This window comes from Squalius cephalus (genome assembly GCF_949319135.1).
Source record: "Squalius cephalus genome assembly, chromosome: 15".
Classification (NCBI taxonomy): domain Eukaryota; kingdom Metazoa; phylum Chordata; class Actinopteri; order Cypriniformes; family Leuciscidae; genus Squalius; species Squalius cephalus.
In genome coordinates this window covers 17,438,204-17,488,917 of record NC_137136.1, presented here as the reverse complement: position 1 = coordinate 17,488,917, position 50,714 = coordinate 17,438,204, and the positions used below count along the sequence as shown (strand labels likewise).

The 50,714-nt window shown below is 39.1% G+C and overlaps 1 protein-coding gene across 2 annotated transcripts; it reads right to left on the bottom strand.

The window, feature by feature from the left end:
* Nucleotides 1-7,763: 7,763 nt before the first annotated feature.
* On the bottom strand, nucleotides 7,764-35,709 carry LOC307172482 (meprin A subunit beta-like). 2 transcript variants are annotated; one of them, XM_079894893.1, is made up of 16 exons: nucleotides 34,470-34,668; nucleotides 34,225-34,292; nucleotides 34,082-34,100; nucleotides 33,810-33,848; nucleotides 33,566-33,597; nucleotides 33,373-33,451; nucleotides 33,147-33,264; nucleotides 32,410-32,588; nucleotides 32,037-32,255; nucleotides 25,126-25,281; nucleotides 24,704-24,928; nucleotides 24,164-24,595; nucleotides 23,891-24,064; nucleotides 18,740-18,848; nucleotides 13,606-13,653; nucleotides 7,764-12,902 (listed from the first exon to the last, which is right to left on the bottom strand). In XM_079894893.1, exons 2-16 carry the CDS (start codon nucleotides 34,285-34,287, stop codon nucleotides 12,812-12,814), a joined length of 1,983 nt encoding a protein of 660 aa, XP_079751019.1. In that variant the 5' UTR covers nucleotides 34,288-34,292; nucleotides 34,470-34,668; the 3' UTR covers nucleotides 7,764-12,811. The 2 variants fall into 2 exon arrangements, with proteins under 2 accessions (XP_079751019.1, XP_079751020.1); XM_079894894.1 differs by having other exon boundaries at nucleotides 34,225-35,709.
* Nucleotides 35,710-50,714: the final 15,005 nt, after the last annotated feature.

Genomic DNA, 50,714 nt, shown 5'->3' with positions numbered 1-50,714 from the left:
TGGAAGATAACGACAAGACAAAAGAGTCCGCGCTGTAATTCCTGCCTATTACACACACACACACACACACACGACCCACAGAAAAGACGCGCGTCAGTATCGAGTTCTCTTTCGGGCTTGAACAATCCATAACACACAAATTATGCCAAATGTCCGTTTTGTCGAGTGTCCTCATAAGAGCAGTCTTAAATTATTTAAATAAAGTCTTAAATGAACGTAGAGATGTGCGAAAATGCGACGCGTGTCAGATCGCGTCTCTGTCCGCAGCGGCTGGTCTTAAAGTGTCATTAATGTTAATCAAATAACAAAGGTAAGAGAACATTACTCACTTAGACCCGGCGCCAGGAGGATTATTATACCGGTAGCCTAATCATGAATGCACTCCCTATCTTTTAACACATCTCCGGCGAACGGCTTTTTCACGCAAAAGAAAAACTCTTCATGAAGCACAGTGAAATTCAGCGACCATGTGGCGTTTCCTGATGGATCGAGGTTGTTCGTTAACTTCATTTTACATTTTACTCGTAGATATTCGAATATATTCGAATACATTTCTTGATATTCGATATCCGTTCGAATTTGATTTCTCTCAAAAGTGACAGCCCTAATCTCAACACTTACTAAATTATCATAATCTTTTACAAATAATCACCATAAATGTTAAAGTGGAAAGGTTTATTAAAAACATATGTATAATAGTTCTAATATTACATTTAGACAAGATCAGCTAAATATATCTTATTTTGTAATTAAGGTTCTTTGATTTTCATGTCTGCAACTTATAAACAATGAGCCCCCAAAAATGTAATGATCATTTAAATAAAATCATATGTAACACGTTCCTACATGTGCTTACGTGTTGTTAACGCGTTCGTTGCGCGTTCCCATGGCGACCGGTCGGAAGCGCGAGTAACTGATCGTCTTCCCAACGTGTTGTTTACGTGTGAAGACACGTTGTAACACGTTTTTTTATATATACCTTAGTTTAACTTCTTATTCTTCGATTGTATCCTCTAACTAGTCTACATTTGATTACTGCAATCAATGACTGATTTAGAAAGTGATTTAGAAAGTTATGGTGTAGTATTATTAAAGTTAAATAAAGTTAAATTAAGGCTAAATATTATTGACAAACCTGACATGCTTAAACGGTTATTTTGGAAAAACACGATATTCCACATCATTTTTCTCCATCTCCCATTAAATCGGGAATAGATCTTATTGAATAGAAACACGCTGTAGCGTATTCAAATGCAGCAAAAACTGCAATCAGTATCCCATCTGCTTTACCTATAAAAATAATAGGAAATGAATTATATAGGCTACATAAAATATGCTTACCTTTTATCAGACATATTGGCATTTCAAATACAAAGCCGGCCTATATGTCTACTTTATGATACCCTTAAGAGTGTAATGTAACCCAGACTTAATTTCATGAAGTCTCTCGTCTCAGGGGGACATGAGGGAGGTCTACAGGTTTTCTAATAATACAAAGCTTAATGCTAAATCCTGAAGTATCAACAAAAAAGGTTCTTAATATGACAGTTTTTCAACTTGTCACATTTGTTAGAAAAGTATTTTTTATTGTTTATGTTATAACATTTTCAGTAACAATAATTAATATTGTAGATCTTTCCCCCTGAAATATCCTGTAATTGGACCACTAGGAGGTGCTCTACAATTCATTCACAGGTGACCCCCAAAACAGAAACCCTTATTCTCAGCATAACATAACACTTATTAACAAATGACAAATTTTATTCACCTCACAAAACAATACAAAAACTCTTGTAGCCCAAGAGTCAGCAGAGTCAGCAAAGTAAATGTCAGAATGAAGATGAAATCATGGTAAAAATGAACAAAGTAGCCTATAGGCAATAGATTATATTGGATAATCTTAACTGTGTCTTTCTCAATGTGTTATTACCATGAAAAGTCAATGGCCAACTAATGACAACATGGTCCATGGCATTGAAGACTTTGAAATTAAAAACCCTTTATCTTATAACGTTTAACTCTTACTTGTAAAACAATCAGTTTGACAAATAAAAAAATAAAAAAGGAAAAATACAACAACATTAATTAAAAGCATACCACTGTAGCCTATACAGTTACAATAGGTGAGTCTGGTGTTTGAAACATTAGTCATGAAATACACAGAAAGTCATGATATAGCCTACAGGTGGCAACTTGGTCAGTTCATCACTTAGCCTACAATAGGCTTATTCAGGGAAGTGCAGGAAATGTTTGAGTATTATTTTAGGTATAACATCTGTAGGCATATTTAGTGCCTATCATGTCCATTTATAGCCTTTACACATCAGCTTGTATACTTGTATGGTTAAAAAGCTGCAAATTCGAAGACGCTGACGTCACGTCAGGTCGTCACGTGGGTCACCCGTTTGAAAGTTCAAGACGTTCGGATAGACGTTCGGATAGTATGGAACGCCGTTGGGGACAATACTTATTATATGCAACGCGTGAAATTTGGACGCATTAACACGCACAGTTTGTACGCGTAAATACGAAGTATATGTTCGGGTGTCGCGTCAGACCGCACAACAGCCAATAGCGTTGCTCTATTTAGGATTTCATTTGCATTTGTGATGCGATGGCACGTTGCTGTATACATAAACATCAGACGACATTTCTTTCCGTGAGGGATGATGTGCTGTTAGGTAAGCAAATACCTATGCAAACGTCACACGTAACATTTGTTCGTGAATGAGATCGTAATTTTACGTTGGCATGTACATAGGCAAGCGTAAAACTTTAGAGTCAATGATGCATTTATACGTTGGTTGTGATGTCAGTGATGTGTCATGCTGTGTCATCTCATCCCGTTTGTACTCATGCAGGTTTTTTGTCTCCGGTAACATGGAAAAGTGGATTGCTCTCTACGATGGCTCTTAGAATTTTTTTATTAAACTTTCAAAGAACTTTTACAGACTGCGTTCAGTTGGCATCCTCTTATAACAGGCTATATACACATGTATAACATATGTTAACGTATACAACATACAACACTGGATACGGCCATAGCCAGGGTATAATAATTATAGTGAGGTCCACGGTGGGGTGTCAATAATTATAGATAATAGTGCCAATAAATGCCATACATCATTCAACTTTAATAAATACAATGAATAATAAAGTTAGCAAAGGCTAAATACTAAATACTGTGGCTATTTTTTTTTTTTTTTTTTCTTTCAAAATGACTGGAGTAATCTCCGAGTGGGCCAGCATCAATCTGGTATGAGAGACTCTGGAATGCTCCTTGAAGTCGGGATGTCAGTTTGACTGGAAATAATTAATACACATATACTGTGTACTGTATATGTCAGATAAAAAATAACAATATATTGTAACAATCACAAATTTAACAATTATATTATAACAATAAGGCAAATACAAAAGCAGAAAACAAAGCACCAGTAGCCTATGACAATTTACAAATCTTTATTCAACATTTAAACACAGACACAATCATACGACACATAAACATTACAGAATCACTACAGCAGGCGGACCACGTAAACTGTGGGGCAGCCAGTCCAAGTCCAAGTGTAAATAGCAACAGTTGTGGATTCAGTAGACATTTAGATGCTATTTACTTATAAATAGTGACAGATAACGTTACTATTTGTTGAAGGCTGAAGGCTGTCTTTGTAGATGTTATAATGGACTACAAGTTTTGTCTTCCGCCACATGCGCTCTGCTTTTCTAATATGGCCTAGTGTAATTAGTTCTGTCAACAAGTAGGCTATTTGCAGTGGTCCAAATAGACACCTCAAATGTATTAACCAGAGGGGAAATATGGTCGTTGGATCACAGAGACCACTCACTTTACCTACAGGACAAATTCCTTTAACGTTACAAAAGAATATAATGTTAATTCATGCAGTCATTGGATGTATTTAATCATTGACTCTAAATTATCACCAGTTTAACTAAAACAGAAAAATTTGTATGTTGGACATCAAATAAGACTCAGAAATATTACACGTTCAAAAATGTAATGTTTACACGACGAAAACGTTCGTCTAGAAACACGTAACAAAAATACACGGCCAAAAATGTTGCGTTAAGGCGATACAAACGATCGTGTCTTTAAATAACATGTCAAAAAACTTCGCGTTTAGACGTACAAAACGTTCGCGTTTACACGGACCAAAAAGACGCGTACAAACTGTGCGTGTTAATGCGTCCAAATTTCACGCGTTGCATAAAATAGGTATTGTCCCCAACGGCGTTCCATAGGATAGACGTTCGATCGGTCGGTCGGTCGTTCGGATGTTTGATTTTGGCACGGAGTACCCGCCATATTTGGCACGGAGTACCCGCCATAACCTCATAGGTACTCCGTGCCAAAATCAAACATCCGAACGACCGACCGACCGATCGAACGAACGTCTATCCGAACGTCTATCCGAACGTCTTGAACTTTCAAACGGGTGACCCACGTGACGACCTGACGTGACGTCAGCGTCTTCGAATTTGCAGCTTTTTAACCATACAAGTATACAAGCTGATGTGTAAAGGCTATAAATGGACATGATAGGCAATACATATAAATATTGTACTCCAAAAACAACTTTCCTGAATTCTGTGCTTGTGCGGCTATGTGTTTTACTTTCAAAGAGCAGAAATACTGCCTATAAGCTACAGACATTCAATAGTCTTGACCATATAATCATTTTAACTAGTTTTTATTGTTAATTTTATTGCCCAATGTACAAAGTTCCCACTGTCCATAAAAACCCTCAAAAGTCGATTATTTTATTTTTTACTTTTTGATCCAGAAGGTTTTCATATTAGATTTATATATTTGGACTGAATGATCTAATGAATGCTCTGCAGTGTTTATGATATTGAGCTGTGTATGATCTGAAAGCATTGTTTGATTTTGAGCACAGATAACATGGTTTTGAGTAAATTTCTTTATTTTGAAAAGCATCAGATGGTCTCTGAATGTAGTTTGAAGATTTGGTTTTGTATTTAAATTTTTGAGAAAGTGGGTGATGGTTCCAAGAAATGTATTTTAGCAATTCAGGAAAACTGTCCTATAGATTAAAAACATGCATTATTTTTTATACATAATATCAAACAAATAAAGTAGGCCCAATAAAAAGTAAATCTAATCAAGCATGATATTTTGTTTCAAGAACTTATCTCAACACTTACTAAATTATCATAATCTTTTACAAATAATCATCATAAATGTTAAAGTGGAAAGGTTTATTAAAAACATATGTATAATAGTTCTAATATTACATTTAGACAAGATCAGCTGAATATATCTTATTTTGTAATTAAGGTTCTTTGATTTTCATGTCTGCAACTTATAAACAATGAGCCCCAAAAAATGTAATGATCATTTAAATAAAATCATATGTAACACGTTCCTACATGTGCTTACGTGTTGTTAACGCGTTCCCATGGCGACCGGTCGGAAGCGCGAGTAACTGATCGTCTTCCCCATAGACATAATATACATAGACGCCCTATTGGCCGCTGGATCGTACGCTGCGGAGGGCAACTTTCCCATACCTCTCATAGCGAGAATTGAGAAAAATGCCTATTTCTTGTGCTGCTTGGGGCTTTTCAAATCGCCACACAATTGAAAACAGGTCTCAGGGAATTACCTTTCACAAGCAAAACTGAAAATTTGTTTCTGGTTGCATTTCATTTACTATTTTTATTTTCAGAGGAGAAAGGCCGCGAAATTTAAAAATACTACTGTTATTGTGTCACGAAATGTAGTTTTAAGAGTTTTTCAGTCGACAATGTAGTTGTTTAAAGCTCAAATCTGTGGTTTATTTATAAAGATAGCGCCTTTTTAAAAATGTTATCTGACGGTTTCGGAGTTGATCCAGCGATCACCGCGGGCGCTCAGCGCTCATGTACCCCGCCGAGAACAGCCTTGCCTCGGCTATAGTGCTTCTGAGTTCTGACGTTCGTCGCTGTCAGTCTAGTGAGAATAATTCGTCTTGTGTTTATCTAACGGGCGATCTTTGGTTTCATTAATCTATAATTTGTTCCTTGGCAGATTGTTTTGGCTGAGGGCAAAGTGAAGTTTCATAACTTTATATATTTAGGCTATTTAACTTTAACAGTGTAGCCTGCTGTATGTTTGACTGGATCGTTTGACTTGTATAGCTTCTTATACCTTTTAAAAACTGAAATTTAACAAAAAGAGACAGGGTTGCGTCGTTTTATTTTATATAGCCTATGTAATAATATTTTAAAATGTATAAATTTACATTATTTATTATTGTTATTATAATAATATACCACTTGCGATTATCAATCTATTATAGTTATGCTGTTAAATTATTTTACTATTCATTGTAACTATTTAACTTATTCTTTTTTATTGTCTATATTCTGTAATTGATATTTCATATTCTATTGCTATTATTATAGTATTATACATAAACTATGCTATTATCAATATATTATTATTATTATTATTATTATATTAGTACTTATGATATTATATAATTATACTTTTCATTACTATTTTATTTACTGTATACTGTTTGTTTATTTTATTGACTAAACTATTTACTATTAGCCTACCTCTCACTTTATCTAATTTACTATTTGCATTGCACTGTAGTTGTACCATATGTATTACCATAAAGGATCCATCAGTTATCTTTGTTATTGCTAAAATCAGGTCAATGACAGAATATGCTTTTCCCACAATAAGAAAACTTTATTTAATTTAATGTGAAAATTAAATTATATCTCAGTATGGGGGTGTTCACAATTCTTATCCAAGAATGAAAAGCTAAATACATGACAAGCCTGAGCTTTGGCCATTCCTTATTAAAAAATAAATAAATAATTATAAGTCTAACTATCGAGAGTTTAACTAACTACAGATGGAACTTTTTTGTACACCACATACAAACCACCGAAATCGGTTGATAAATGTATTTTTTTTTTGGTTTTTATACAGAAAAACCGCAGCTCACCTGTTTACTTGCATTGATTACAGCGCAGTCTTGCCCTCCACAAAATGGCGGACGCGTTGACTTATCGCAGCAACGTTCCAAAGCGGCCAATAGGGCGTCTATGTATTTATTATGTCTATGGTCTTCCCAACGTGTTGTTTACGTGTGAAGACACGTTGTAACACGTTTTTTTATATATACCTTAGTTTAACTTCTTATTCTTCGATTGTATCCTCTAACTAGTCTACATTTGATTACTGCAATCAATGACTGATTTAGAAAGTGATTTAGAAAGTTATGTATGTAGTATTATTAAAGTTAAATAAAGTTAAATTAAGGCTAAATTATTGACAAACCTGACATGCTTAAACGGTTATTTTGGAAAAACACGATATTCCACATCATTTTTCTCCATCTCCCATTAAATCGGGAATAGATCTTATTGAATAGAAATACGCTGTAGCGTATTCAAATGCAGCAAAAACTGCAATCAGTATCCCATCTGCTTTACCTAAATATAAAAATAATAGGAAATGAATTATATAGGCTACATATGCTTACCTTTTATCAGACATATTGGCATTTCAAATACAAAGCCGGCCTATATGTCTACTTTATGATACCCTTAAGAGTGTAATGTAACCCAGACTTAATTTCATGAAGTCTCTCGTCTCAGGGGGACATGAGGGAGGTCTACAGGTTTTCTAATAATACAAATCTTAATGCTAAATCCTGAAGTATCAACAAAAAAGGTTCTTAATATGACAGTTTTTTCAACTTGTCACATTTGTTAGAAAAGTATTTTTTATTGTTTATGTTATAACATTTTCAGTAACAATAATTAATATTGTAGATCTTTCCCCCTGAAATATCCTGTAATTGGACCACTAGGAGGTGCTCTACAATTCATTCACAGGTGACCCCCAAAACAGAAACCCTTATTCTCAGCATAACATAACACTTATTAACAAATGACAAATTTTATTCACCTCACAAAACAATACAAAAACTCTTGTAGCCCAAGAGTCAGCAGAGTCAGCAAAGTAAATTTCAGAATGAAGATGAAATCATGGTAAAAATGAACAAAGTAGCCTAGGCAATAGATTATATTGGATAATCTTAACTGTGTCTTTCTCAATGTGTTATTACCATGAAAAGTCAATGGCCAACTAATGACAACATGGTCCATGGCATTGAAGACTTTGAAATTAAAAACCCTTTATCTTATAACGTTTAACTCTTACTTGTAAAACAATCAGTTTGACAAATAAAAAAATAAAAAAGGAAAAATACAACAACATTAATTAAAAGCATACCACTGTAGCCTATACAGTTACAATAGGTGAGTCTGGTGTTTGAAACATTAGAGTCATGAAATACACAGAAAGTCATGATATAGCCTACAGGTGGCAACTTGGTCAGTTCATCACTTAGCCTACAATAGGCTTATTCAGGGAAGTGCAGGAAATGGTTGAGTATTATTTTAGGTATAACATCTGTAGGCATATTTAGTGCCTATCATGTCCATTTATAGCCTTTACACATCAGCTTGTATACTTGTATGGTTAAAAAGCTGCAAATTCGCGTCACGTCAGGTCGTCACGTGGGTCACCCGTTTGAAAGTTCAAGACGTTCGGATAGACGTTCGGATAGACGTTCGATCGGTCGGTCGGTCGTTCGGATGTTTGATTTTGGCACGGAGTTCTCGCCATAATTAAAGCGCCGATCGCAACCGCTGGCACACTGCACTGAGCCGTGTTGAGTAGAGTGTTAAATACGTGTTAGAGAAAAAAATAATTAATAACTTCACTGCCACACGTGAATGACGCGTGACGTCTGACTCGACACTTCACTGCCACGCATGATTTACGTGACGACTGCGTCACGTCTGCGTCTTAAAATGAATGGAATAAATAGCAGAAAGAAAAAAAAAGACGTCGAGTCAGACGTTCATTGAGACGTTTGCATGTAGCAAAGTCATATTAAAGAGCCAATCGGAACGCCATAGAAGTCAATCGGACTACCCTGCACGTTGAAAAATGACGCCAAAGGCATACCCAGTGCGTTAAAAAGTGACGCCAAGGGGTTCTGGCCAAGCGTCCATATGTGACGAGTCTAACTGTGTCCTGTAAAACGCCTGTGGGTTGCATTGATGGTTGAAAGCCATGAGCGTCTCTCACACTCGATAAAGGGTGTGTGTTGAATTCGGCCAATATACTCCTGCGGGCAATTAAGGGATGATGGAACCTATATTGGCGTGTTTTTAGTTAGGATACCTAGCACACATTCACGTTTAAATTGAGTAGGCTACCAGAGGCTAATTTAAAACTAAACGAAATTGTAGACTATGCACGCTACAGTTGCTGAAAGCGTCTGATATCACGCACTTGGAAGTCCAACTGCGTTCTGTAAAACGCGGATGGGTTGCATTGGAGACCCTGAGCGTGTAATTACATTGCGGATGGTTTTACATTGAAGTTGGTTGAAAGCCATGTGCGTGTCATCTATACGCAAAAGGGTGCTATATGCGTGGGCAGAAAACGCCGAAGGACGTGACAAAACGACCTTATATGACGCCCTGAGATGAGAACTGGTTGCAACTTCAGTACATCCTATAGCCTAACTTAATTGTAATCTTATACCTGACCTTTAGATGATCATTGAAACGGTAGGCAAAAAAGTGGAGCAACTGAGTCTAAATGCGTAAGCAACCGTACATAGAGTCCATTGCCAGAAAATGTATTTTTTGGCTCATGTGGATGAAAGACAACAACTCCCAGAATGCACTTGCTTCGCTGCCCTACGAGGCCACTCCCAAGCCACGTCTACCGGTAAGATCGCGCAGTTAAACAGCTAGGCTTGGCTACTAATTGACGCAAAACTTTATCGTGAGTCTCCGTGACGAGTCTGCCCGGGATTTCGAGATCGCCCAAAATTTGCTTTCGCGTTCTACAGTCGCCATTCATTATGTTTACTGTGGCGAGCAGGATGAGGTTGAGGGGCGCGGGAGAACGGCGCGAGGCCGGTGGCGTGATTACTGATGAGCGATAGCCTACCTGTGAGACGCACAGGTCTCGTAGGCTATCTCTCACGGAGGAGCGGGAATTTTCTTAGCAATGCTAAAACGCACATCAACCGATCACTTGTTTAGCGTTCATGTAAAAACTCAGATGATTAACCAATCGGAATGAATTCAGTTAGACTGAAACAATAGGTGTGCATGTAAACAATGAATGGTGACTGTAGAAAGCAAAAGCCGAATCCCGGACATTTTGGACGATCTCGACGGCTGGACATGTCTGGGAAAAAGAGGATGGTAACCCCTACTACTCAGTTGAAAATGATAATCGGGTTGACGTCATAACCCAGCGTCAGACTGATGTCTACATCCAACGTTGGATAGACATTGCATTGCGGTTGAAAATAAAAATCGGGTTGACGTCATAACTCAACGTCAGACTGACGTCTACTTCCAACATTGAATAGACGTTGTATCTTGGTTAAAAATGAAAATTGGGTTGACGTCATAACCCAACGTCAGTCTGACGTCAATATTCAACGTAGGAAAGACGTTGCATTTTGGTTGAAATTTTACATTCACGCAATCAACAGACTCTTTCATCTGCCCAATGTGCATCACTGCAACCTTTCATGTGATGGAATAGATCTAAATACTTTCAAACTTATCACGATTCGTTAATCTCAATAGCTGTAATAGTAAAAACGTAGTAAAAGTATTCGAGAAATTTCCACATGTAATTCTATCTATTTTATATGCAAACTTGTCAGCCAATCACAGCAGTGGCCGTTTACACTGAAGTAGGGTTTCGGTGGAACAGCAGAATTATAGTAATGTCATATTGAGACATAATGGTTGGATGAGGATGCAAATCATCTCTTATTTGAGTGCAAAAGCTGCATGGACAGGAGTGTTTCAAAATTCTAAAAATAATAATTACATACCCCAAAGGTCACTTGATATTATACGTTTATTATGTGTTTATGCACTCAACTGTCATGCCCTAGGCCTATATAATGACATTGAATGAGTAAACAAGCGAGTGATTTTGAATATAATACTTTTTTGACACAAGCTTCTAAACTCTATTGCCAGTTGTCACATCACTATTGTGCTATAACTTCAAGTGGCATGTGCCACCTGCAAATGCCTCAAAATGAATCTGAATAGGCCACAACTTCCAGTGGGACGTGCCTCTCAAAACCAGGTAAGTCACAGGAGATGCCATAACTTCCAACGGCATGTGCCAGAGGCACCAATAAATATACCACCAAGGGCCCTATTTTAACGATCTGAAACGCAAGTATCAAGCGCAAAACGCAAGTAACTTTGTGGGCGGGTCTTGGGCGCTGTTGCTATTATACCGGCGGGATAAATGACTCTTGCGCCCGACGCAAATCTAAAATGGGTTGGTCTGAAGTAGCTTCATTATTCATAGGTGTGGTTTGGGCGTAACGTGAAATAAACCAATCAGAGCGACATCTCACATTCCCTTTAAGAGCAGGCGTGCTTGTTCTATAGTGGATTCCTATTATAACGGCGGATTTGCCAGGCGCACGCGAGGAGCGGTTCACCCCCGAGGAGACCGACGTTCTCGTCAGGGACGTTGGGGATGGAGAAACACACCCAAATTAACTTTGGTTAAACAGGCGCATGATAATTTGGGTAAATGTGTAAGCTAGATGTGTAGATGAGAGAATCAAAGTGTATGCGCGTTGTGCACACTCTACATTGATTATGGCCAAGCATGCGCCCTTAAAATAGCATATGAATAACATGCGCAACGCGCCACTGACTTTAAACTAGTTTTTTTCGGTCAGTGGTGGAATTGTTTTCTAAACCTGCAAAATAGCATGAGGGAACGTTTGCGCCGGAACACGCCTCCTCTTTGCGCTGAACCGCGGGGAGCGCAAATGTATTTCTTAGTTAACCGACGTGCTTCTGTGGAGGGAAAAGTCCGCTGTGCGCGGGTGCAAAATAGGAATGATACATGCGTCGGTGTACAAAGTCAATTGCGCTGGGTGCAAGATAGGGCCCCAAATGTTAAAACCCGATTAATCTTTGATTTAATTCTCACCAGATATCCATAAGGAAACATGGAAAACTTAGATTTGAGTAGGCTTAATAAGGTTATTCTTCAATATAGAACACAGCATGCAAACTCTGTCATGAAAATGCTGTTGCTGTTCTCAGCGAAATCATTGTGCTGCCTAATTTTTTTCATTTTCTGTAATGTATTACCACAGGAGTTGTTTTGTCACTAGATAAGTAGATGTCACCAGAATGTTTCATAATTTGGCATTAAGGAAAGTCTCAGATATTGCAAAATTTTAATCAAAACTTTAAAGAGAGTGTGAAACATGAAAGAGATATACACTTGTAATCATTGGATTTAGAGTTAAGATTAACATGTTGATTGCTTTATCACAGGCAAGTGAATATAGATACAGTCTGTGTAAAAAGCTTAATTAAATGCACATTTATTAGTTTCAAGCCATCTAGCATTCGTCCACAAGACATCTAGCATTCGTGAATGGGTGACAATAAATTGTCCATAGGCATGGTTGAAAGAGTGAATGTGTGTGTTAGCCCTGTGATGGACTGGCCATCCATCCAGGGTGTTTCCCTGCTTATGACCTGAGATGCTGGGATGAGCTTTAAAGGGATAGGCCATGCAATCCTGAAAAGGACAAGTGCCTTGGAAAATGGATGGATGGATTTAACAGAATCATACTCAGAAGGCTGAAGATAGATGCAGTGCTTTGACAATGACTACAACTCTTGTGTATTCAGACACTGGGTAGTGATTAATAGTGGCTTCTCATGTTTAATTCACCAGCAAAAGGAAGCAAAACACCAAGAGGATCATAGAAGAAACAGTCTTGGCACTGGAGTTGCAAAATATGTCCAGACATTTACTAAAAGAGGAGAGAAATACAGATGTTATGATAAATACGATAAATTGAAAACACTGTCTGCCTACACAATGGCCCTTCAATGGAAAATATTCATTTCATCACATATATTTTTGGAGTGTTCATGCAACTGTTTCATTTTAATAAATGTAGCATTATAAAAATGGTCCTGGGTTCAAAGCAGTGTGCTGAAATCTACAATACTGCAGCATCAACTATGCAAAACACTTATTCACTATATCACCATTATTAGGAGATTATTTTATTATTTTTTATTTATTAGTTATCTTATTTGTAGGGACTGTGGCTGAATTAAGAATAACATAGTAGCATACCAATCACTTTAAAGATATTGCAGAAATAGAGAGAGTAGTGTGATAGTATGCTATTTTGAATTCAGCGTATGTCTTCTAGCAGAAAAATGCAACCATAAATTTGCTTATTCAAATATTTTAGTAAAAATAAGTTTTAACATGTGGTATCTCTTTAACTTGCTAATGTATGCTACTGTGCATCACTCCACACAACTCTTTATTCATGATGACTATTATTATATATGACTATACACATTATAGCACAGCCTCCCTAATCTTATTGCTTAAGAATTGCAGTCAAACTAAAGCAGATATTGATAATGTAGTGAGTTTTTTCAACATTTTCCATCCACATAAAAAATCTGACCATACAGCAAGAGGTTGTGGCTTACCCCACTGTAGGTTCTGGTGGAGTTGTTGTTGAAGGTGTGGGAAGAGCTCTAGAAGGGAATATACTGTTAATGTATCCAATTTCCTTCAGAAAAGTGTTTCAAACAATGATCATTCAAAATTACAAACCTCCGACCTTCTATTCAAGCAACAATTTCCTAAGAATAGCACTAAATGAATTTGATTAATTAATAATAATTGTTTTTAAAAGGTATGCTACAGTATGTCGCTTTTTAAAATTTATTTAAAATGCCCCCAAAATATTATTAATAAGAAAATGTAAAAAACATATTCCAAACCATGTCTTTACTTTATACACTTAATACACTTTGATAAAAGTGACATAGTGGTGGAAAGAATATGGGAAGGGAGGAAAAAGTATTTTCCAAAGCTTTTGAGTTATCTCGCAAAACGTTTGTGTTCTCTCACAAAGTTATTTGCGTTTGCTCGCAAAACTTTTCTGTTCTCTTGCTAAACCTGTTGTGTTCTCTCATGAAATGTGTGTTCTCATGAGAGACTTCTTCACGGTGCTTCGTGCTTGTGTTTGCACAGCATCACTTGAGTGATCTACAGAGCCCCTAAAAATATAAGATTGGGAAGAAAAAAAATATGACGTGTGTTCACCTTTGTGTTCATTTGCAAAAACGTTTGCGTTCCCCAGATAAACTTTGTGTTCGCTTCCAAAACCTTTGTGTCCCCTCGCAAAAACCTTTGGGTTCCCCTAAAAAACATTGCGGTTCTCAAAAGGACTATATAGATATTTTGATTATATTTTCTCCCATCTCATTTTTTTTTTCCAACCATTATGTCCCTTAGGGGCTCTCTAGGGCCTACTACGAAACCCTGTTCTTCTGCAGTTTTATTCTTCTGCTGAGGGCCAAAAGTTACATAGTGCAGCTTTAATATTTTGTGGTAACCGTTTTATAAAAGCAATTTGTCACTTGATGGCCTGCTGTATTATGAATATAGTCACAACTAGGTTTTGGCATCTTGTGCTTAACGCCATTCATGATTATTTATATTCATACAAATATAGCAAATTCCAATTCTATTTGCCTTATTTCTTAAATGATGTTTAATTTTTCATAAGGACTAACTTTAAAAACGTTTGGTTTGTACAAAAGTACAAATCAAGCATAGCCTACCATAGGTCTGGCAAGTCACGTTACTCAAGCGCGCATCAGCTGACCAAGGACTTCTACCTAGGATCCGATGCCTATCACAGCATCCTATATATAAGGTCCATTCAGTTGCCTTGTCCAAATACCCACACTTGCGGTCTTTGCACTTGACCACTTGACTACTTGCATGACGTATTTCCTCTGTTTGGCCCAAGTGTTCAGTTAGGTGTAAAGACAGCAAGTGTGTGTAGAACTTTTGATTACTCAATGGGACACACTTATAGTCTTGCAAAAAATTCAAGTGTTTACAGAGCTTTATTTATTGTATTTTCAATACTTTGCATTTTAAAATAAACTTCGACATGTCTGTTCAGTAGTTGCTATGTAACTAGCAGAGGACACAAATCTAAAATTGTGGTGCCTCTAATTAAGTGATAAAAACAGTTGCAAATGTTGTACAAAATAGGCCTACATTATACTCATCTTTGTACCAATAAAATGTACAAAACTTTGTTTTTACTACCAAATTATATATATGTAATTAATTTAAATTACAGTGTAATGCTTTTCCTCGACATCTCGCGATTTCGGGGCACATGAGTTCCCGAACGCATGATGGGATACGCTTAGCCTTGACTACCGATCCATTCCGAAGCTGTATTCGGGATAGTGTGGGTTTTTAGTGTGCCATTTTAAAGACATGGGACTGTCTTGTGCACTTACTTCCTGTCGCGTGCACGCACTCTCAAGTTGTCAAGACCGCAAGTGTGGGTATTTGGACAAGGCAAATGTTAAAGTCCCTGTGAAATCAAAATTGACCCTATTTACTTTGTTAGCGCATATTACTAGTCTTGTGGTGAACAATTAATCCGTGCAAGTAAATATATATAAAAAATTTTTTTTACCATGGTAATCTTTAATCAAAATCTGAAAAGTTACTTCCGGTCTGGAATGGCGTCTTTTTCTGATGACGTAGGTTTGACGGCTTGGGTTTAAAACGCTTAACCACTCCCCTCAAACCGTTAGTCTGCTATGAGCGAGAGATGGAGAGGAGGAGCGCTAAGTAAAACCCTGCCCTCTGTTCAATATTCCGTTTCACTTGGAAATACGTCATAACACTGGAGAAAAGTTGTTTGCCACTTCCGGTTCACGGGGACTTTAACAGTAGCTTTATCTCGTTACTCAGGAGCTAATTAAACAGCGAGTTCAGCGGGGAAAACCGCATCATCTCAATAATTGTGCAACCGGGAATTTAGCGAGAATGATTTGTTCCCCTCACGGATTTCACCTCAGATTCAAGTTCGTGAACTTGAACACGCGAATTCGCCGCAATGATTATAAGCTGCTTGATTTGGAAGTGACCCGTGTAATTGCTTCTCGAATCACTGCATTATTGACATGGACTCTTTGCCGGCAATCTCTCTGAAGTTATACTAACATGACTGCCTCAAGAACAAAGTTTAGATGAGGTCTGCACTCCACGCACTGAACGAAGGAGAATGATATCAAGAAGGATATCAAGCATCCACGTCTATTTCACCCTCCATTCATCTCTACGTCTTCAGGAAGCTAAGCTAAGTTTTCCTTTTTTTATACTCATTGGTTAAAATCTATCAGGTTATTGGCAACATAAAGTCCTTGTTGCTTAAGGCTATCTGTAGGCTACCACACAATTGCTTAAAGGGTAACTAAACCCTAAACCAACTTTTTGTAATGATCTGTGAGAATGGGTCTTTATTAGTGCTGTTCATTGATTCGAGTAACTTTTTTGACATTTGGGTTTAAAGTGTTTTAATTCTACAATATATGGTGTAAAAACGTCTGAGTGCTTCCCTCTTCAGGTTGAACGGTGGCTACTGCAGTTGAATTTTCCTATTGGATGTTTGCGGTACAGCGTGACGTAAGCGGTACACCGCTACGTAAGCAGGTTCCAGTTCACCACGCCCTCCCTTGGTACGAGCTCACCACGCCCTCCCTTGGTACGAGCTAGAGCTACCACGCATAGTATTGCATCAGTTAGGATAGCTTCAAGTTAGCGCAGATTTATCTGTATTTAGTACAGTGGTCAGGAGGGTACGTAGGTGTAGGTTTGCTGGTTGCAACAGCACTGCTGGACTGCATAGCTTTCCAGCAAACTTGGAAATTAGGCGCCAGTGGAGCTCAAGTGTGCAACCAATATTGTCTGTAACGCAATAGAGGTGGAAATGGGCTTCTCCACACAGCTCGCGCTGAAAAGCGACGCAGTGTCAAACGCTGCTCCTCCTGCATGGACTCCACCACCGCAGCGGCATCTTGATGTGAGTGATCATATATATAATCACAATTTTTTATGGTTAGGCTAAAGTTAATCCTCTGGGGTCGACAAACGCGTCGGCGCATTTTGCTGGATTTTTTCACATTGCGGCAAAATATGAATATGCCTACAGAGAGCGCGCGCTATTGACATCAACTCGATAAAACTCATCAGATGCATGTACTTTATGTCGTCTTGCGACCCTGCTGTGAGTCACTCTCCATTTTAGAGTCTGACAGCAGCTGTCAATTAATCCGTCACTGCGAGTCTCAGGTGCACGCCCCACCGCTCAGCCCCGCCCTTGGTGCGTCCCGTCTATCTCCGCAGGGGTCTGCCCACTTTTCCAGCATTTTTCAAATATTGCCAGTGGGTGGAGTCAGGCTCTGACCAGGGGTTTAGTTACCCTTTAAAGCTGCAGTCGGCAAGTCTGGCAGATTGGGTGGGTCGACTTAGCCAAAATTTTGAATGTTTACAACTCCCATGCCCCTCCCCCACTACCAGCGAGCACCTCCCATCGTGGTCGTGCTCGTCAGTGCGTGTGTACCTGATTTTCTGTGAACGCGTCCGTCTCTTCAGCATCGATCAACACCATGGACTCGGAGGTAGGCTGCCCTGGCTAATCTATCCATAGATAGCAATAACCGAGGAATTGGAAGCTTGTCAGTAGATTTTCTCTCCATCACGCTTCGTATAATCTTCAGGCGAACTTCAGGCGTGTCGTGTGCATGTGATATTGTAATGTGCGTGAGCCGCGAGGGAGGGGGGATCTGTGGCGTGTGCACGAACTGTGATTGACAGTCAGATCGCACACCCCCCTGCGCTGATTGGACCCGATGATCCGGGAGCGGTGGATTTTTGCAAAACAAATAACACGCTCGTGAGTTAGAAGCTCGGGTTTTTTTCTAAAACCATCTTATTTATATTGTTCTGTCGGATTATAGTGTCGATTTCACTGAATATGATCAAAAAATTTTTGCCGACGGCAGCTTTAAGGCTTATTTGTTTTCAGTAAGGCTTGCGATTATATCGATAATGCCTTACTTATCTGTTGTCATTATGGCAACATGCTTGTTGCTGCCAGCATGCAACCTATAGGGATACAACACCTATCAAAGCATCTATAACAGTGATCTCAAACTCAATACCTGGAGGGCCACAGCTCTGCAAAGTTTTGCTCCAACCCTAATCAAACACACCTGATCCAGCTAATCAAGGTCTTCAGGATTACTAGAAACTTCCTTGCAGGTGTGAGTTGGAGTTGGTTGGAGCTAAACTGTGCAGAGCTGTGGCCCTCCAGGAATTGAGTTTGAGATCACTGATCTATAAAGTTCATTCAGTGTTATCAGCAGCTTTATCAAGTTGCTCAGGAGCTTATTAAGTTACCCTTCTCTATCCCCAGCTCCTCCTCTCATCCATTCAGGACTTGGCCTTTTGATATTCCACTTTGAATCAGACTCCATTCTTCTTGAATTATGTTGTTTCATTAAATTATTGTCATTAAGAACATTAATGATATCGCATTACCTTGTTTCTGTTCTGTTACCCTAAGGGGGTTATCGCTACTCTCCCTGCGCTTATCCTGGCTAGGCTGCATGGATGTGCAGGGAGTTCTTGCCCAGAACAGAACTAGGCTATACCATCAATATGAAGAACTATGCTAATTCTTAATCATCTTGACGATAGTGGTCCTGACAAACAACAAACAGTTAAAGGGTTATTCACCTTGCAGCACATGGTCCCTGCTGGGCACTTGCATCAGGAGAAATGTTGAAGTTCTTCACTGTCACTTTAGAGCAGGGTAGAGAGTCATTATGAAGGAGCCCTGAGATATCTATGAAAAAGTATCCAGGATTAGTGCAACATTTAGTAGGTGAGAAGAGAAGATAGCCTACATGTTATTGTGTTCACAAGAACAAGATGAGACGATATTTTAATGCTATTTGAAATATATTAAATGTTTTAACTAATCTAGAGCTGTCACAAACGATTATTTTAGTAATTGAGTAATCAGTCGATTATTTTGATTGAGGAATTGGATAATATTTTTTGTGGTAATAAAAATAGAGCCAAGTGAACAATAGCATTTAAAATGATTTAAAATAGGCTACATATAAAATAACAATGAAGGAATGATAATTGGTTCAAATAAAGTATCAAAAGCAAGGAATCATATGGTTTTATTGAACACCACTGTTAAAATACATAATGTAATATAGTACAGACAATAATCAATTTCGATACATTACGCATTATAACAAATACCTGCAGAGGGCGCCAACAGCCTGGTGATTGTTGTTGTTGCAACTTACAGTAACTTGTTACTCTTTAATATTTGGCCACTTCTTTAAGATAGTTAGAATTGTTACGACATGTGTACATCCAAACATGCAAACTCAGAGCGAAGGTTTACACTTTTTATTGAAATTGCGATGAACAACAAATCATTACGAAACCCGCAGCTAATATATGATGTGATTTCACAAATGGTTTTAATGTCATGCAGTGGCTGCAGCCTTAGAAAACGGTCTAATAATGTGGTCTAATGATTCTCGTCTGTGGAATGTGCCACTTCCACATGTTATTTTGCTGGTTAAACAACATGGGTAAATTTGCAATTGAGTATTTTTAAGTTGAGTACTCGAATTCAATCGAGGAATCGTGACAGGCCTATCTTGTAACGAATGTCACTTCAGTTATTTCTGAGTATGAGACAGAACAACATCATGCAAAAGTCACTTGAAGGCTAGCCTGCAAACCTTAATGCCTGTAACGCTGTGGTACGCAGGGGAGGAGACAAGAGGCCATTTCTTTAAATAGATGTCAATGGAGGAAATGCTTTATTACACTGAATAAACCGCTTTTTGAGGAAATGGCTTATTTAATGAATCTACAGCCCAGCGGCTAATCTTGAACATATTTGCTCTTAAACATTAGTTTTGGATTGATCTATTTTTAGAGTTTACATCAAAACTTTTTTTTAAATTTGTTTTTTTTATAAGAGTCACGGACAAATGTGCGACAGGTATGTTTCATTTTACGGTACTTCTCTTTTATTTATATGGTTTCCACAAACAGTAGGCTTCTTTAACTTTATGAATTGCTGCGCAGACCGATCTTTTTTTTTTTTGCAGCTTTTGTTGCTGAAAAAAAAAAAACTTGAACTTAACCCCTGAGATGTACCATGTGCTTTATATTTGCAGATTACCTTCATGGAGCAACTTAATTTGAATTTAACTGATGAATTGCGAGTGGTCATTTGTGGAGCAATACAGTTAGAATTCTATACTCACTTGATCAGTTTCTCATTTAAAAACAGCCTTATAAGAAAAAGTATTCAAATTTAGCTTACGAGTTGTGCTTGACAGATTATTTTATTCGCGGACTACCTTCATGGAACACCTGCAATCTAACTTGACTCCTGAGTTGCGCATGGACAAATTTTAATTACAGACTGCCTTTATGGACCAATGTGAATTTTTTTGTGCTCTGTTGTGGTTCCTTCATCATAGGTAAGTTATACCAGAGACAATTTATATAAGAGACATGCCACTTCCTCAATCCTCAATACAACTATATAAGGAAAACCCGTAACGGCAAAGATGGCGGCTGTATGCACATGTCCCGCCCCTCCCGCTGGAAAGCCAATCATCTGCTTTTAACAGTCAGCAGCTGACCACTAGGAGCGAATGTACAGTGACGTGACATAACTGCCATATTCAACCTGTGCTTTCGCGCTGTGGCTGGCACTGAGCCAAAGACGGACGCGCTCAGCGCTTGTCATAGGCTATATCACAACTGTTCAGTGTTTTTAACCACATAATGTTTATTTTAGGTTTCAGACATTTAAATACATGTAATTGTTTAAGTGCTGGCACAACACCGGCATTCTGGATAGAGACGTAAATTAAGTTGGTGTCGTGAACGTGAACCCTTGCGCATGCGTAGTAAAAGTATAACCTGTGGGGGAAAAGGCGTTTTAAACCTTATTTTGGGGCAAAGTCATCAAACTTTTTCAGCGATTTTTATCATATTTTACTGCTGTTTCTATACATGCAGTTTTTATGTCCCGGTGACCAGTGCAAAGTGCAGTTCTGACTCTCTGCCCATTCATTTAGATAGGAGCCTGGTCTTGTTAGTCCGAAATAGCTGCCCGGAGGCGTTGCCAAGATGGCGGCCGAGTGGCACGACTTGCCTAAAAGGACTTTGGTTATACCCTGCCATATGGTTGCACTTTTGCCTGTTACATTTTAGCTTTTCTTTGTTACCTCACATTTACAGCGGTAAGATTCAAAACCTTTTATATGTTCTTGTTATTGTTATGGTTTCTATTATTATTCAAGTTACTCTTTCCTGCTGTAGTTTTTTCTTTTTTCCTTCAATGCAAATGACTGCAAGTGTCAACTCTGGCCGATTGGTTACACCCAGCCGCAGCCGTCGAACGCACTTATCATGTAACCTACCAGCATCAGTTGTTGCATCACCGCCATTCTTGGCATAGTAAAGTGTCCATGACTCCATAGTATGCACACTTCAGAATCTTGCCGGAAGAAGTAGGTCATATGGGTTACTTTTTGCCTACTATTTTAGGAGTAGCCTACTGTGAATTCGGACATATGTCTTTTGTTTCCGTAGCCCATCTCTGACTCAGCTCCTTCATGCTGATATCACGAGACAGCTTTCACCTTGACAAGAAATATTAGGTGCTTTTGACTTCGGGTGCGGCTGGATGTAACTGATCGGTGAGATCTGCCGCTTGCAGTCAGGAAGAAGCTGAAAACAGAGATGTGAAGTCGGACACTTTCTGCTTCCTATAGTGACGCTTGTGCTGTGTTTGCATACTTTCACAGCTGAAGTGAAATAAATGCAATATTTGTCAAATAGAGATATTTCAGAGACATTTTCATTCAAAACATTATGTAGCCTACTGCTTAATACAGCATCTGTTTGTACAAGAATAAGTTCACCATAAGCCTACTCTATTTAAATACCAATGAAGTCGGGTCTACGTTATAACATCGCGGCGACATTAAAATACCTTTTACTGTTATAAAAACAGATTTTTGAGCTTTAGTGGAACTGAAGGTCAGAATAAACACGAAACACACGTGACCGTTGTCATGTGGTGAATCTGGCCAATCGTGGAAAAGCTGTGTCGTCATCAGAGCTTGTGCAGCCGCTCTTGAGAAGCTGCGCTGGCTGAGTCAGCTGTCTGCTCTCAAACCGCTCTCACAGTACTATGCCATATGTCACAATCATGTGGCATCAGCGATGTTTCAAGTCGGAAAACATTTCTAACTGGCATACACTGCTTCAAGTCAACCGCCAATTGGTCAGCGCAACACTGCATGAAGTCAAACAAGCCTATCGTTACATTTTAATATCGTGAGATCTCAGCACACAAGATCTGGTCACACCCCTAACATTTAGCTAAATGTTCTCAGAACATTTCAGCTGTAGAATATCGCAGCCGCCCATTTGAATTATTGCCATCATAGCCTCACACAGAACTTGTTCGCAAAATAATTGGAAAAGAATGCAGGGGTCTAAAACCATAAGTTGAATTTCTTTAAGTTGACACAGTATGACATTATTGCGCAAGATGTGGAAAAAGCAGTGAGACGCAGCGGTCACAGACATTTGTCTCTGTGAAGAGCACCTTTAGCGACACCTAAAGGTGTAGAAGAGCACCTTTAGCGACAGGATGCTCTCTCTGTCCTGTTCTACTGACAGACTGAGGAAGTCGTTTGTCCCTCAGGCGATCCGGCTTTATCTATCTATCTATCTATCTATCTATCTATCTATCTATCTATCTATCTATCTATCTATCTATCTATCTATCTATCTATCTATCTATCTATCTATCTATCTATCTATTTGTCTAGCTAGCACATGTTGTTCTAAGTGCAGAGGTGGACAGTAACAAAGTCAATTTAGGCCTACTTGAGTACTGTACTTAAGTACACTTTTTGAGTGTTTGTACTTGTTACTTTAATTTCACTACATTTGAAAGACAAATATTGTACTTTTTACTCCACTACATTTGTCAAGGTCCTTGAGGAAAAAAGTAGTTATGTATGTTAGGGCATGATTTTTTTCGTCTCTAAAACGTGATTGGATTTTTGCGGGTGACAGACAGCCTATCAGTAATCACTATTGTGTCATGTGTCTTGAAGTTTGGCGATTAGTACGATTTCTCTCTACTAGTGATCTGTGAGAGACAGTATTGTTGTCATAACTAACGGTTTGAAAGTTTTGTTTTCATGGCAAAATAAGTATTTCTGTTTTACTCTTTGTTAAAGCAGTATTGCTGTTGGGCAGTTATACAGCTATGGTTGTGTAGCTGTTTTTTTTTTTCTGATAAGTTTGTATTTACAGACCACTTGATTGTGCATGAATGGATACACATAGATGTGTACTACTTTTGTGGGGGTGGTAGGAGTGTTAAAAAAAATTGTGTGTTAAAGGAAGATTATGGATTTTTTTTTTTGTCAATTCAGTTGTTTAATTCCTATAGGTTTTGTGACATTCTAAAAGCTCTCAATTCCTCAGATACTTCAAACTGGTCAGTGTATTTACTAGGTTGCTTCAGAGGCATAAGGTACTGTATCAATGCAACAATAATAAAACATGCATTGACATTTACTTTTTACTTTTGATTCTCAAGTATTTTTAAAAACAAGTACTTATGTACTTTTATTTAAGTAAAAATCGGTCTTTACAACTTTTACTTGTAATGGAGTAATATTTGACCAGTTGCATCAGTACTTTTACTCAAGTAAGGAAGTTGTGTACTTTGTCCACCTCTGTCTATGTGAATCAGGCCTTATTCTGCCCGTTCTGTACTTAAAACATGGTTTCTCTCAGGTAACCTACCTTGCATGCTGAAGAGAAATATGATGCCACCACCCTTGATAAACTCTCTTCTAGTCAGATCATTGTTCACTATGGAATATGGATATATCATAAATGGCCCCACATATACAGTCTCATTGCCAATGGTGACTCGAGTTCCATTCTTTCCAGGATTGTCCCAGTAATATATGCCATCTGTTACAACAAAAATAACAAAATAATTTATTTGATCTTTAGCTAAGTAAAATGCTGCATATGAACACAGATGTGAAAGAAAAATAATAGGATCCTCACTTGGAAATGCCAAAGCAGGGTCAGTGGTGATGCTTTGTTCTAAGGACATGCGCTTCTGCATGTGTGGATTCTGGTCAAGCATCTGGAAGGTTATTTGTCTCCATGGACAAGGCCACTGCAACTGGTCATCATATGCACCAGATACCAGACGAACATACATATAAGAGTAATTCTGATACACCACTAACTTTGCCTGAAAGCGATAACCATCACTGGAGTAATACAATGGACTGAAATGTGTTGAAGATTTCCCTTTTGAAAAGTCCTTTATCTGCCATGTGTGGGGACACTCAGTCTCTGAAATATTGATATCATCCAGTGAGAAGCCTCCACTGGAGTTTCCAGCTCCTTTACGGGCTTCAAATACAACTTGGAAGATTTTATTTGCATTCAGTGACACATGATGCAGTTTCCAGTAATTACCAGGGAGTTCTGCAAGAAATAAAAGGTAAAATTAAGCATTTTAGGAACATTTTAAAAGCATAGTTCAACACATGTTTTTTCCCCTGTAATTACATTATATTTGAAGAAGAGACAGACCTGTGATCTGATCCATAAGTCTGAGAGTTCCTCTGTTGTCTGCTTCATTCTGGTACTCTCGGATCCAGATGTTGAGCTGGTCAGACTCATTACCACTGTGATAGTAGTAGAACTGCAGGCACTGGACTTTGCAGTCTCTCTTAGGGGTCATTGTCTTGCTCTCCATTCTGGCTGTGTCCCCTTCCTTTCTCCCCTCAGTGCTGAAGTGCATGAAAAAAGACATCCCTGCAGACATGAAAACAGGTGTATTAGTTGTGTGGAAATGGGTGGTACAGTGACTGCTTCTGTGGATGGAAGTGAAGCATTTCTTTTTGGGCAACAGAAATAAAATAAAGTCTCTTGCTGTAGGGGTGCAACAGATCACAGTTGATCCTTGATCCGGACGGACCAGAATCGGCACGCATGTGATTCACGGATCTCACCATTTTGTTCTTTGCTTAAGTAGGTGTGGTCAGTCACATTGATGCCACTCACTGACTCCACTCTCTGCCAGCCATAATCCACAGCAGAACAGACACTCATCTGACACAGAGATTCATCATCAAAACTGCAGTGGTCAAGGAAAGAGATGGAGGAATCTGTAATCCAAACAGACAAACAGTGAGGTAAAATAAATTGTACATTCATATTTTGCCCAGTTAGACATGTCCCTGGGTCAACATATTTTTATAATTGATGTTGATCCAGGAACAAATTTGGAATTTCAATTCTGCAAATCAATTCCCTACAACTTCCCATTCCCATTCAATGCGCTGTCCTTTTAGGAATAAAACTATAATATTTGTTTTCATGCAGTACTAGGAAGGACTTAACAGGACGACATCATCACATGACACAAATACGATTAATTTTTACAAACGAGGTAGGTAAACAAAAAAGTTATGATAAACTCCACATTTTTATCTGAGCATGTATGTAAATATATGTACCAACAAATATTTAAAACAAATATTCTAAAGTTAAATTCCTTATGCTGCGTTTACACCGCACCCGAATTGAGCATCGCTTGAACATTGGAACAGCGAATTGGACGTGCGTATAAAGCTATGGACTATGGAGAGCCATGAGGGCCAAACACATGTGAATTTTAACATACGGATATTCTAGATTTGTTAAAATTGATCTATAGCATGTTCAATGGTGGTAGCCTAGTCTATGACGGTACACCCCCCTAAGCTCACAGAAATGGTTAGACCCAAGTCTTCAGCAGCCAATGACACTGACCCATTCAAACAGTTTTTTAAGTTTATTTCATGCGTTAAATATGCGTTGAATACGCAATGCACTGATTTGTCACACGTATTCAACACGTATTTCACGCATATTTAACACGCTGAATACACGTGAAATATGCATTGTTGACGTGTTAAAATTCACGTGTTTTTGGCGCTCTTGGCATAATCAGGACCACCAGACGCGTCAACGCGTCTTTACATTAGGCTTGTTTGAGATGCGCCTTGCCTTGCCTGAAATGTATGCGAGAGTAGGCGGCTGCAATGAGGGAAGGAGTGAAAAAAGCGCAGGCAAGACGGACAGTTCTCTCTTCTCGCAGTGGACCTGACACCTGTGAGATCAAAGATGGATATCGCGGGATTCACGGGAATCATGGGATTCACGCTTGTGCACAGTGTTGCTAATAAACTGGATGTAATTTAAGTTCTGTTGCTTTTATATGAAAATAATTATAATGAACAAGACACCCATTTAATTACATACCAAAGATGTGTTTATCAATCATTTTACTTTAACCCTTGTGTTATGTTGCGGGTCAATTTGACCCGTTTAGATTTTCTAGTTGTTGGAAATACTGGTTAACCTATGTTTTTTTTCTTGATATTTTGTGACTTTTTCTCATTTATCATCATGAACATGCATGCAAAGTTTCAACATGCTGGTGTTTTTTGACATATACAAACAAAATTACTGTTCCTTTCGTGATGTTCGCGGGTCAATTTGACCCGCATATTTTAACGCTCTAAGGCAACTGTACAGACCCAAAATAATAACATTTCTTGGTTATATTTTGTTATTTTATTTTTTTACTACCTTATGAAGCTAAAAAAATTGGTTTTCCACACTTATTTCAATACAGAAAAATATTTTGTCAGCCACAGATGGTAAAAATTACCTATCATTTATTTTTTCAAGCTACCTGAAATAATATTAAACCTTTTTTTTTCTTGATATTTTGTGACTTTTTCACATTTATCATCATGAACATGCAAGCAAAGTTTCATCATGCTGGTGTTTTCTTTTTTACATATACAAACAAAATTACTATTACGTTTGTGATGTTCGCAGGTCAATTTGACCATCATAGGCAGCTATTCAAAAGCAACTGTACAGACACAAAATAAAAACATTTATTTTATGTATGTCAGGGCATCAACTCCAGTTCTAAAGTGTAAGTGTATCTAAAAGTGCTCTAACCCAAACCAAACACACTTGAAAAAGCTAAATCATGGTGTTCAGAATTAATTGCAAATTACAAATGAAAGTCTGAGACAGACACAGATAGTAAAATAAGCTCTCATTTATATATTCAAGATATCTGAAATATATTGAGACTTCGACATAGACAGCAGGAAAAATTAGCTCAGATTAATTGATTAATTGTTCAGTTATGATGTTCTAAGCAAAAAAAAAAAAAAAAAAAAGTTAAAAAAATGTATATGCAAATATATATAAATATAACGTTTATTCAAATTTTAAATAGTTTTAAAAAATGGTTAAAAAACATTTTCATTAAATCATAATCTTCAGATATATATTTTTTGGAATATTTGACAAATGTTGATATTAAAAGTTTACAGTTTGAACCTGAATCTTTGTTGTTTTTCATAGTGTGATTTTTGAGGAATTGTATTGAATCCAATGCGGGTCAATTTGATCCGGACCATAAGGGGAGTGCACAGAATTCCAACATAACACGAGGGTTAAAGGGCACCTATGACTCTTATCACAAGATGTAAAATAAGTCTCTGATGTCCCCAGAGTATGTATGTGAAGTTTTAGCTCAAAATACCCAACAGATAATTTTTTACAGCATGTTTAAATTGTCATTTTTTGGAGCTCAGAAAAACATGCTGTTTTATAGTGTGTATCCCTTTAAATGCAAATGAACTGCTGCTGCCGGCCCAGGGGGCGGAGCATCACGAGCTCGCCCTCAGAGCTTTAGATGGCTCAGAACCAGGGCAATCTCATCTGATAATAGGCTTGTTTGAGATGAGCAAAATCTGCGCAGAACCGATCACCGGTGATCAGCGCGAGATGCATGCCGGTTAGAAATGTGTCCGAGTGCGGTCCGCCTTGCTCTGATGTCATGCTGACGTATGTCAAAAATCTCTCGCGAGCGCAAGGCACACCTGTCGGATTCTGCAGTCGAGCGCAGTTGCTCTCCACTGACTGCGCTGATCAAAAGCATGATGGGAAACGACTTGCTGACGACACAGCTTAATGTTTATTGGTTTAAACAACCGTGATGTATTGTTCTCTTTTAAAATGTTTGATTTTAAAACTCTGATATCATGTTTTATGTGTATACGTTATGTGTGAATATTCCCAAACTATCTAACAGTGCGATCTCTATGGGTTATACAATGTAATTTTTATTAAAAAAAGAAAAGAAAAAACACATGTCTGTATTAAAGAAAAAAAGACTAATAAACATGTATTTGGAATGGAATTTAATAAGTAGGCTACTTTGGGTGTCTGGTTCATTATATTTATTTTCATATAAAAGCAACAGAACTTAAATTCCATCCAGTTTAATAGCAACACTGTGCACGAGCGTGAATCCCGTGAATCCCGCGATATCCATCATTGATCTCACAGGTGTCCGATCCACTGCGAGAAGAGAGAACTGTCCGGCTTGCCTGCGCTTTTTTCACTCCTCCTCTCACTGCAGCCGCCTACTCTCGACTACATTTCAGGCGAGGCAAGGCGCATCTCAAACAAGCCTACTATCAGAACAGAAACCAGTGTTGCCAAGTCCGCTTATTATAAGCGACTTTGGGCTTGTTTTTCTGTAAAGTCGCTTACAAATATTGGTAGTCGCGGGTCGCGGTTTTTTTGGGCTTGTTTCTAAAGTGTAGTTGCTTATTTGGGCTTGTTCCCAGCTCCATAATAAGTTGTCAAGCAGAAATTTTCTATATGTTTTTTAAACGTGGGAGTTTGTCTTGCCTGTTCCCTCTATCCCTCCCCTTTCCCCATACACACATGATACAGCAGAGTGCAACGAGTACTAGCCAATCAGAGGCAAAGTAGGGCAATCTGTTTTTTTCTGGTTTGGAAACGTCAGTGAGTGACGTTTAAATGAAAATACGCGCGAGTCGCGACTGTAGGACAGTTTTTCAAGGAACAAAAATGCCCGGGACAAAGTGGGCGAAATACGGGAAGAAATATAACAGACTGGGAGAAAGAGAAAGATAATGGTGGTGTTATTCTTCATATATAATGAGGCTAAAGTGTTATGAGTCTTAAGAAAAATGTTTTAGACCAAGCCTCATCCTCACCTGTTCAAATGGTTTTAAAAATAAATAAATAAATATCATCCTGAATTCACAAATTCTTTATTTATTATTGCAGGGACTGCAGAAGATCCCATTTTTAAATAACTATAACCCAGAAACAGGAGAAATTATTGATAATCTAGTGTGCAGCAATAAAGTGGCTCCTGCTCTGATAAACAAATGAGTGAGTTAGAAAAGACTTAGGCCCATCCACACTACTGCGTTTTCGTTTAAAAACGAAGACCTTTTGCTACGTTTGCACCTCCCGTCCACACTAAAACGGCAAAAACGGAGACCCAAAACGGAGAAGTTTAGAAACGCTGCCGACCCGTTTTTCGTTTTGAATCTCCGGAGGGCGTTTTAGTCTGGACGGGTCAAAACGGAGGACTTTAGAAACGATGACGCAGAGGCTCACGCTCGGCTCTATGATTGGGTGTCATCATGGCGTATATCTTTGCTAGCAGCTGTTGTGCAAGTAAATTCTGCATTTTACAATGCTATAACTGCCTACATGCGCCGGAGGGAAGCTATTATTCGAGCGATCTGTGACAATTCCCGTGTGCAGCGGCGGTATCGACCGTACATGGAGCGTCGATTTTGGGTTAACCCGGGAAGAACCAGCGCATGGTGGGATAATTTTATCAATGAAGTTGTGTTTACACCGGCACGCGCATGCCCAGTGTTGGTGAATGGTCACGTGATCCGCGTTTTCAGTCGTTTTAATGTGGACGGAGATCAATTCTAATACGCAACTAAAACGCTGGTGTGGACGGAAATCGTATTCGTTTTAATTCTCCTTTTCTAAACGAAAACGCAGTAGTGTGGACGGGCCTAGGTCTCTTTAAGTCTTTTCTAACTCACTCATTTGTTTATCAGAGCAGGAGCCACTTTATTGCTGCACACTAGATTATCAATAATTTCTCCTGTTTCTGGGTTATAGTTATTTAAAAATGGGATCTTCTGCAGTCCCTGCAATAATAAATAAAGAATTTGTGAATTCAGGATGATATTTATTTGTGTGCAAATTTTAATTTTAGTTTAATTTTTAATTATCAGGTTTACTGTGTATATAATGTCCTGAAGCTCAGGGGGGAGAAAAATAAATAAACTGTAGGCTACCGTGTGTACAGTTTTGCAAAACTGCGCACAGTTTACCAATCTGTCCACATGGATGTAAATTGACAATCTGTACCCACAGTTTAAAAACCGTGTACACAGTTTATTTATTTTTCTCTTCTCTGAACCTAGGGGTGCTCCGTAAAAAAGTCGCTTGTTTTGGGCTTGTTTTCACAGGCCTGGTTGCTTATTTGTCTCGCGAGATCTGGCAACACTGACTGAAACTCTCAGTTGCGGTGATCATTTTGACTCGGAGTCGGACAATAATGCCCACAGAGCCAGAGAATATGCTGTATGGAGATATAGTTTAGTTTAATTATGGTTATAACTTATTTGTCATCTGCTTTTATCCACTATTAATACAAGCCTGCTGTAGCAAACCCCATCCGAATGACGACCAAAATATACTGACGAGTTCAGTGAAGTTTATTGTACATCACACAAAAGATGAGTGTTAGTTTTACTCCAGAGAATCACTGTAAGAGCTGAATAAACACAGTATAAGAAGTGCGCATTAAAGTCTTATCCATAAACTCTCTCTCTCTCTCCCTTTCATTATCATCAACATACACAGCGAAATACACAAAACACTCATTACAACTAACCGTAAATGAATATATACACACCTTTTCAGTGGGTGCTTAATAAACTGGTAAACCTTATATCCGTAAAATGACTCGATGAGCTGTCATAAAGTGCGTGCTCTCACTTTCATTTCTGCCGTGGTCAGTAACGTTAGGCCTGTCGCTCCGGAGACCGTATGGATCACAAACAGTACAGATCCATCCTCGAGTAACAACGAGAGTAAATGAAGACTGCTAAGTTCATTCTTACATCCAACAACAAAACACCTCAATCACTTAGGAGACATTCTTGTCTACAGCTGCTCAAGCGTCAAAACAATGGCAGACTCTGTGTCCATCTCACTCAGGGTGGGTCTATGCTCAAACTGTAGTGTCAATCAACAGTCGTGGGAGGGGCCTGTGCAAAGTGAAGCACTTGGTGGATTTTTATCATTATAGGGTGGTTGTGTACACACACTGCCAACACACATTTATGTTCAAACACCATGTAAAAGTGAATTTTGCATAATAGGTGCCCTTTAATTACAGACATGTTTTATATATTTTTTTTATAAATATGACAACAATCAAATAACCCATAGATCACACTGTCAGAGAGTTACTAACTAGGAATACTAACAATTTATACACATAAAAACATGAGATCAGAGTTTTCAAACAGTTTAAAAGAGAACAATACATCACGGTTGTTTAAACCAATGAGCATTAAGCTGTGTCGTCAGCAAGTCGTTTCCCATCATGCTTTTGATCAGCGCAGTCGGTGGAGAGCAACTGCGCTCGACTGCAGAATTCGACACGTCCGCCTTGCGCTCACGAGAGTTTTTTGACATACATCAGCATGACATCAGAGCAAGGCGGACCGCATTAGGACACATTTCTAACCGGCATGCATCTCACGGTGATCACCGGCGATCGGTTCTGCGCAGATTTTGCTCATCTCAAACAAGCCTATTGACTTAACATGGAAATCACTCGTTCCAGACGCTCAATTCCCGTTCAGTGTGAACGCAGCATTAAAGGACAACACGTTTTCCCTTCTCTACCACATCAGACTTCAAATTCTACTAAAATGTTTAACATCCACAAACTGCAAAATGAAAACAATGTGTGTAAAATACTCACTGCATTTATAGAGTTTGTTGAGCTCAATCGCATCATATTCACTGATGTCCAGGCGTTGGCCAATCACATCTTGGAACTCAGGAAGCTTGGTGATGATCGTGGATCCATTACCGTTACTGAAGGCATTTTTATCATAATGCATCACAGAGTAATAGTCATATGGGGTGCCTTGGGTGGTGGTCACATTCTCGCTGTATTTATCAAAATTTCCCTCATAGCCTGAAAATAAAGACTAGAGTTAAGGTGATTATTCATAAAGAATGGCTTATTAAAGTGCTGATTAGTTAAATGGGCACTGCAATCAGTATGTCAGTGAATATCTGTATTTTACCGTTTTACTCTTTTCCTAAAAATAATAAAAGTTCAGAGCAACCTTTTATGATGTTTTCAAATTTGATGGTCAAATAATCATCTCTGTCATATCTTGACTGCTCATGCCAAAATCCTAGTGCATGGAGAAACTCATGCTCAACAATGGCTTTTATTCCACAGCCTTTTCCAATGGAAAGAGTCTGACCTCCAGAAAATGTGCGGCCGACATATGACCAACACCTGCAAAATAAGAGAGAGATAACGGCACATTCACGCAGCACATAGGTGCATTAATATTTTGTCTGGTAGTGTAAAAGAATTAGTTAACTCATGAATGTTTTAAGGCCCTTTCACACCAAGATCGACAACTATAACGATAACTATAGGCTTAGCATCCACACCAGCGGACAGTAATGTTCTGTTTAATATAAGTGCACACTGAGTTTTGTCATCTGCCACTTTTTTCCATTAGCTGAAAAAAAAAAAATCTGAAAGCAATTCTAACGATATTGTTCAGTGAGAAGCCTCCACTGGGGTTTCCAGCTCCTTTACTCACTTCAAATACAAATTAGTTACAAATACTATCAGTTATCGATATAGTTGAGGTGTGGACTCTGCTATTCTTTTATATTTAGAATAATTTTTAGAACTATATCTTTATTGTTATAGTTATCACTCTAGGTGTGAATGGGCCTTTATACTATACATTCAGTATAGCATAGTTTAGGCTGTATCGGAATAGTCTATAATACCACATATTACTAATATTGTGGATTACTAACTGGAAGCATACTGTACCCTTCAAGACTCTCCACAGAGATGTAAAAATCTTCAGCTGCTCGGGGCTTAAAGTCAATACATGATTTCAGTCTGAACTGCTCAAAAGCTCTCAAAATGACTCCTTTATAGTTCATTCCTATAATCACAATCAAAAATACATGATGGATGAAAAACATATAACAGTAAAACTACTTTAAAAAATGACTTTTTTTTGTTTGTAAGTGAGAAATCCATGTTTTCTTACCGAGATTCACATTCAGCTCATAGGGGACAGGAATATCCCATCGGTACTCATTCCCAAGAATGGCACTCCTTTGATTAGGCTTTAAAGCAAATTGTTTTAAGTACCCTTAGAAATATCATATTGACTGATGTCTAAATTATCCAATATTCATAATTATCCATGTACTTTAAGAATTTCTTAGAACACAACTCACCACCATGATGTCTCCTTCTCTGAGATTTAAACCTAGAATTCAGTTTAAAGTAAATATGCTTGTGTTCAGTTTACTGTAAATATGCTTGTGTTCAGTTTACAGTAAATATGCTTGTGTTCAGTTTACAGTAAATATGCTTGAATAAAATAGGAGTATAAATAATGATTTATGAACAAAAACAGATATGTTAGCTTACTGATAATATAAATGTACTTTAGTTCTTGAGATATTATAGTAGTTTTACCTTTGTTTATATCTGAAATGTCCTTCCATTCCTCGGTGCCTTTGAGGAGAATATAATGAAGGAAACAAAAGAAGACAAACAGGTTATGTCGGAAAATAGAATTGAGTGCTAGTCAACATAATTTTAGTGAAACAATCTGAAAGTAAAATGAGAAAAAAAAGAGCAATCAAAATTTCAGACCGTAATCACAACAGGATATTTTACACTGTGAAAGTGAGACATATTACAATAACATTACAACAGATTCACGTCAGTGACTGAGCTGTACTTACCATTTATATCAGGTTGTGGCTGAGAACATGAGATATGAAAACAATACTTAGACATCAAACTAATATTTTTAAAAATCAATAACTGTTTATCACCTTTACAATGACAATGTATTATAACATAAACCTTCTACTATCCAACTTACCATTGGTGATGCAAGACAAAGTGCCAAAGCCAAACTCAGCAGAAGAAAAGCACATAACTGCATTTTTACTGGGAATCATAATGATTACATTTTATGAATAATGTTTTATTATTTGTATTAATTTTGCATTGCAAGCAAAATACAAGCGATACACCAATTATTTAATAATGTTGAAAAAACTACTACCTTAATTACATTTAAGTCCATGAAAATATGTGATTAAAAAAGAAAAGTGGGATACATACCAGTTCAGTCATTAACAGCGAAAGTTAAAACATAAAACTGCTTGACCACCGAGCTTGACAGGTAATAACCAAGTGAGAGTCCCTTGAAGTCTGACAGGTTATTTAAACATGCAGTTAGTAGTTTTATTTTATTTACTTCCTTATGAGCTTCCATTGGACAATGACACACACACACACACACACACACACACACACACACACACACACACACCGCATTTAGCATAGAACAATCCATCAAAGTTACTTAAACCTGTAATGCAAAAACATTATTTTGATGTGTTCTGGTAATATTTTTTAAAATTTAAACTTGAATTTTTATGTTTTTAATGAAACTGTCTTGATAATTTTGAAAACTGGGCAGTGGCTTTCCAGTTCCCAGCATGCTTTGCAGTGGACTGGATAAGGAAAATAAAGGTTAAAAAGTTTTTGGTAACACTTTATAATAACATTCAGTTATAAGTCACTTATAAGTTATTAGTTAATGATGAATTAATCATTTACAAAACATGACTATACATTCATAAATGATTAATAAATTATATGCTAACATTTTATAAATGTTTTGTTAGTTCGGTTATAAGTCATTTTTAAATGATTAGTTAATGATTAACTAATCATTTACAAAATATGACTATATGTTTATAAATTATTAATAAGTGGTATGCTAACGATTTACAAATGTGTTGTAAGTTATCAGTAGTAATATGCTACATCATATGTCAAAATGATTGATGGCCTCTCTAATTGATTAATGGGTTGACCTTTGCCCTTGCCCTGACCTTGCCCTAGTGTTGACCTGCCCTAGTGGTGACCTTACCCTCCCGCTGACATAGTCACCTTTGACCTTGTATCCTCCGGGGTTTGGAAATGACCTATGACTGTTGATTAATGGGTAATATTTATGACCTTGTGAGTATAAGGGATTCATTGATGATTATTTGAACTTTGGCCCGGTTATAAAGTTATGAGGGTTATTTTTGAGCTCTGACATCCGGTTGTGTCACATGCCATTCCAGCACATAGTGGGGGTTTTCCGAGCACAGTGGAAGTGATAAAAAGAGATTTTCTAATAATGACGTATATTTCACACTAAAGTTGAAAAACATTCTGTTCTTTAAAAGAATTAAAATGAAATGCTTATAAAATAAATATATAATATAAACTAAATATCTTGCTAATTAGTTAAAAAACATTCTGTTCTTTAAAGCTATATAAATGAAATGCTTATAATATAAAATGAACATCTTACTAATTTAACTAACGTTGAAAACATTCAGTTCTTTAAAAGTATAAAAATGAAATGCTTATAATATAAAATATATAATATAAAATCTACTGAATCAATCATTTTAGTTTTAGATAAACAATAAATAAAATCATATTACATTTTCAGAGTTTAAGAAGTAGCTCATAACACATCAATGTCCATTCCACGTATGAATGGGTTCACAAAAATGCAATGAGTTTAAAGTTGTAATGCAAAAGAACCTGAGTGTTTCCCTCTCACACCAGCGTTTGACAGTCATGAGACATTGTGAATGTTTTGGTAGTGCTAAAATTATTTCAAAGTATAATCTTAAAAGTTTAAAGTAGCCTATATCTTTTAAAAATAAAAGATGTTTTAAATTAAATTAAATGAATTATTTAAAGTCTTAATAAAAACAAATATTCTACATCGATGGTCTGTGGAAAAAACTTGACTTGAACTTAAAGTATATTTTTTATTTATCAGGGGTATGTAAAATAATTCGAAATTTGAAGTGTCAACATGCCATCTCACACATGTGAAATGTTTAATAATTCCTTAAGTTGTCTCTGTGAGAAAATTACCACATAGGTCTATCTTCAGAGAGAGAGCAACAATGAAAACATTTAGAAACTGTGAACCCTCAGGCGGTCCCCATTGATAGGCTGCTTATAAGGCCCTTCCGATCAGGGCTGCGTCTTCTGAGAAAGAAGTTTCTTGCCCATCATTAATGATAGCTTCAGGATATAGGGTGACAGACCAGATGAGCCTCTGTGCATCATGTCACAGCGTATGTAATGATAGTTAGCCAATATATTAATATATTTGTATCTTCTATTTATATTTTAGAAAATTACTGTAATGATTTTGTTTAACGGTGACCTAAAGTATAATTGTTATTAAACAATGTCTATTCAAAAACTTTAGATTGTTGAAAAACTGTACTTTGTCGTCTTAAATCTCATTTATATGAAAAGATTCAATCAGTATTTTTTTTTTTGTCCATGCGGGGTTTCAATTTTTATGGTAGTGGCTTTCCATAGTCATGATGATTTTTGTACTGTAACTGCATATTCTATCCCCTACACCTAAACACGACCATCACAGAAAACTACATTTGTACATTTTCAAAAATTAATTAATTAAATAAATAATTTATTATAATTTCTAAGCTGTTTTGCGTGCGCGCATGTGCGCGCACACACACACACACACACACACACACACACACACACACACACACACAGTTCTAAAAAATGAACAAATCTCTATTTTTAAATTAAATTATTATAAATTATATATACAACCAATGTATAATAACTATGTTATTATGTTATTAACATAATAGATGGAAAAGACCATTTACAGCCAATACAGGCAATGTACCATAGGAAATATATGGTTTTAAAGCTTTTTAACAGTTATAGCGCCACCTATGGTCCGATCTCCATAAAATTTGGCATGCTTGTTACTGTAAGATGTGTGTGATCATCATATGACAGTAAAAGAGCACACACAAACCTTATTCTAATATGGAATTGTATTGGAATGGTAAAGAGTGTTAGTCGTGACAGGAGGGCCTCCACTCAAGGAGACAATATGATGAACACGTCTAAGAATGTTCCACATATGGTTGAAAATACCATCATTGGCCTAGAAAGATAACATTCTGGCAGTCAAGACTATAAAGGATGAAGGATGCCCTCCCTTCATTGTCACAGTCTGCAGCCACTCTGTGTGACTGTACGACTGCTGGCCTTTTCTTGCAAGAAAATAAACCTCATCAAAGACTATAAGAAATGTTTGTCTCTTATTCAGTGATAGAATTCCCCCTTGAAGGTTATCGAGGCGACGGTAAAGCGACTCAGATTTGGCCCAGCCTCCCACATAGTCATACCATTGACTAAGACATGGGCAACTAGAGTGGCTTGAATTTCATCTGAGACTGCTTGTCTTCTTGCCCTTGCCCTTGCTCCTCCTCCTTATCCATCCTCGATCTCTTCCTTCATGTCTTTCTGGATCCATTGTACCAAAATTCAATACACTGATTTGGGCCCTTTTATCTACTGAAGGATCTGATTTATGTGTGTTAAATGTTGACTCTTAGTGTTTTCACCTGGGTAATTGTGTGCTAACTGAGCTGAAGCTGTGCTAACTTGAGTGAACAATATTGAGTGCTAGTGCTTTCTATATAACAGCATGGTCTAGGCAATGAGAAATGAAGGGATTTGTGTGTAGAGTTTTGCAGTGACAGGTCAACAAATCTGACTCATGTGTCAAAACAGGGAATAGTGTTTATAGTTTAGGGAAATGGGTGTGCTTTTTGATAAATGGCATTATGGTTTTGAAATTTTAGCTCAAAAGCCTGGTTATAGTGTTTAAGCAATCGAGAAAAACTGTAATAATTATACTTTAGGTCACCGTTAAACAAAATCATTACAGTAATTTTCTAAAATATAAATAGAAGATACAAATATATTTAATTTAAACAATCTTTCATTTTAAAAAGATCATATTTAGACTTTTATGATTATGCTTTGAAATAAATTTAGTACGAACAAAACTTTAGCTCTGGAAAGGCTAACTATCATTACATACGCTGTGACATGATGCACAGAGGCTCATCTGGTCTGTCACCCTATATCCTGAAGCTATCATTAATGATGGGCAAGAAACTTCTTTCTCAGAAGACGCAGCCCTGATCGGAAGGGCCTTATAAGCAGCCTATCAATGGGGACCGCCTGAGGGTTCACAGTTTCTAAATGTTTTCATTGTTGCTCTCTCTCTGAAGATAGACCTATGTGGTAATTTTCTCACAGAGACAACTTAAGGAATTATTAAACATTTCACATGTGTGAGATGGCATGTTGACACTTCAAATTTCGAGTTATTTTACATACCCCTGATAAATAAAAAATATACTTTAAGTTCAAGTCAAGTTTTTTCCACAGACCATCGATGTAGAATATTTGTTTTTATTAAGACTTTAAATAATTTAATTTAATTTAAAACATCTTTTATTTTTAAAAGATATACTTTAAACTTAAGATTATACTCTGAAATAATTTTAGCACTACCAAAACATTCACAATGTCTCATGACTGTCAAACGCTGGTGTGAGAGGGAAACACTCAGGTTCTTTTGCATTACAACTTTAAACTCATTGCATTTTTGTGAACCCATTCATACGTGGTATGGACATTGATGTGTTAGGAGCTACTTCTTAAACTCTGAAAATGTAATATGATTTTATTTATTGTTTATCTAAAACTAAAATGATTGAGTCAGTAGATTTTATATTATATATTTTATATTATAAGCATTTCATTTTTATACTTTTAAAGAACTGAATGTTTTCAACGTTAGTTAAATTAGTAAGATGTTCATTTTATATTATAAGCATTTCATTTATATACCTTTAAAGAACAGAATGTTTTTTAACTAATTAGCAAGATATTTAGTTTATATTATATATTTATTTTATAAGCATTTCATTTTAATTCTTTTAAAGAACAATGTTCTCTTACGAGAGGTTCTCTCGTATTGTGTAAGTTTCTTACGCTACGGGTAAAGTCATCTTTTCTCGAGATCTGAAGCCAAAAAATTATCCTTAATTTTGTATTCATTGTCAACGCAGTGCGGCAGCCAGCAGACTATGGCAGGCTGTATAAGCGTGCTCATTGGCTGACTTGCGGCAACTGCTGCAGCCTATCGGTGAGCCCTGCGTGACGTCGCACCCTCTACGCGTCACAGCCTGCCAGAAAGGGTGTGGCTTAGCATATATAAGGAAGGGCTCAGCAGGCTGTACTCTGATTTTTCATTCTTCAGCGAGCTCTACGCATCGCTGGACTCTGAGAGAAGCCGCCACCGTTGAAGCAAGCAACCAGCAAGCTTAGGACAGCGTCTGAGGAAGCCGGCCGCCTTCGCCGCCTTCAGCCATTCATGCCTGCTGAGCCATCCGGCGACAATATCCTTTATCTGCTGTGTGTGTTCACCGCTGCAACACATACTCTCTCTCCTTTTCTAAAAGAGAAATTTCTACGAGGCGTTGTTTCAAATGCCTCGCACGACTTCCCGCTCTCTCTCCCTCTGTTCGAGCCGCGCAAACTGCGCTGTTCACAAGGGATGGCAGAAGCGGACGGTCTCTGAGCGAGCTTCCTCGCTCTCTCTCTTTGCTTGTGCCGCGCAAACTGCGCCGCTCACAAGGGATGTCAGAAGCGGACAGTCACGCGGCTAGCTTTCTTTTACGTTACGAGAACGCTACCCCGTTCGCGCGCGTCACTCACCGGCGAAAGGAGAAAAGAGTGTTTTAGTCCCACCGAGTCCGGACCAACCTCCATTTCTCCCAGCCGCGCAAACTGCGTCGTTCACAACGGATGTCAGAGTGGAGGGTCACGAGCAATGTTCAGCACCCCGTGTGCCTCACTTACCGGCGAAGGGAGGAGAGAGAGTGTTTTTAGTCCTGCCGAGGCCGGACCAACCTCCAATTCTCATACATTTTCTCAGTCCCCTCTTAAGTTCAGGCGGCTGGAAATATTAATATTGCAGTAAACGAGCCTGTTATAATACACGCACACCTGCAAACAAACGCAGACACAAAGTATGACGACGCTCTTTTATATGCTCGCACTAACCAAGAGCTTATGTGTTTTCCCCCTGTGGCTCAGTGGTGGAATCTTAGGCTTTCGTGCCAGAGACCCGTGTTCGAATCCCAGCTCTGGCGGCAAATAAAATTTATGCTGTTCGCTTCTCCGAGCTCGCGGCCAGCTTTCTTACATACAGAAAATGAACCCGCCTCTCGCACCCTCCTGTTCACATGATGGTGCTTGAGTATTTATGAGCGTCTAAACATATGAGCCTTCAAAGCATTTCGCTCTGTCAGTCCCCTTAAAAAGGCTACTGCAGATGCGTATTTTGCAGCCAACGAGCGCGTTGTACAACCCGCTAGCCTGCACCCAAACACCATTTTTACAGCACCCCGGAGAAATCTCATAAGAGTACAATTCTGGTTATCCGACTCACGCCGATGGGGTCTTGAGTGTAGAAAATGTGCCCGCTTCCCAGTGTTCACCCCTACACACAAGCACGGTTCCCCCTGTGTTATTCACTCATGCAGAGCCCACTCTAAAGCTGGCGAAAGCCGCTTGAGTGTTAGATGTAGGATATGTGCCCACGAGCCCGTGCCCACACATACTCACTGTTCGCTCTGTCACACGGCCATTCTCTGCCGGTCACATCACAGATGTAAGTCCTGTGCCCGCTCATGAGCGCTCACACTTACTGACAAATACTTTTCCCCCCGGGCCGCTCTCGCTCTTGTGTTCCTCACACAAAATGTTCCCCGTCCAAAGCCCCCGGGACATCACGTGTAAAACGGCCAGCCATCGCTGTCTGCGAGCCGCCGTATCCGAGCACAGAGAGCGCGCGCATTGCGCCCGCATCTCCGAATCAGGTCTCGAGCCCGCAGAAATGCGGCGACCGGAACCCGGAGGCCATTCTGCCCCTAGCCAAACATGCAAAAGCATGGGAAGCTATTCCAGGTGCGTCAGAATGGGTGCTGAGCACAGTAAAGCAGGGCCATTCGTTGCAGTTCGCTCGCCGTCCCCCGTGCTTTCGAGCGCGAACGGAGACGAGAGTGAATGGGGAAGTAGCACATCTACTTTGTGCAGAAATGGCGAAACTTCTGTGCAAAGGGGCCATAGAACCGGTACCGCCTTCTCTGAGCGAGTCAGGCTTTTACAGCCGTTATTTCCTCGTGCCCAAGAAGGACGGAGCTCTCAGACCGATTCTAGATCTGAGACATTTGAACAAAGCTCTTATGAAAAGACCGTTCAAAATGCTCACAACCAGATAGATCCTCGCGCAAATTCGCCCGGGAGACTGGTTTATATCCCTTGATCTGAAAGACGCTTACTTTCAGATTCAGATAATACCCCGTCACAGGCCATTCTTGAGATTCGCCTTCGACGGTCAGGTATATCAATACACCGTCCTGCTGTTCGGCCTGTCTTTAGCACCCCGTACATTCACGAAGTGCATGGACACGGCTCTCGCTCCCCTGAGGAATCAGGGCATGCGGATTTTGAACTATTTGGACAATTGGCTGATTCTAGCACAGTCAGAGGAAGAACTTATTTCCCACAGAACAGTGCTTCTCGGCCATCTGGAAAGCCTGGGTCTCACGGTCAACTGGACCAAGAGCTCATTACTCATTACGGCCCGGCTGTCGTCACAGCGCACACGCTGTGTTCAACGCCTGGCCGCGTCTTTCCAGAAAGGCAGCGTTGCACCTCTAAAAACATTTCAGAGGATGCTAGGTTGCATGGCTTCAGCTGCAGCAGTGCTTCAGCTGGGTCTATTGCATATGCGCTCGCTGCAGCGCTGGTTGAACGCCCGAGTGCCTCATCGAGCCTGGGCGTTCGGCTGCATACGGATCAGAGTGACTCACAGCTGCGTTTCAGCACTGAGACCCTGGTTAGCGGCCGACTGGTACCAGCGGGGAGTGACAATGGGAGCCGTTTGCACCGAAAAGTTATCTCGACGGACGCCTCCAAATTGGGTTGGGGCGCTCTTTTCAAAGGCAGATCGGTTTCTGGCTTGTGGTCAGACCAGGAGAAAAGCCTTCATATAAACTGTCTGGAGATGATAGCGGTCGAGAACGCGCTGAAGCGCTTCCTCCCTCACATACGGGGCCACCATGTTCTAGTCCGCTCGGACAATATGTCTGTGGTGTCCTATGTGAATCGCCAGGGCGGTGTCAGATCCAGGAACCTCTGCACACTGACCAAACGCCTTCTCGTGTGGGCCCATCACTCGCTGCGTTCGCTGAGAGCCTCGCATGTACCGGGCCTCAGGAATGTCGGCCCAGACAGGTTGTCCAGGGACAACATTCCCCCGGGAGAATGGTCCCTGCACCCTCAAACAGTCCAGTTAATGTGGTGCCTTTTCGGCAGAGCGGAAATTGACCTATTTGCGTCGAAAGACAACGCTCATTGCCCGAGATTTCTCTCGAAAAGCGAGGACGCGCTGGCCCAAACCTGGCCCAGCCGCCTGCTGTATGCCTTCCCTCCGATCTCACTGTTACCACAGGTAATCAAGAGAATCAGGGAAACGCGCCATTCAGTGCTCCTCATAGCCCCGTGATGGGAGAACCAAACCTGGTACCCAGAGCTGGTGAGGCTGTCGCACATAGCACCGTGGCCGATCCCGGTGAGGAGAGACCTTCTCTCCCAGGCCGGTGGATCGATTTGGCATCCCCATCTAGAGCGCTGGTCTCTGCATGCGTGGTTAATCAACGGATACCCGTTGCTTTGCCAGAAGGGGTCGTGAACATGATCATGCAGGCTAGAGCTCCTTCTACGAGAAGGCTCTACGCGTCTAAATGGTCAGTGTTTTCCAAATGGTGCGCTACTAAGAGCCTGGACCCACGCACCTTCAAGAGCTGTTGGATACGGGCAGCAGGTCCCCTTCCACGATCAAAGTTTATGTTGCGTCTATTGCGGCGTTTGCTGAGCCGACGCGCAGCCGGGCGATAGGAAGAAATGAGCTCATCATCCGCTTCCTTAGGGGAGCCAGGAGGATGAATCCCCCGCGGCCCCCTTCGGTTCCTATTTGGGGTGTTTCTTTGGTCCTGGAGGCCCTGAAAACTTTTCCCTTTGAACTGTTAGATTCTGTGGATCTAAAATACCTTTCGCTCAAAACCGTTTTTCTGATAGCTTTGTCTTCAGTAAAACGAGTGGGGGATCTACACATCTGTTAGCCCCACATGTCTTGAGTTCGGACCAAATGACTCAAAAGTCATCCTTAAACCGAGACATGGCTACATCCCCAAGGCGATTGGCACTCCCTTTAGAGCGCAGATCATCTCCCTATCGGCTCTGCCAGCATCCGATAGCGAGGTCAGTGATAACCTCCTATGCCCCGTCAGGGTGCTGAGAGCTTACATCACACGCTCTGCCACCTTCAGGCGTTCTGAGCAGCTCTTTGTTTCGTTTGGTGGGCACACCAAGGGTCTCGCCGCCTCGAAACATAGCCTGTCCAGATGGATAGTGGATGCTATCGCGGCATCTTATGCGTCCAAACACCTGCAGTGCCCTATGGGCATCAGGGCCCACTCCACTAGAGGCATGGCTTCGTCGTGGGCTTGGTCCAGCGGGATATCTATTCACGACATTTGTATGGCGGCCGCCTGTTTCCGCATGCTGTGTTCCCTGGGCTTGACAAGGGTGTTCCCGTAGCGTAAGCAACTTACGCAATACGAGAGAACCTCTTGTAAGAGAACGTACTCGGTTACCTAACGTAACCTTGGTTCTCTCTAGAAGAGGAAACGAGTATTGCGTAACCTGCCGTGTTCGCGCCATGAGCTTATTCGCTTCATTCAATGAAAAACCAGAGTACAGCCTGCTGAGCCCTTCCTTATATACGCTAAGCCACACCCTTTCTGGCGGGCTGTGACGCGTAGAGCCCTCATTGGGCGTGACGTCACGCAGGGCTCACCGATAGGCTGCAGCAGTTGCCGCAAGTCAGCCAATGCGCACGCTTATACAGCCTGCCATAGTCTGCTGGCTGTCGCACTGTGTTGACAATGAATACAAAATTAAGGATAATTTTTTGGCTTCAGATCTCGAGAAAAGATGACTTTACCCGTAGCGTAAGCAACTTACGCAATACGAGAGAACCTCTTCTAGAGAGAACCGAGGTTACGTTAGGTAACCGAGTACGTTTTTCAACTTGTTTTTCAACTTTAGTGTGAAATATACGTAATTATTAGAAAATCCCTTTTTATCACTTCCACTGTGCTCGGAAAACCCCCACTATGTGCTGAATATGATGTCATGAACAAATGATGAACAAACTATTAGTAAATGATCATTATATAATTTATTGATTTTCTTTTTCATTTCATTATTTATTTGTAAAGCACATTTAAAAACAATGTAGGGTTGACCAAAATGCTGTACAAATCATTTTACTTAAAGAAAAACAGAACAGATTATAATCTATAAAATAACGAACACAAAACTTAAAAATTAATTGAAAACCAACCTTAAGAAAATATGTTTTACGGATCGATACCAGACCTGGTAGGCTATTTCAGAGTTTAGGGCCTGCTATGGAAAAAGTCTCCTCGATGTTTTAGCCTAGATCTACGGACAGAGAGCAATCCAAGGTTGCCAGACCTAAGTGACCTAGATGGGTTATGAGAACTTAATATGTCAGATAGATAGGTTGGTGCTGAATTGTGTAATGATTTAAAAACAAAGACTAAAATTCTCGATTCGACCAGTAGCCAGTTCAGATAAGTTAAAATGGGAGAAATGGAATAAAATTTTCGTCAACCAGTCAATAGCCTGGCCGCAGCATTTTGAACCATTTGTAGACTCTTGATAGATGAGTGGTTAACTCCACAATAAAGTGAATTGCAGTAATCAAGGCGTGAAGTAATAAACGCATGGATAACTATCTCAAAGTTTCTCAAGGAAAGAAAGGTTTTAACTTTTGCGAGAGGTCGTAGATGAAAGAAACATGATTTAACAACATAATTAATTTGTTTATCAAACTTAAGAGCTGAATCAAACAAAACACCTAGATTTTTTGCACATGGAGTAACATGGGAACTTAAGTCTCCAAGGTCCAGATCACCGAAGTCATAAAAATCACTTGGTCCAAACAATACTACTTCGGTTTTGTTCTCGTTCAAGGCCAAAAATTGTGTGTAAACCATAATGTAACTTCCTGTAAATACGCCAGCAATGCCTCTATAGAATTAAAATCATTGTGTTTAAAGGGGACCTATTATGCCCCTTTTCACAATATGTAAAATAAGTCTCTGATGTCCCCAGAGTGTGTATGTGAAGTTTTAGCTCAAAATACCCAACAGATCATTTTTTACAGCATGTTTAAATTGTCACTTTTTGGTGCTCAGAAAAACGCGCTGTTTTAGTGTGTGCACTTTAAATGCAAATAAGCTGCTGCTGCACGGCACAGGGGCGGATCTTCATGAGCTCGCGCTCAGTCTCAGGACGATTTCATCTCACGGAATGATGATAGTATCAGAAACTCATTTCTGTTCATTTTGACCCAGAGTCGGACAATAATGCCTACACAGTCAGAGTGCTGTATGGAGATGGAACAGGTATAGTTTAGTTTAATTACGGTTATAACGTATTTGTCATCTACTTGTATGTATCCACTATTAATAGCCTACAAGTCTGCTGTTTCGGACCAGGTCCGAATGATGATCAAAACGATGATTGCAGTTACAAAGATCACAGCAGTTATACCCTTCACCAAGGCCTTAGTTACGTCCTTGCTTCAGGTTGCAGTTTCTGATTGGCTAAGAAATAGATAAACATAGTAATTTTCCACACATATACAGATAGACTGAAGCATATCTCTCTTCCTGGTCGCAGATTTGGGTTGCTGGGCGCCAGCCTAGAACAACGACTCAGTCAATCTCCAATAATGCCAGTGGTTCCTTACCTGTAAGCAAGAAGACTAACACACACACCGACACACAGCTTTTCCAAGGTTGGATTTGGCCGGACTCTAACTATAAACAGGAGAGTTTTCTCAAAACATCAAGATAATACATTATTTCTCTGAAGGAGAGCTACACTTTAGTCTAACTGGAATGTAAGGCGTTAACAAAGAAATGGTCCCTTAAACGATTGGCTTCAAAGACCTCTATATGTTTTAACATGTTGAAGACCTTTCTCAAACACAAAACAAGTCCCTATTTCATTTCTGGAAGCTGGGCTAAATAAGCAAGCACTGTTACTGCATTCAGAACTTCTATAACAAAGTAAAATCTCACAAGCTAAGAGAAGGCATTAAAAATATTGATTAATACCTTGATTATAATCACTCATTACATATACTGTACATTGAAGCAGCAGTGGATTCCAATCCACCCCTTCAGAATTTAAACTCAAAAAAGATTGTAATTGAATGAGTACCACCTTTGATGTATCGTGAAGTTGTAAACCGGTCTGTGTTCATTCTCATGTGTATACATTCTCATTCACGGTTCGATGCTGGTGGAATGATCTCCCCACCCTCATCCGGAATGCAGAATCCCTGATAACATTCAAAAGAAAACTTAAAACTCATCTCTTCCGTGAGCACTTAACCTCTTAAAAAAAGGAGGGCTTGTACTTTATTTAGATTTGGCTCTACCCCTTTTGCAGACAGCTTGTCACCTAAGGATGTAATCTCTGTAATGTCTGTGGATGTCTTGGATCGATTGCTCCTGTCTGTCTTGCTGCTGAGTGGTTTGCGGCTGTAAGCTCCGTATAGCTTTTTGTTTTGAATCTCTATTTACTAGCATTCCTTGTTGTTTATATTGTTAAATATAACTTACTCATCACCACACATTAATCTGACATTGCTAGCTTTTATCTAAATCGTTTTCGCTAGCACAACATGCTAGTATTTTGCTAGCCTGTTAATGCGCCATCCGTGCCTGCAGTCTTTTTTTCTTTCTTTTTTTTCTCTCGTGCTCGCGCCTTTTACGAGTCCATCAAACAACTGTGGTGAGTAGGATCAGTCAACAAACACAGTCAGTCATGTCATCTTCTCCTCTTATTGTCACTTGCACTTCGTGTCACATCATGTATAGCATGTCAGCACCGAGGGCTTTACATGTGATAAATGCAGATAGTCGGGCTGACGGAGAAGATTTCAGAACTAGAGACATGCATACAAACTTTAATCGAGGATAGTAAGAGTGCAAGGGCTTTACATACTGCTTTGGATGCGACTAGCTTAGTGAACTCTGTACATTGTTCGGTTCTGGCTGTAGAGCCCGTGCAGCAGGGCAATTTGGTGACCGTGAGACGCTGTAGCCGCTCTTCCTCTTGCGGGTGGGGCGGGTGGGACATGTCCCCACCACTTTTTGCTAAGGTCGATATTGTCCCGACCACTTTTGAAACATCTCACGGCACGAATGTACCAATACAAATAAATAAAACATCTCCAGTTAACTAGGAGGGCATTCATTTAGTTCGTTTGTTAACCCTTGTATGGTGTTCAGGTCTGTAGGACCCGTTTTAATTTTTTATCAAAAGAAAAATTATACGATTAATTATTTTTTCAACCTCAGACTCATTGGCCTTGGCTCATTTTCTGTGAAGAACATATATCAGAACACATTTTGTTCTACACCACACACTGTACACCATCCCCCCCCCCACACACACACACATTTATATTACACAAAGGGGCTAATAAAAGTGTGGCAATTGTAGGTCCTGTGTACCTTTACTCTGTCCTCCACCTGTCAGGGCCTACTGATATTGTGTCCTCATAAACCAAACGGCTTGAAAAAACATACTAAATGGTGTTTTTTGAAATTCAAAAAAGGCCAAAAGTTTTCTGTGATTGGTAGATTTGAGGGTAGAGTTAGTGTAGGGGGATAGATTATACAGTTTGTACATTAGAAAAACCATTACACCTATGGAGAGTCCCCGTAAACCACATATCCGTGTGTGTGTCTTCACAAGCTCTTATCTCTTAGAAGAGATTTATGGCCATTGGGAACTACAGCTAACATTCAATTTTGCATCTTTCCTTTTACTTGTATTTTTAGTCTACAAACTGCTTGTTTCAATTGGTTGTCAGTTGTAGGCTTTAAAGGGAGCTATGCGTTTTTGAATTAAAGGTATTTATTTCAATGCTTTCACATCCCTGATGTAAACTTTTGCACCAGTGTCTAATTTAAAATGTACTATTGTCCCATTAACTACAAAAGAAACAATCCACTTGGAAGACTTCACTAAATTCTCACTGAATACACATTTAGTATCATCATCTTGATTTGTATCCTCCTCGGAAACCATCTGCACGTAAAAATAATCACTCAGGGTATCACTGTCATAACCATCATCCATACATGCACTTTATTTTCCATCTTAAATTATTTTGAAAAGCATATTTTTGCAAAGTGGTTCAGGCCATTACACTAAAAACACTTTTTACTGAAAGCAGGTCACTGTCTGAACTTATGTTTGGTCTCACAATGTTTGCAAGGAAATGTTTCATTGTCATTACCTCTAATACTTCTTGAGTTACTTTGTTTCTTGTCTCCAAGCGAAATGGTGTTGATTGCTGTGTTCAGATATGGCATCGCCGAAGAATTGGCCATGTCAAACTGTATCACTTGCTGTCTCGCTAATTCACTGGATTGGCACAATTTGACAGTATTAATCCAAGCTGAGTTCAGATTCTCTCAGTTTCTTATCTCATATATCAAAAGCAGTCTGATCTCGAATCATTGAATCTCTCAATTCTCAGGTCTGTAAGAAAGCAATCAAAAGCCTCTCTTTCATACTGCATCCACATTCTAAATACATATCATTCATATGTCTCATTCTTCTTTGCCAAACAATGAGCATCAAAAAAAATTACCAATACCTTATCCAGTTTCTTCTTATCGACCTCTTCCTCAGAAATAAAGGTGTTATAGAACTCTATGACATCTGATCCAGCAATGGTTTCATCCGTAGCATCCAATTGACCAATAGCGGCAACATACAACTTGAACTGCTGTTTGAAAGTCCTCCAATTTGCGTCAACATTTCCACAGAACTTCAGTGACCCCAGGGGTTTAATTTTGTCAATGGTGTTCTTCTTACCCCACTCCTGGTACCATGTATTATTCAAGAGACATCAAATAAAAAGAGAAAGGAATTGCTGGTGCTGGCGTCTTTATTCCACATGGAACACACATCATTACCACACACCATTCGAATTACCACACACTATTCCTTAGCAAATGCACTTATCTTTATACAGTCCATTAGTGTCGGTTGTTATTAGTTTTAGTTTTGGTTTTAAGGCGACTATCTTCAAATGCGCGTTCCAGCGATGGGGGTGCTTTTCACGTCACAAGACCTGATCCTGCCTCCTCCTTCCCTTATCAATGAACTTCGTAACAATTAGATTGAGATCAAGTGCTTTTAACCTCCTTATAAGGTGGTGGTAACCATGAAAAAATGCATGCTGCTATTATTAAGGAACAGGTGCCTACCACACATCCTTGCTTTTCCTCAGAATGTCACACAGGTGTTACTTGAGTACTTTGACAGTAGACCAGTTGGATATCTCCAAGGTTTATGTTTTAACATTTATTGTACTTTAGTTTTTTGTCTATTACTGAAACTACAGTATATGAACATTTACATTTATTTTATCCAAAGCGACTTACAAATGAGGAGAGCAATAGAATAGACAAAGCGACTTATAAATGAGGAGAGCAATAGACGTAACGCAGTATACATCATTTTTTATTTTTATTTTTATTTATTTAATAGAAAATAAAAAAGAACGTTTTTTTGTACCTCTTTGAGATGGCACCACAAGGCGACATTCACTTGCAAAACGGAAGCTTCTGGATGGCACATAGCATAAGTCTGGAGTAATGAGTTTAGGTAAAATGGAGTAGAGTGTAGAGCTAGTGGTTGTTCTGTTGGCAAGCATCAGTGCCTTGAATTTGATGCGAGCGGAAATTGGCAACCAGTGTAATTTTGTGAGGAGAGATGTGACTTGTGCTCTCTTTGGCTCGTTAAAGACCTCTCTAGCTGCAGCATTCTGGATCAGTTGCAGAGGTTTTACAGTGCATGCTGGAAGGCCTGCCAAGAGAGCATTACAATTATAATCCAGTCTGGATAGAACACGAGCTTGGACAAGTTGTGTAGCATGCTCCAATAGGAAGGACCTCATCCTTCTAATTTTGTATAAAGCAAATCTGCAGGACTGGGCAGTTCTAGCAATGTGGTCTGTGAAGTTTCAATATTTTACATTATGCAATTTGAATAAAACAATTATAGACAAAAAGGTTTACTATAAGAGCATTCGCTTTCTTTCTACTACTGAGGCTTAACTTTGTTTCTGTCAGGACCACTATCGTCAAATACGATTAACAATTAGCATACAGTTTGGATTGGCGGTATGGTTCCGTTCTGGGCAAGAACTCCCTGTGCATCCATGCAGCCTAGCAT

Bases quoted from the DNA above. Each gene is read 5' to 3' on its own strand.
- LOC307172482 (XM_079894894.1), bottom strand. From the start codon at position 34,287: ATGCAGTTATGTGCTTTTCTTCTGCTGAGTTTGGCTTTGGCACTTTGT. The intron at 25,282-32,036 runs GTGAGTATTTTA...TTTGGATTACAG, and splicing joins CAACAAACTCTATAAATGCA to ATTCCTCCATCTCTTTCCTT. The intron at 24,929-25,125 runs GTGAGATCCGTG...TCATGTCTGCAG, and splicing joins CTTAAGCAAAGAACAAAATG to GGATGTCTTTTTTCATGCAC.